General features: G+C 46.5%; 2 protein-coding genes and 1 long non-coding RNA gene across 3 annotated transcripts; 1 reads left to right on the forward strand and 2 right to left on the reverse strand.

The window, feature by feature from the left end:
* Positions 1-5,824: 5,824 nt before the first annotated feature.
* Positions 5,825-17,606, reverse strand: RCC1L (RCC1 like). Its single transcript, XM_074189348.1, has 11 exons — positions 17,247-17,606; positions 13,695-13,824; positions 12,569-12,697; positions 11,662-11,728; positions 11,357-11,408; positions 10,696-10,780; positions 9,891-10,072; positions 9,445-9,532; positions 8,626-8,799; positions 7,630-7,715; positions 5,825-6,512 (listed from the first exon to the last, which is right to left on the reverse strand). The coding sequence occupies exons 1-11, from the start codon at positions 17,580-17,582 to the stop codon at positions 6,435-6,437; spliced, it is 1,407 nt and encodes a 468-aa protein (XP_074045449.1). The 5' UTR covers positions 17,583-17,606; the 3' UTR covers positions 5,825-6,434.
* An 833-nt stretch (positions 17,607-18,439) lies between these two features.
* Positions 18,440-49,960, forward strand: LOC141488910 (uncharacterized). The gene is made up of 5 exons (XR_012468843.1): positions 18,440-19,721; positions 20,929-21,229; positions 26,195-26,295; positions 41,750-41,907; positions 44,084-49,960. It is a non-coding gene; the product is annotated as an uncharacterized LOC141488910 (long non-coding RNA).
* NCF1 (neutrophil cytosolic factor 1) lies at positions 23,169-42,495 on the reverse strand. The gene is made up of 11 exons (XM_074189349.1): positions 42,348-42,495; positions 41,136-41,216; positions 38,985-39,060; positions 37,216-37,381; positions 35,597-35,652; positions 33,801-33,923; positions 32,247-32,354; positions 28,152-28,269; positions 27,157-27,264; positions 26,334-26,479; positions 23,169-25,316 (listed from the first exon to the last, which is right to left on the reverse strand). Exons 1-11 carry the CDS (start codon positions 42,417-42,419, stop codon positions 25,186-25,188), a joined length of 1,185 nt encoding a protein of 394 aa, XP_074045450.1. The 5' UTR covers positions 42,420-42,495; the 3' UTR covers positions 23,169-25,185.
* Positions 49,961-58,955: the final 8,995 nt, after the last annotated feature.

Below are 58,955 nucleotides of genomic sequence, written 5' to 3' on the forward strand. Positions count from 1 at the left end.
AGGGTGTGAATTCTCTCATCTGGAAGGCCCTGAGTCCCTCAGGAGGGCTGGAGGGATTCACAAACTTTTGCTGCCACCAAAACTCTTTTCATTACCCAAAGTGATGGAGAGGCTAAGGGTGAGAGGCAGGAGAGCTCATGACTGTTGGGTGGTGGCTCTCTCTGTTCTCTAGCTGGTGTCCGGTCCATCCCCACCCGACTCCCATTCCTAGTTCTTTTATGTGCTGTCCCCTCCCTCTTTCTGAGGACATGCCGGCCCAGAGCACTTGGCTAGGACCATCCCTGAGTCACCCAACAGCTACACCACCAGCATCAGCCACTCTGGAGCACCTTGGCTTTGTGGTTGGAACAGATGGGAAGATTGGTGGGTTGGGGGAGTGGGGGGAAGTCACAAGGCTGCTTCGGGGCTCCCTTTCCTCCCTCCAGTGTCCTCCCATTTCTTGGGGGTCTTGGGTAGAAGAGATCTACAAATCCTGGAGATTCACGTACTGTACATCGGAGAGAGAAAGAGGAAAAAAAATACCTAATGTCCCCAAACAAATGACAGTATATTTTGTACTTTGTAAAAGTGTTAATTAAAACAGAGAAAAAAGTTAACCAAACACTGTCTGCTTTTGTACTGATCAAACCGATTCAAATAAAACAAAGCTTGGCAGTGTCTTTCCAAGATGCTCCTGTTGCCTCTTTTCCCCTTGCCTGGTCTCCAAACCTCCAAGATGAGGGAACAAATTGATGCCCCAGGAGATCTTAACTGGGATAACTAAAATGAGAAGGGAATTCAGAACTCAACTCATTTTGTAGCTGAGGAAACTGAGGCTTAGGGTCAGAGAGGTTTGCCCAAGGTCACACAGCCAGTTAGCAGCAGTCAGGATCCATATCGCTGCCTGAGCCAACAGACTTTCTGGGGCTTGAAATCTGATGGAAAGAAGAAGAGGTACCTTCAGTGGTCCCTGAATTGTTCCTTCCCTGGGCATCATGCCACCCCTCTCTTTGGTACATCATCCCACCACTCCAGAGCTAGAGATTTGAGAAGGCATCTAGTACAACCACCTTGTTTTTACAAATGGGAAAACTGAGATCCTGAATGATTTATCCAAGGACATTCAAGTAGTTAGTGGCAAAACCATCATTTGAACCCAGAAGCCCTCTTTCCTAACTAAAAATAACCAGAGACTGTCTTCAGCCTGTATTGCTTCAGGGAGGAAATTCTGAAGTTTACTTCCTATTATATGAATAGTGACATAACGAACACCAGTGAGCAAAGTCTAGGCAGGACAGAATGACACAAAGTCGGCCTCTTAAAAGATGTCTGGGGCAGACACTGAAGGGTTAAGCGACTTGTCCAAGGTCACTTGTCCAAAGTATGACTTCTTGGAGAGTTGGCACTCCAGATGTTATTAAACTCAACAAACTTATAGCTTTACTAGTAAGTGCTTGTCCGAGGCCCTGTCCTCGGTACTGTGCCTGTTTTTATAGATGAGAAAATGGTCTCAGAGAAGTGGTGACTGCATCATAGTCACATGGCCCTAGATGGGTCAGAGATGGAATTTAAGCCTGGTCTCTGAAAAGTTGGGGCCAGATTTTTGAAGACCAGGCTAAGGAGTCTGGTCATCCTCTCATGGGCAGTGGAGAACTCTTTCTCAGGGGAGTTGACAACATTGAAAGAAAAGAAAGCTAAAAGAGTGGGGAAGGATGCAAGGATGCCAACCAGAGTACCACAGCAGTGAGGACAAGGCGAGAGCCCCTGGTGGCCCACTGGGATTCCTAGGGATCTGATGACAGATGCAACGACTCCAGATGGAAGATGAGGGACAGTCAAGAAATCAGAGCCAGATAGAGTTGGGAAGGCAAAACCTGTGGTCCAAAAAGACGTGCCCAAGTTCACACGGCTAGTGAGCACATGGCTTCTCTCTTAGGGTTGGTCATGGCTGAAGCTTTCTCCCCAGCTATGAGGCAGCTCAACAACAATGATTTCAAAAGCTGAGTGATTTTCTGTGTGCCTTTTCATCCTTTCTCTTGTCCTTGGCTCTTGATTTGCCAGCCCTACATCAGAGACAGCAAACAGGAGGCTCCCTCTGGAGGGTGGTGGCAGAATCAGAGTAAAAGACAATTGTGAAATAGTTAACAAAAATTCAAGACATTGATAACATTAATATATGGTTTTCTAAGGGTTTCAGCCCTCAGGAGGTAAATTATGAAGTGTTAGGAGTGGAGGAGGAAGGGGATTGGAATAGGTTGACAAAGTGTAAACCCAACTATGCAGAGTGAAGGCAGCAGAGCTAGAAGGATATCTATGTGCTGACTTCCGACTCTAATCCAGTTTTTTTCCACAATACCATGCTGCCCAGTAAACCCTCTCTGCACTCCCTTTTCCAACTCACAAGGCCACTGGTCAATTGGGCCCAGGCTATGGAAACCTTTGTGGCTAACTATCCACCATATTAGCTCATGAGCCCCAATCAGTGTGCCTCCCTTTAACAATCAGCCAGTAGAATGAGGTTTTGAGTACAAGTGTTTACTCAAATGTCATTACAGTAATTATAAATCATTCCCCCCACACACACCCCTCCAACAATGGGATACAACCAACAAAGAAACTCAGGGCAAGAGGAAGTAAATGTATAGGGAAAGTGACTCCGATGAACATTTCTCTCCTAAATTCCTTTTCCTGTCATAGACACTGGTGTATGTGTGTGGGCTCAAGTATACCCACAATCAACAATCAAACCCTGATTTGTCGTATTTGCAGATTTCGAAGGTATAAATGTTGACACTGAAAATTTAACAATATTTAACAACAATAACAAAATTTAACAATAACTCTTTAAAGAGTTGGTTCCAAAACATCCCTAGGTGTGACGTGGCCCTGGGCTTTGTGGAGGTTTCAAGCTAGGAGGTTTCACAGTATACTGCTACACAAATGATAGATAGATAGGTGATAGATGATAGATGGAAAGGTAGATAGGTAGATAAAGAGATAGATGATAGAGAAAGATGATGGATGGATGGTAGATAATTGAGAGAGGTAGAGGGATAGAAAAATCATAGCTATATGGATCAAAAGATAGATTGTTGGATAAACAGATGTAGTTCTATAGACAGGTGGAGATTAGAGATATATATATATAGAGAGAGATGTAGATAATTGATCAAAAGCTGATAGATGGCTGTATCTTATGCAAATACATGATGAGAGTAAGACACAGCCCCTTGCTTTTGTGTTTTCAATCCCCCAGGCTTTATCTAGCACATAGTCAAAATGTGTCTTGGATGATGCCAATACATTAATACTCCTAGTGATAGATTCAAACAAATGTCAGAATTTAACAGTCAACAGCAGCAAACTCCCACTTAGCATAGGGCCTGGTAAACAGTAAGTGCTTAATCTATGCTCTCTCTATAGAACCTGACCACAGTTCTACCGTAGAACATTGGAGCTGACCAGTGAGGTACCAAAAGCAACAGATCTATTCTTTTTAAAGGGGCACTTTTGGAAATGGTCTGATAGGTTATGGTATTCTAACCCTTTAGATCAGGAGTTCTCAATTTTTTGTGGTGTCATAGACCCCCTTTAGACATCTAGGGAAGCCGAATGCCCCCTTTCTCAAAATGATTTTTAAGTGCATAAAACAAAATATGAAGTATTAGAAAGGGAAACAATGATAGGGGAAATATAATTATTAGTTAAGTTCCAAGTTCAGAGGCTTTCAAAATCTGCTCCAACTGAAGGCAGGGGCTGTCTCTGGTGCCCTCCTCTCCTGGGTCCTGTTGCCCCCCAGCCCACTCCCCTAACCAGCTTTTTCTGTGTTGTTATTTGGACTTGCCAAGGAATGTTTCTGCAAATTGCCTTATGGGCCACAGGCTACTGACTGGCACGGGCAGATATACCCATATAGCCCATGAGGTATGGAGCCCATTTCAGGAAGTTTGAACTCAAATACTGATTTCAACAAACTCTCGATATATAGCTGGATTTTGCTTTTCCACAAAAATTAAAGTGCGTCAAGGGTGCAGAATGGCTTTCCAGGGAAGCAATGATTAAAAAACCCCAAATCCAAGAAAAGCCCCCTTCAAAGTTTTAGGTACTTTTCAGATCAGTAAAAGGAGTTTGATGCAGTGATGAACCTGAGAGTCAAAGAGCTGTTGGTTTTATTAACATTTATTAACCAGCTACTGTGAGCCAGAAATTGTGCTAGGAAGAGCTGAGGATACAAAACAATAGAGACATGAGAGTTCCTGCCCTGAAGCAGCTTACACTCTTATGACCAGAGGAAGAAAGGGGGCAGAGAGATGCAAAGAAGCCCCAAGTCAAGGGGGTAGACTGTGCAGAGACCCTTGGAGAGAAGCCTTGAAGCCCATGGCCTGCCCTCCTCTGGCCAGAGCTGGAGAAGATCCGAGTGACCATCCAGCTGTTCCACCCTTAGCTGCTTGTGAAACCCTAGGCGAGCCATTGCACTGGCCCGGGCCTCAGTTTCCTTCTCTGTAAGGCTAGAGAGCCTGGGAAGTCCCTTCCCACTCCAAATCCTGTGATTCTGACCCAAAGAAGAACTATGACACTCCTTCGGATGTTTGGAGGGTTTTAGATTCCTGCTGGAGGAAATGTATACTTCGGCTCTCGGTGCCCCCACAGAACTGTGCTTAAGCTATAAGCTCTCTAGGTCAGAGCCAGTTCCCTCATCTCTCCACTGCCTAGCACGATGGCTGGCATACAGCAGGCACTGAATAAAGGCTTGTTGATTGATAAACTCCCTGAGGGTAGGACTGCTCCCTCTTCCTCTGTACCTCCAGGGCCTGGCTCACAAACCACAGACGGATAGTTGCCTCAGCCCACAGCCACTGGCACCACTTGAACTGGAACTGCTGCCCTTGCCCCTCTAACAGTTTAGCCCCAGAGAGCAGAGAAAGACGACGAGCGGTGGCTGGTTCCCCATTCAGGCCTCGTTCTGCCGTGGGCACACGGCCTAATCACATGTGGCATGGTAGAGATGACTGTGTGAACAAATGAACCCTGGGAGAGGCTGCTGGCCAGAGGCAGCGGTGTCCTCTCTCTGGCATCATTTGCCTTCCTGCTCTATCTTCTGCCGGGGGGCACCAAGGCAGAAGCCCCTGGTCAGAAGTGGCTAGGACTCACCTCAGGATGAGTTGTAAAATGGTTCATTTTCTCCTTTTAACCCCAACTCCATGCCTCTATTTCTAGGGTTTAAGATTGTACGGCCTGCATCCAATGGCCAGCAAGTCTCGGGGAAGCTCCAGGGAGCATTTCTTCCCTCTCTGTAGGCGACCACAAGAGGCACAGCTTACTCTAGGGGAGCTTTTAAGAGAGAGCTTCCTCCCAGGCCCCAGCAGAATCCTTCCAGAAATTGGCTTCTGGGGTGATTCCTCTCCAGACCCCCAGCCCAAGGGGCTTTGGTGGAGGCCCATGCCCCTGCTGCCCAGCACTGGCGGTCCTCCTGGGGCTCCTGGTCAGCAGCAGCAGCAGGGATCCCTAAAAGCATTATCAAGACCAGGCTGCCCCTCCAGGACAGACTTCTCATCCAGGGGCTTATTCTCTGATTTTGTGATGGTCCCCACAGAGCAAGGGCTGAAGCATCCATCTGTCTCAGAACACGACAGCACAGAAGGCGTCCATCTGGCCTGTCCCCCACAGCTAGGGCAGGGCCGACCAAGGGCCCAGACCATCACCAGGGGCCATGGAAACCCCAAGTCAACCGTAAGTTCTGCTGGGTCGTCGCTTACTGATCAAATACCCTCAGAAGGTTCAGAGGCCGCCCCTGCCCTGCCTGCTTCCGCTCCACTGGCCGGCATAATGCCAAGTGCGGCTGTGACAGAGAAAACTGTCGTTTTATTGATAAGAACTGGAAAACATAAAGGGGGAGACCAGGTGCCAGCGGCCCTGCACCCTCCATCTTCACAGAGTTTTGTTTGACAGCCTGTCTGGCACCCTGCACCCAGGGAGGACCACACTAAGGCCCAAGTGGTCATCTGCAGTGTCCAGCCCTCGGCACCAAGGTGGCTTGTTGTAAATAGGGCCCTGAGAGAAAGGGCACACACACACACACACACACACAGACACACACAGACACACACACACACACACACACACACACAGACACACACACACACACAAACATACAGACATACAGACACACACACAAACACACACACACACACACACACACACACACACACACACACAAACACACACACACTCACACACACACAACACTCACAGACTCTCAAGGAGGCGGGGCCCCCTCCTTCCCCCCAATGAGCTATCTAGTCTCTCGGGTTCAAACCCACCAAGTCCGGCTGACAGGGTGACAGAACTGGACTGGAGAAGGCAGAACCTCAAGCTGAATGGGGCACTTGTCTCCGAGGGAGTGAGGGCCGGGTGGCCATGCCACCATGCTTCTGGGACCTGGGGCTGGTGGTGGCTCAGATGAACGACTTAGCCAGCGTCACCATGTGGTCCACACCACAGGCCACTTGCACTGGCTCACCTGGCATCGTCACCTAGAAACAAGATCCAGACTTGGGGTGAGGCACGCTGGGGAATCAGAGGACCAAGGATTAGAGCTGGTCATCTTGCCTACCCTCCCCACCCATTTTGCTAATGGCCAAAAAGACGTCCAGAAAAGCAATTTGCCTGTGGGGTCAGGGCCAAGATTTGAACCTGGGCCTCCGGACCCGTTCAGGATTCCTGGCACAGCCCTGTCCAGCCCTATAACCCTAAGCTAAGCCATGATGAACAGCCCAGGCTCTGGGGCCCAGACACGTGAGGCTCCCCTCACTCAGACTTGACAAGCTGGCCAAAGCTCCCACACCCCCAGCCTCAGCCTTGGGGAGCCGCTTTCTCCTCTACGGCCCCAGATGCCATCCATCGCCAGCATCAGAAACAACTTCCACACCTCCCGGGGATGAGGCAACTTCTGGCTCCCCCTGAGCACAAAGATCTGCCCCCCCCAGGGATGTTTAAAAGGCTTGGCCACAGGAGGATGCCTCCACCCCAAAAAGCAGGCCACGGCCTCCTCCTTCCACTGCACCTTTCATTGCTAGACCCCAACCCCACCTGGGGCCAGCATCTCGCCACTACATCTCTGCAAGTCCCTTTTTTTGATCCTCTTTTCCAAACAGCCCAACCTGACGTCAAGCCTCGGAGGTCTCTTCCGGTCTGAGAGAAGCCTGGGGCAGCAGCGTCCAAGGCCAGCCCAACACATCCTTAAATAACCCCAAAGCCCTGGCTCCTCTTTGAAGTCCAGTCCCATCTGTTCCCTTCTGTGGGTCACTCTGGCCAGGTTCTGGCCACCTTTGTCTGCCCCGCTCCTGGAGGCGCAACACTTGAACCAAAGCCATTCCTTCCAACTGAGCACACCAAGGCCAGCCAGGGAGCTACAGAAGTGAAGGACAATGGGCCAAGCACTGGTCCTCGGGTAGGGGTGGCATAAGGGAGCTGAACACTAGGCTGGAGGATGCCCTCCTCCTCCTCGACCACCTCTCCAACCCTGGCGTACCCAGCCTGGAAGCACATTGGCAAGGTCAGACGAGGCCTGGGGTGGGCTGATGTCTTGGGTGCTTGCTGGTGTTTGAGTGACCCGGTCATTCCCCGCCCCCACCGCCAGGCCAGGCTTACCCTCCATGGGAAGTACTGATCTTCCAGGCGACCGATTCCCAGGCAACCTCGGATGTTCTTGCCCCACACAAACAGCTCTCCTTTGTCTGCAAAAGAAAGGAAAGCCTTGGCTCGAGGTGGCCAGAGCACTGGCCAGAGAGCCTGGGCCCAGGGACAGGAGGCCAGCCAGAACGAGCATAATTCAAGTGGCCTCGAGGTTCAAGTGCCCGAGGACAGAAGGACACCAAAATTCCATCTGGACAGGGCCCTGATTGTTCCCTCCACAACAGGGGCCTTTAAGGGAAAAGCTCACGGAAGCGCCTTCACCCAAAAACAAAAACCCTCTTCCGGACCGGGGTCTCCACCAGGGGCCTGCAGGGCTGGACAACTTGGGTGGCCTCAGGAGATTCTTGAAGGGCCTCAAGGCCGCTCTGTGGCCGCAGCCATCCCCCAGCTGTCCAGTCTAAAATCCCTCTGGCCTCTCTCAGCCTCTTCCTCATGGCCCGAGCACCCCCTCTGCTGAAGGCAGAGACTCTGGTCCCCCAAAACTTCCTTTAATCTTTGTAAGAGCTGCTCAAGAGGACATGCCTCAGCTTGACCAACTCATCCACAGCCACCTTTCCAGGACACCAATACTGAGGAAGAGGCCGACCGTGATGACATGCCACCTGGGCTGGGGTCTCCCTGGCCTCAAAGTAAAATCTCATAACTCGGCCCGGCCCAGTCAGAGCCAGTGACTCATGGAAGGGCTGGACCCAGGGCCCAGAGCCCCTGATGAAACACAGGGACCACCACTGGGGGGCCAGATGCTGTTTCTCTGGGATCCTCGCCAAGGCACTTGGTAGGGACCTCAGGGGCCAGCCTTGACAGGGGAAGACGTGGAGGCTGGGGAAGGGTGCCGAAGCGCAGGAGCAATGACTCCTGGGGATGCCCCTGGCTCAGTGGAACCAGAACTCAGCATGGGCTGGGTCTGAGCCGGACCACCACGGCCTCGTCTCACTTTGCTCTGTCACTTACTGGAGATCGCAGCAAACTGGCTGAGTCCACAGAAAATGTGGGAAACCCGAACGTCTGGGCTGAACTCCGAGGAGCCAAAGAGGGACGGTGGGATCATCTCTGGGAGCGCAGTTTCCATGAGGTGTGGCCCCTTCCCAAGGATCCCATATCCCCAGACAAAAACATTTCCTTCATCTGTGTCACAATAGAAACAACAGGCAGTTAAGTCTACTCCGGCCTCCCTCCCTCCCTGAAGAAAATGCAGATGACATCCCAGAAATTCAAGTGGTTCTTCCCTACTGGCGAGGACACCAGGGTGGGCGCCCACCTGACGCCAGGTGCCCATGTGACACGGCCCGCTCTGCTGCCGCTCCTTCCTTCCCTTGGAGCCAGACCAGGACCAGGTGCGGGAGGTCAGGCCAAGCTCACAGCCAGCCCTGGAGCCTCAGGGAAGCATGAGGCTTTGGGAAAGGAGCTCAGCAAGATCCTTCTAGCTGCTAGAAATCTGGACTATTTGGACAAATGCTGACAAATTCCAGCCTGCTCTTAAAAATCTTTAGTTTGCTTTCAACAAAGCCGGTTCTCCCAAACAGTACTGGGTCACACCTCTGGATCCCAGCCCCTGCCCACCAGGCGTCCTGGCCCAGACAGAAGGGACACCACTGGGGTGGGGAGGGCTTCATTCTTTGCTCCTCTGGCCCCGGAATCCCTGGAGAGGAGGCGTCTGCCTGGAGGACGGCACAGCCCAACTCTGTCGGGAGTCAGCTGACCTGGCCCGACAACGATCAAAGAGGCAGGGGGCCCTTGCCTGGTACAGGCAGTGCCCACAGGGGCTCTTACCATTTAAGATGGCGCTGCCAGTGCCACCACAAGCCGCCTGCTTGACCTTCCCAATCCCGGAGAAGGGTAAGTGCATGGGGACATTCACCTGGGCACAAGACACAACCAGGGAAATGGGTTAAAGCAATCTGGGAGTCTTCTTGCTCAGGTTGGGGGTGTCTGGGCTCTTCAGGAGAAATACTCCATCAGTCTTTGGGTGGGGAGGGGGGGGTCTGGACAGGGGGTGGTTTCTTCTCCCTTTTCCCTCGATTAATAAAATGTGGGAGGCTGTCCATGGGGCTTCCTCGAAGTGAGAGGTCTTCCTGAGTGTCAAGTCAGGGCTGCCTTTTGGTTGCCTCATTGCAGGCTGGGTTTACTTTTTTAAGGGGGGAAGCGAGCCCCCAGAAGCATCTGGTGAAGCCCAGGAGCCTGGCCCAGCGTCTTCTCATGAAGCCCCTCCCCAGTACCTGGGTGGCCTCCGTGACAGAGGCCAGTTGGAGGTATTCCGAGTTGCCCCAGCCAAATAGGTCTCCCTCGGCGGACACAGCCAGACAGAAGTCTCCGTACGTGGCCACCTGTACTATGTTCACCCCGACAATGGCCCCGCCGACCTTGGTGGGCGTACTGGTGATGTTGTAGTGACCCAGACCTGCCTCAGGGAAAATCGGGGCATCAGAACATCTCCAGATCTGCAGACCCCCAGGACATTCTGAGCAAAGGAGGAGGCTGCGATGGAAACATTCCGGGGCGTCTCCCACTTGTCCGGGTGACTGGGACTGTGAAACATTTCCCGAGAAGCACGGTGTTTGTGAGCCAATCAGAGAAGCCACAAGGCCGAGGCCCTCCAACTCTCTCCTTCATTAAATTCACCGGACAAATGTTTACAAGTAAGCAGGAGCCAGCGCAGCGGGATTTGGAAGGCCCGTCAGTCATCTGACCAAAAGGGGGGCCTGGCATGCGTCTTATGGAGAGACATAAAAATGAGCTCTCTCTTTAGGTCTGGTGGGCTTCTTGGGGGGAAACCCAACTCTAGTTCAGTCTAGCCCCCACTCTCCCAGGCTGGGGTGCCAGCGAGCTCGCATTCCAGTGAACAGTTTTAGGGGCACCTTGAACCACTCGATGACCAAAGGGAGGGGGTTTGGAGGAAGAGATATTGTGATATTGTGATATTAGGAGAGATGGAGCCTAAAGGAAGGACATTGAACGGTGACTCTAGACCCCTTGCCACAAGACTGACCCATCCCCCAGCAGAGGTGGTTGAACACCCCCTACCTGTCTGCCCATCGGCGCCCCATCCGCATGAGTAGACTTCACCTTTATCTGTTCGGAACAGGCTGTGGTCCTGCCCACAGACTACCTGCGAGCAGGGGTAGAAAATGGATCACTACATGGGTGAAGTGAGTCTGGAAAGGGAGCTGGGAACCAGAAAGTGGGGGGATCTGTCTTTTCAGTTGAGGCAGTGGGGACCCCCTGAGTTTCCTGATCTTGCAGCCAGCAAATGAAGAGGTGGAGGGAGGAAGCTCTGGTGGCAGCTGCCCTCGGCCTTCCCTCGGCTCATGGGTCAAGGGAGGAGAGACGGATGTTCTGTCCTTCCCATGGACACGTCTGGGTTCTCCCCTCCCTCCAGCACCAGTGACCTCTCCTCAGAGGCCATCTTCCACCCAATCTTCCTCAAGAAGCTTTCCCCTCATCCTCACTCCTGCCCTCATCCGGGGGGACTTCAACATGCCACAAGGACTCTCTTCAAATACCCTAAGGGCGCAAAGCCTCACCAAGACCCCCAAGGCCTGGCAGGACAATCTGACTCCCTCAAAGCCTTGCCCAGGCTCATTCTGGTGACCAGTCCTGCATGGACAGTCCCCCAGACCTCACAAGAGGTCCCTGAATGAGATCCCTCCCCGGCAGCCTCTGGCTCCTGGAGCCCCTGACCCACCTGCACCACGCGGCCATCGAAGTCCTGCATCCTGTGTATTTTGTGACTCTCGCTGCAGGCCAGAGCAGAGGAGAGAGGCGCCAGGTGAGCGGCCACCACCCCCAGGCACCCCCTGCACCCCAGACACACCCCCTCCCTAAACTGATTCAGGTCCATGTCAACAAAAGAGCCTGACCCACCCTGGCCCCACTAGAAGGCCAGGGCACTGTCCACTTCTGCCTCAGCCTCTAGCGGGGCTCGGGAGGTACTGGTCAGCTCTGGTACTAAGAGTGCCCCGGCCTCTAGTGGGGGCCCCGGGTGCTCACCTGTAAATCTCGTCAGTGACCACGGCTCTTCCACACTGCCCGTAGGAATTGTTCCCCATGCTGAGGACTAGAAAACCCACCACCAGATTAGTCCATGAAAATCCCTCCTGAGCTCGGGGCCGGCCTGCCCTCTATTCTTTCCAACTACCGGCTCCTAGCATTTGGTCCCTGGAGCCCAAGTGTGGCCAACAGAAAGAGAACCTGAGCAGAAAGCCGAGGGAGCCCTGAGTCTGAGCTGAGGGGAGAAGAAGAAGCATTTCTACGGCTCTGACTCCGAGGCCTTTTTACAAACAGCATCTCCTTTAATCCTCACAACCACCATGCGAGGGAGCTGCCATCATTCTCCCCATTTTATAGTTGAGGAAACTGAGGCAAAGAGAGAATGCTTTGCCCAGGGTGACCCAGCCAGAGACCCAGCCAGGGGCTGAGGTCAAATTTGAACTCTGGTCCTCCTGTGTCCCCAGCTGCCTCAGATATTCACATGGGATGCTTGGACTTGAGTAGACAGCAGCCTAGAAGTAACCCCCAACAAGGGGGGATGGACTGGACCGATCCAGAGTTGTCAAAGTCCAGGTTCCAGGTTCAGCTGGGCTCCTTCAGCAGACTTTACAGACACAAATCTGGGGGCTTCAAAGGCCTGGAAGCCCTTGGACCATAGGCCTGGTCAATCAACAGGCCGGTTCATAGAAGGGGCTTTCTCCAAGACAAGAGCCTCCCATCTACAAGAGGTAGAGGGCCAAAAAACTGAACCATGAAATGTTTGGACAGCACAAATCTGTCCAGGGGCCTGTTCTTCCTGCTGCTGCATCTGGCATAGCCAAGAACTGTGGGTGCTTAAAAAAAAAGGCACCACCCCACCAGGGTCCCGAGGCCCATCAGGGCCCCCACACAGCCCAGACAAGCTCACCTCCTTCACGGTCCGTCAGGACAAGTGAGTGGGCTCTTCCACAGGCCACCTGCAGAACCCGTGTCTCCTGTGGCCTATCCAGAGGCAGCGGCACGGGTGACGGCTCCAAGACGTACTCATATCCCCGGTCTGAAATGTTGGCGAATGGTCATGACTGTTCCTGAACCAGGCGGTGACTAAAATCCCCATTCCCTCAAGATATGAAGAGCGGCCCTCTCCTGCCCCCAACCTCTGCCCACCCCCTCCTGCTCCCCAAATCCTTATCATCCAATCAAAGGCACGATATCACTACAACAACCACCACTTTTAAAGAGAGCCCAACTGGACCACTCCCCTTAATTTATGCAGGAAGAGAGTGAGGCCCAGGAAGGGGGTCTGAGCTGGGCCCAGAGCCCAGGAGGGTCCAGTGCTTTCTGCTGTCAAAGCAGGGACTGACTTGGCCCTTGTTCCCCTCTTATGTCTCAGTTACATTTACATTAAGACTCCTGCAGCTATTTTCTAACAAGATGAACGGCAGCCCACAGACTCAGAGAATAAAAATATCCAATTGTTGGTCATTTGTTCAGAAGTCGAGCCAATGAGACAAAAGGCCCACAAAGACCACCCACCACCAAACTGGCCTGCTGATCAGAGACCCTGGCTTTGACAGGTCGCCCAGCTGAGCGACCTGGGACAGGTCAGAGAACATCCTCTGGACCTCAGCAGCAGCATCTGCAAAATGAAAGACTGGACTCGAGGCCCGGGACCCCTCCCCCTTCTAAGTGTGGACTCTCATCATTATTCCAAACTCCCTCACCACAGTCCCCAGAGATCGGAGGGGCCAGGCCTGCAGGAACGCCACCATCTATTCTGCCTTTTCACACAGCGATGTCCCCGAGCGATGCTCTGGGGCAGGTGCTACAAGCAGGGGCCTTTTTACAGACACGCAACAGAAAAGTTAAGAGACTGAGCTCTGGCAGGATTTTGAACTCAGAACTCTCCTGACTCAAAGTTCAACTAAACATTTACTGGAGCCAAGCCCAAGCTAAGTGCCAGAGATACAAAGAGAGGCAAAGCCCGGCCCTGTTCTCAAGGAGCTCCAGGCTAATGAAACTCTGATGTCCAGATAAGCCACGGAAACACTCACTCTTGTTCTTTCGGCTCCGGTGAAAGCCAAGTTGAGAATCCTTGTTGAGGCCCATGCCCCAGACCTTGGTAATGTCCTGGGTCTGAGAGGACAGCAGGGTGAACCCATAACCACAGGCAGCGGATGAAATCTGAAAGGCAACCCCAGAAGAGAATGAGTGAGCGAGCGACCGGCCCTTTGTTCACTCAGTGTGAGTCAGATGCAGATGACTACATTAATGGAACAAGAGAGGGGAGATGGGGAGCAACTCTATGCTGACCATATTTTATCTGTTACCAGATTGCCCTGAGACAAATGTCACAATGGACCCAAAGAAGTGTGTCCTATAAAGAAGGTCCTAAAGAAAAGAAGAAAACTAACAGGAAGCAGCATCCAGACACCAAGAAAAGGGGAGAGAATGGGCCACTAGGTCAGAAAGTTCAATCAGAAGGATTCAAGCAGAAATTCGGAACCAGAGTCAAGGACTCACAGCAAGAATGACACACAGTCCAGTTCAGGACTTGGGTTGTAGTAGTGCCAATGACTTTTGACCATTGCTATGAGAAAGCAGCACCCCCCAACCTCTGCTCACACTCCCCATAGCTCACCGGGCCCAGAAGGATGAGATACAAGGTTTGAAGGGTGCGACCAACCCAAAGATGCTGGGAGCAACCTTGAATAATTTACACCCTGAAGATGATTTTCTAGAAGCTGAGAAACCACTTGGGAGATTCACTGACTAAATCTGAAGACAGGCAGCTCTATCCCACCACCCCCAAGGCCATGCTGCCTTCTCACCTAAAGGTGTATGAAGCCAATGGATAAAGCTTCAGGTGACAAAAGGCCTTTTTCAAATGTGCAAGGGCCCTGCCATCTAGCTCTTCCATTAGGGGCTCAGCCTCCTCCTGCCGGACTGGAGTCAGGACCGAGTGTTCTCACTCTCATTTCAGGACCAGAGGAGTGAGGGCCTGGGGCACAGACTTTTCCCATCCTGAGGTCTATTCCCCCTCACTCCAAGAGTTCCCAGAGGGCAGAGATTGTGGCTTTTTCCATCTCTGCCCTCACTGCCTTACTCTGCCTTGCCTAGAATGGAAATTTAAGAAAAGTCTGTTGTCCTAAATAGTTGACTGGACGTCTGTGAGGCAAAAAGAAGAAAGGACTAACTAACAGTAGGAATGCTGGGAAAGGCAAAGGGAGTATGAGAAAAAACCCATCTTGGGAGGATATGGTGAGGAAGTATCCAAGAGAGGTTTACAGAATGAACAGAGGGACATCTTCAACCTCCTGAGTTAGAAATAAGAACTACTCAGAAGGCCCCATAAGCGAGTTCATCCCACAGAAGAGTGTGCTTTAGTGGGGAACAAAGCTCCATCTCCTCAATGGTCACTCAGCACACATGCACTCAGGGAAGAGGAGGAAGGCTTCCAGAAGAGGGGGCATCTGAGCTGAGCCCAAAGGATGGGTAAGATTTAGGGGAAAGGGTTTATATGGGCAGGATAGGAGAGATGCATTCTAGACAGGGATCACTGTGAAAAGAGTGTGAGGCTAGAAAAGCAAGTGACACGCTGGATTTATGTGGTTTGGTGGAAATAAAGGAGAGGAGTGGGAAATCAGGTTGGAAAGGTAGGCCCAAGGGTCTTGAATGTCACATACAGAAGTTTAGACTTCATTAAATGACATTTAATAAAAAGTTTTGAAAGATTAAGTTTCAGAGTTTGACATACACATCTATCCGATCCTCCTAGCAATCCATTATTATTCCTCTTTTACAGATAAAGAAACTGAGGACTTAACTTTAGAAGTAGAATTCTAACTAATTTCTGTACCTTCTGAAGTCTCTCATTCTATCCATGGAGCTTGGGATGAGCAGAAATGTGCTCTGAAATAATGGCTCTATCAGCAGTGAGACAGAAGTAGTGAGAGAAGGTGGGAAAAGCAGCAGAATCATCCAGGCCTGATATGAGAATCTGGACAAAAGGGAAACTAGAAAGGGGGATCACAAAAGAAATCAGAGAGAACATGAAGTCCTCAGCAGCTCTTCAGTTGTATATGTTCAGATTCAATATTAACTCCAAGATCTCTAGAGCAAGGATGACCCAAAATGGCAATCATCTAAAGAAATAAGGAAGTCTCAAGAAGGGCTTTAGTTCAGAGAAGAAAAACAACAAAGTTAATTTTGACACATCGACTGTGAGATAACTATGAGCCATGTTGGAAATGTGGGTCTGGACCATAGGGGAGAGGTTGGGGTTACCGTGATGTGGGACATGCTCATGGAGATAAGAAAAGCAGGATTCGGGGATGCCAAGAAAAAGAAATGCTCTCCAAAAAGACAGAATTGATTAGGGAACCAGGATGATGGAACATCATGGGAACCAAAAACCAAGAAGAGTCAAGAGAACCAAGATCTTGAAATACCTTGAGAATCAAAAACAGGGAAGAGCTGAGGGAGAACCAAGATGGTAGAAGACCATGGAAATCAAAAAGGAGGAGTTGCAGGGGAAAGGATGGTTCACAACAACGAATGCAATAGAGAAGCCAAGGAGGATGAGAAAGGGGCGCTTGTATTGGACCTTTAAGCAGACACTGGTGGTCCAAGAGAAAACCTGCAATAGAGGGTGAGCAGAAGTCATCTCGCAAGGTCCAGGTGAGCCACAGAGAGGCCTGGGCCCTGGAGGACTTGGGCCAGCTCTGCCACTCACCAAGTGGAGCCGCCATGGCCTCATGTGGGGGTCTCGTTTCTCCAGCAGTAGGAAGAGGATGGTAAAGCCTCGGTACTCAACCTAACAATGACTTGGGGGGGTTCTTGGTGTGCTCTGACGCTGAGCAGGCCACAGGCCGGTGGTGAAGATGAGGTTCTAGGGGCGCCAGATCACCCAAGCAATGGGCAAGTTTGACTTTGTTACCCTGGAACCCGTGCAGGCAGAAGGGAGATGTGGAGACAAAGGCCATCTCTGAGGGACCCTGGGTCTGAAGACGAGGAGGGGGCCACCAGCAACAAAAGCATGGCCCAAGGGGGGCATCTTGGTTCTCAGAAAGCCCCAGAATGTCTGTGTCCCCCCTTTTTTTTTAGTTTTTGCAAGGCAATGGGGTTAAGTGGCTTGCCCAAGGCCACACAGCTAGGTCATTAATAAGTGTCTGAGGCCAGATTTGAACCCAGGTCCTCCTGACTCCAGGCCAGTGCTCTATCCACTGTGCCACCTAGCTGCCTCTTTTTGCCCTCATTTGGGGTTTTCTTGGCAACAATCCTGGAAGGGTTTGTCTTCTTTTCCAACTTATCTGACAGATATGGAAACTGAGGCAGCTGGGGGGGGGGTGACTTGCGCAGTCACACAGCCAGGGGGCCTCTGAGGCTGGATTCCAACTGGGAGAGACCCATAAGCCCCTCCCTCAGCTGGCCCCGCCCCCGGACGTCCCGCCCCCATTGGTCCTGACCGGCCGGGCCCCGCCCCCGGCCATCCCGCCCCCCATTGATCCTGACCGGCCGGGCCCCGCCCCCGGCCATCCCGCCCCCCATTGGTCCTGGCGGGCCCGGGCCCCGCCCCCGCCCCTCGGCCCCGCCCCGGACCTGACCTTGGCCTCCAGCTCCAGGCGGTAGGGCACCGGCTGGATGGCGCGGGGCTTGCGGCCTGCGGCGGGCCCGTCCACGCTGGGCTGCACGAAGCTGGGCAGGCCCAGCGCGCCCGTGAACGAGTAGCCCCACGTGAAGATGCGGTCCGCGCGCCGCGCCCGCTCGCCCACGTACTGGAACACGGGCGCCTCGGCCTCGGCCTCGGCGGCCTCCCGCCGGCTGCGAGACTTCCCAGCCGCCGTCCAGCGCGTCCTTGGCGACGGCGGAGCGCGCCCTGGCAACCACGGCCCCGCGCGCCGCGCCGTCGCGCACGCCGCGCCCCGCATCACCCCCGCCATCCGCCTTCTCGGGGGCCTCCGGCCTAGCGCGCCGCCATCTTGGGAGGCCGTTCACCGGCTCTCTCCCTGGAGCCCGCCCCTTCCGTCTCCGAACCGGAAGGCGTTGGTCGGCCATATTGCTTGTGGGCGGAAGCGGGCGTGATGTCGTCCACGTGCCAACGCTCTCTGCGGCCCCTGCCGATCAGCGCGCCCCGGGGTTCTTGCTCGCCTGGGCCCGCCCGTGCTCGGCCGCGCATGCTCAGAGCGGGCAGTCCTGGCCGAGGGCCGGGAAGTCGCCCCCGACCCTCCGGAAACCGGAGAACCGGATGGCCCGCCCTCCCGACCCGCTGCCCCTGTGTTCGGGCCTGTCCTCCCCGGGGGCATGCGCAGTCCGCCCCTAATCCCAGCACACAGCAGGCGCCCAATGAGTGCTTGACTTCCCGCGGGCAGTAGCCAAGCTACGGGAAGGTATGAGTTTGAGGTCCCGGGGGAGCCCTGGAGAGCACCGGCCGCCCTCCGACACGGTTTTCTTTCTTGCCCACCCCATGAAGCCGTCAACTTTGTGAATCGTTTAGGACCTTTGTTAACCGGGGGATGTTGAGGCTGAGAAGGCAATGTACCATCTCTGGTCTTCAGGCGCGTCCTAGGGGATGTGCCACCCTGCGGCCACCCTAGGGGATGTGCCACCCTGCGGCCACCCTAGGGGATGGGCCACCCTGCGGCCACCCTAGGGGATGGGCCACCCTGCGGCCACCCTAGGGGATGGGCCACCCTGCGGCCACCCTAGGGGATGTGCCACCCTGCGGCCACCCTAGGGGATGTGCCACCCTGCGGCCACCCTAGGGGATGTGCCACCCTGCCCCCTAGGGGATGTGCCACCTGCGGCCACCCTAGGGGATGTGCCACCCTGCGGCCACCCTAGGGGATGTGCCACCCTGCGGCCACCCTAGGGGATGTGCCACCCTGCGGCCACCCTAGGGGATGTGCCACCCTGCGGCCACCCTAGGGGATGTGCCACCTGCGGCCACCCTAGGGGATGTGCCACCCTGCGGCCACCCTAGGGGATGTGCCACCCTGCGGCCACCCTAGGGGATGTGCAAGGACCTTTGCAATCCTACAACTAGTACCAAAAAAGGAGTGCTTTGCTCATATCTCCTCTTCCAACCTTCACTGTGTGAATGACCTTACATCTCTGCGCCTCAGTTTCCCTCTAACATAAGGGGCTTCATGACTTCGGAGGCCCCCTCCTCCTCTAGATGCACGATTCTCAACTTTAGAACCGATGGACCTGAGCATCGACCGCCTCCTAGATCACTCCAGGCAGCTTGGCACGATGAGAAGAATGTTGAGTCAAAGCTTGGAGTCTTCAACTTTATATCCCTGTGGTGTGGGGGGGAGCCATTCCCCCAAAGGTGACATCCCGGGGTGAGCACGCAAAAGAGCTGCTATAAATGTTTGTGCACACACAGGTCCCTTTGCATTTCTTTGCTCTTCTCAGAGTACAGACCTGGCAGTGGCATCTCTGAGGCAAAGGGCATGTTCCCACGGGGGGGGGGGGTTAACATTCCACACACACTTTCCAAAACAGCAGCACCGGGTCACAACTTCACCAGCAATACACAAGCATACTTGCTTTCCCATAGCCATTCCGTTTCATAGATATCAGGAGAAATGTCAAAGTGGCTCTAATTTGCATTTCTCCAATTATTGGTAATTTAGAGCTTAACTTTTTAAAACATTAACAGTTTAGATTTCCTTCATAGAAAACAACCTTTTGATATCATTTTGCTATTTTCTTTGGAGGAATGGCTCTGGCCAGTTTGGTTGTACAGTGTCTAATAATGGCTGTTTTGTGTCTGTCCCCATTGATATGATTTTCTTTCTTTTACACCCCAACAGAGCACTTGCCTTGGAGTCAGGAGGACTCATACATTTGACACTAATTAGCTGTGTGACCCTGGGCAAGTCACTGACTACCTCTCATCCAGGGCCATCTTCAGTCAACCTGATTCATATCTGGCCACTGGATCCAGAGGGCTCTGGAGGAGAAAACAAGGCTCATGACTTAGCACAGCCCGCTTCACTCCAATCCAATTCACGCGCTTGTCATGGTATCACCTCCCTGAAATTGTAATCTTCCTCATGAACAAAGGATAAACAGTAAGGAGCTGGGATGCTTTGTAGATATTCCCAGTAGATCCCCCATGATACCCCAGTGAGATAGATAAGGAAGAAGGAAGGAGGTTTCAGACCTGGAGAACAAAGGGTAGAGAATTCTGACTTGCCCAAAGTCACCCAGTTAATTCATTGCTGAGCAGCTCTTCATGGCAGCCAAAATTTGGAAACTAAATGACCAGCCTTCTATTGGCTAAAGAAATTGTGGTATGTAGTTGTAACACAATATTATTATGCCATGAGAAGTAATGAAATGGGTGTGGATGAGAGGAAGGAACCATTGTTCCTTTATTTTCTGTCTTAGAAAGGGTTCAGATTTTCTATTTGGATATTGACCATGGGGTGTCAGTAGTGAGACAGCAGGAGCTAGGGGATGAGGGCGGCCTTCTCTAGAAGGTTCAGAATCACAGGGACTTGAGACTGGCTCTAGAAGCTGAGAGTCAGAAGGAGCCAAAGAAAAAGTCGTCTCCACCCACCCCCTCTGGCCAAATCAGCCTTCCCTGACTACCCCCAGCTTAAAACAATGCAGTAGCCTTTACAACATTTGGGTCATTCATTTAGAGGCAGCCTAAATCCAAGTTAGGATTGCATGTGGAAAGTTCACTGAGGTCAGGGACTGACTCTTTTGCTTAGTTCTAGCTATCCATCTCATATTTCTATCTATCTACCAATCTGTTTTTCCTAAGATCTCTCAATTTATCCATATGTATATAATTTACATATATATATATATATTTTTTTTGTATCTATGAACTATTTTTCTATCAATCTGCCTCTTTCTATCCTATCTAGATTTCTATCTTTCCACTGATCTTTTGACCTGCCTACATTTCTATATTTCTATCAAGCTATCTTTCTATCTATCCATCAATCTATATTTCTCATTCTATTAATCAATTTACCTTTCTATCTTTTATCTATATACCTTTGCATCTGTCAATCTATTTTTCTCTTGATCTATTTTTCAGTTGCTCTATCATCTATATTTCTATATTTCTATCTATATATGTATCAATCTATATTTATATCTATCCATCATTGATCTATCAACCTAGCCTTCTAATCTCTGTATCTCCATCTACATTCCTTTGCATCTATCAGACCATCTATCTATTTTTTCTATCGATCTATCTATCTATCTATCTACCTCTCCATTCTGCAGTGGTTTAATTATTAAATATTTGTTTTTCAGAGACCTTTCATACAAAAATATGAGGATGGGGTGGAAAGTTCTCAGTCTATGGTTGGAGAAGGATCTGGATGATGAACTTCCCTGCGCTAAACTAGCAGGGTTTCCAGAAGACTAATTGTTTCAAGGAAAGGCATAGCCCTAGTGGAGTCAGGAGGCTCTGACTGGTTGACCATGATAGCGCAACAGTGGCACTTGGCAGGCAATTTCTGAGTGTGTGGGTACAAGTCACCAGTTTGGGTGTTGACCTATTTCCCAGAAGACTGAAGAAATGGCAAACAAATGGGAAGAGAAGGAAAAGAGGGTAAGTACCCATACCAGCCCTGCAAAAAAGTGCTTTCACAAATTTCTCTTTTGATCCTCACACCAATCCTGGGATGTTGACACTTTTCTGAACCCCAATTTAATTTGAGGAAACTGAGGCAGACAGACACTAAGTGAGTTACCCACGGTCATATGCTTTCTGACTCTGGGCCCAGTCCTCTAACCACTATCCATTCTCACTGCCTCAGGAGCACACCAGATTCCCCTCCCCAATTTGGTTGGCACATTTCTTCCCCCTAGATGACTTCTATGCTTGTCTTGAGTCCTGGATCCTATGAGAATTCTTTGAGTAGATGGACTCCAAGGTCCCTTCCAGCTTCAACCAGTCAGAACCCCCTGACTTCACTGGGGAAGAGAGTAAAGGAGACCAGAATGTGAGGACCCTAGTCCAGGAAAAGTTATTCCACCAAGTCAGAGTAATGTTGCAGATATGAGATGAGTTTCTTTTAGAATGCCCCTAAGGGAAAGGGCTAGAAAGGTGATTCCTCATCTCTCAGAGATAGGACAACCAGAGAGCTTGACCTTAGCCATCCCAACCTGGGCTCACATCCTACCTCTGATTCATCCTGGCTGAATGACCCTGGGCTAGTCATCATCTTAGTGCTTAAAGAACTCACTCAGACTCTAAGATGCAGAGTGGGGACCAACCAGCATCGGTGGAAAGAGGTTTGTTTTTTTTCATGTAGGAGTTTCCTACAGCAATAAAATCACAAGTCTGGTTTCCCACTGAAAGCAAAAACATGAAAGCAGCTTGGAATGGTGAGAAGAGCTGGAAACTTGGAGTTGAGTCTCCATCTTCTGAAATAGCTCTTCTCCTTGGTGCCCCTTTTATGACAAGAATATGAGGTTCTTAATCTCAGAATCATATCTGATTCTTCACTTTCCCTCACTTCCCACATCCAACTAGTTCAGTAGTTTTTTGTTCTGGTTTGATTGAATAACACTTCCTTTACATCTCTTGCATTATAATGTCCCCTTCTTTCTACTTTCACTAGTCTCCTAGCTTTGCTCAAGCCTCCATTCCATCTTAATCTTACTCTTACAAGAGCCACCTCACTGGGCTCCTTGACTCCAGTCAACCAAATCCTACCTCTAGCCTTCATCTATGATGTTGCCACCAATAGAAATACTCTACCTTTTATTGCACTCAAGACTCTCAGGACTCTGGAGTCTTCTAGACCTCTCCCTACTCAGTCCTGTCATGTACTCCAAGGGCCACTGGACTCTACCATTCCTTATATACAATGCTCCATTTTCCATCACCAGTTCTCCACATTGGCTTCCCTCTGGTGCCTAGAATTCTCTCCCTCCTCGTCTCCATTTCCTTACATCTCTCAAGTCTCAGCTAAAGATTCATCCTCTACAAGAAACCTTTCCCAATCCTCCTTAACCAGCACACCTTTCCTGAGACTACTCATAATTCATTTGTAAATACCTTGTTTGTACACAGTTGTTTGCTTATTGTCTCTCCATTAGATTGCAAGCTTCCTGAGGGCAGGAACTGTCTTTTGACTCCTTTGGTTTCCCTAAGACTCAGCACAGAGTCTGATACATTTAATAAAAGCTGGTTGATTTGACTAAACATGATTTATCAAGTTCTGCCTCCTTACCTGCTCAAGATGTGTCTGGAATGAGTTTCCTCCTCATCTCCTGCTCTCTCATTCTCCTTTCCTTCAAGGCTCAATGGGGTTATCTCCTCTAGGAAGCCTTCCCTGATTCCCCCTCTGTTCTTTTTTTTTGTTTGTTTTTGCAAGGCAGTGGGGTTAAGTGGCTTGCCCAAGGCCACACAGCTAGGTAATTATTAAGTATCTGAGACCGGATTTGAACCCAGGTACTCCTGACTCCAGGGCTGGTGCTTTATCCACTACACCACCTAGCCGCCCCCCCCCGCCCCCGTTCTAAAAGTCCTCTCCTTGCCTTAGTTTTCTTGTCTTATTCTATGTACTTGTGGTATTCTCTCTCCCCCTCCTTCACCAATGGAATCTCCATGAGGCAGGGTCATAATAGAGTGGATAGGGAACTGAATTTTGGAATCAGGTACAAGTGGGTTCAAATTCTATCTCAGCTACTTAGTAGCTGAGTGTGTAGTAGCTGTGTAACCCTGGATAAGTCACTAACCCTCTCTGGACCTCAGTTTCCTCATCTGTAAAACAAGTGCTTTCCAATTATCTCATTTGATATTTACTACAACCCTGGGAAGTGGGTGCTATTGGTATTCTCATTTTATAGATAGGGAAAATTAGACAAGCAGAGGTTAAATGATTTTCCCAGAGTCAACTAACTAGTGAGATCAAAATTGAACTCAGGTCAGCCTGACTTCAAATCTGGTGCTCTATCCACTGTACCACCCAGCAGCATGTAATAAGGGGCAGAGGAATGATTCAATCCCATCATAGAATCTGGAGAGATGGAAAAGATCTCTGAGGCAATGAACTACAGAAAACTGGGGCCCAGAGAGGGGAAGTAATTTGACCAAGGTCACCCCAAGTAGCAAGTGACAAAACCCCAAGAGTTGGATCAGGGCAGGGGAGGAGATGGTGGATCCATTGGTGATGTGATGATGGAGAAAGCTAATTGGGGGTTGGCTCATCTTGGAGGACAGAAGAGTCCTTTGTGGGGATTACCCAGATAGGCCAACTTCCTTAAGCCAGTTGGAACTGAGTGCCCAGAACACACCCTTCCCCCGCAGAGGAGGCAAGGACTAGGGTTGAGTGACCTGAGGGGTAAGGGGACACCAAAAAGGCCTTCAGTGAGTTACGGAAGAGGGGCAGCTAAACAGGTTTGGGAAAGATCCTTGGATCATGTACAATCTCACTCTACAGTTAGCTCTAGTCATAGGGACCCAGAGACCACCCAGGCCACCTGTCACTGTGTGCTAAAGAGATAGGTCCAAAACTAAGTGACCTGCCCGAGATAGAAAGTGACAGTCAGAATTTGCACTCAGGTCCTGTGACTTTGAATTCATTTCTCCAAATGGGCACTTTCCCCCCTTTCTCATGCTCAGAGACATCCACGTAGAGACCGCCACTCATACATTCACACATATGAAGTCACAAGCACAAGGTCTCCTTGAGCAGCCATGCACCCTCTGGGGTCATCACCAGGAGGACCAAAGGTGGATGGAGAACATCCCCAGATCTGGGGCTAGGAGAGACCTTGGAGCCATTTTTGGCCAGTCCCAAGTTCGACTCTCAGAGATCAGGGTTCCAAGCCTCGTACTGCCTGGCCTCCTCACCTCCATCCCGGGACCTTGGAAGGAGCATGGAGATCTGCAGAAGCTCAATGAGGGAGGGGAAGCGAAGGAAGGGGGAAGATGGGAGTCACCCAGGCAGCACGCATATTCTGGGCAGACCAGCTGGAGGAGGAAGTGCTTTGCAGGAGCTTTTCGCAAGCCTGTTGTTGGCCAAGGCCATGTGCAACCCCAAAGTCCTGCAACTTCCCCCACTGGCAAATTCCCAGAGTCCCTGGCTGGGTTGAGCCCCAAACATGCTCTTCTTTGTCCTCAACCAATGTTTATTGAGGGCCAACTGCCAAGAGATGAGGCTGTACAGAGAGAACACCAAGGGATGGGAGCCTCACGGCCTAGAGCCGGGAGGAAACAGCAGTGGGGAATTCCTAATTTCAATGATTATACACATATGTACAGAGCAGGCCAGAGGAGGAATGGAGACCAGCAAGGTGATGAGAACCAGCTGCAATCAGGGGTGACATCCTGCAGGAAGGCGAGGGCCAAGGTGAAACAAGGGGCAAACGAGATCACACGGTGGACTGGTCAACCTCGGCTGAGGCACAAAGACCAGAGGGGCAGCCTGGGCAGGGGGAGGGAGAACAGGACGTCTGGGTCCTCCTGGCCCTGTGCCACTGACTTTGTGCCACTGTGCGTAGTCCTCACCATACACAGATCCCACCCTTCTCAGGTGGAGGGTTCAGGGCTGCTCAGACCTCGGAGGACGTCATGAGCTTCCTTTTGGTACTCTCGCTACAGCGGTTGAGAATGAGGTCCTGGCTGGGTCGAGGAGGCACCGCTGGCTGGGGCTTCATGGGCGATTTTGGGGACTCTTCTGATACTGGAGAGGGTGAGAGATACAGACAGAGACAGAGAGCGAAGTGAGAGAGGGAGAGAAGTCAAACGTCTGGAAGCTCTTGCATAATCTTTCCTGGGGACCCACCCCGCCATCAGGTGGCCAGCTCACTTCTACAGTGAAAACTAGGCAGTGGGTAACAGAGAACAGCTCTTCATCCTTTCTTTTTCCTTCCTGCTCTGACCCCACGAAAGCAAGCCATGCCAGCCTATTGCCAGCAGAGCCATCCCTCAGCAAAACATGAAAGTGGCAACTCTCTCTGCCATCCCCTGCCCATTCCCCACCCACCACTCCCCTCCACCTTCCCTGAATCCTCATTCTGCCTGGTCCATTCTGGAGAATGGTCACTTCTTGTATTTGCATTCCCATCATGTAGTGTGGTGTCTGGCACTCAGCAGGTGCTTAATAATTGCTCATTCATTGATTAACAGTTCAGTCCCACTGTGGGGGACTGAATATGAAACTGCTTAAAATAGGAGCCCAAGAAGCGGCACTGTCGTGGTAGCACTGTATACATCATTGAGGTCTTTGGGCAAGCTTCCCATGTTCAGGCCAATATCACCCACTGAGCGGGCAGTCACCTGCTCTACCTATGGATTAGCCTGGCCTGGCTGCAGATGTTCCCTACATCTGGAGGGATGAGAAGTAGAGAGAGGGATAAGTAGGGAAAGGAAGGAGGAAGGAACAAGACTGGGAAGGGCTGAAGATGGTGGGAGGGTAAGAAGGGGGTAGGGAGGGAGAAGACTAAAGGACAAGACCATTGGAAAGAGGGCCATGCCCAGCACCCATTCTCCAGGCTTCTTAGATGCTTCTAGACCCAGAAGAGGATTTGAAGCTAATCTCGAGCCTCTCCCTTCCTCTAGGACACATTGCCTCTGCCCCCCATTGTCTTTGCTACCAAGACCATTCCAATGGGCCACCCTGATCTCCTAGCACCAAAAGGCTCCCTCTCAGCGGCAGACAGGTAAGCCAGGACCCCAGGCGGGCGGGACAGAGACTCACGTGGCTGCCTCTCCTCCTTCTGCGCACTGAGCTGTCCCATCTTTCTCTTCTGCTGAATGAATTTGACGCTGTTCCTCCGGTAGGAATCTTGGCTGATGCGCTTCCTGGCTAGCTTGTGCATACTCTGAGCGTTACGGATCGAGGACCTTGACAGTGGGGAGAGTGTTGGTATCCATCCCACCTCCTCCAAGAAGTCCTCCCAGATCCATCCACTTTCCCTTGACAACCTGGGATGCCTGTCATGTGGCCTTCTCACTCCTCCCTAAGGGCAGGGCCCTCTTACCTGACCCCAATCGCAGGCTCGCAGGACAGAACCACACCTGGAGATTGCCCAGCACCCTCACTTTACAAGTGGAAACCACATCCCAGAGAGCCTGCCCCTCCTTGGCCCTGAATCCAGACAGCCTCCTGGGATCAAAGGCCCCTGGATGTAGAGTTGGCCACACCTCAGGGGTCACTTTGTCTAAACCCCCATTTTACAGAAAATGAAACTGAGACCTGTGGACGTGATGGGCTTTGCCCAAGGTCACACAGGTGCTAAATGACAAAGGTCAGGACTCGAACCCACAATCTCTGATTTGTATGTGTCTGTGACATCTGAAAAGTTACATCATGATTCCTGGAATTCTGTGATATATGCCAGTTATGTAAGGTCTGGCAGTGAACCTTGCTTCCCTATGCAGACTGTGAGCTTCCTGAGGGCAGTGCCAGTCTCCTCTCCTGGCACAACCATGCCCAGTGCTGATACTCTGGTCAATTTCTGGCAAACTCCTGGGCCTCCCATCCCATTCCCCAAACAGAGGGTCTCCTGGAGGGGTCTCACCTGCGGGGTGGGGCTCCCCTCTTCTTGATGAGGTTCTTGGCTTGGGTATTGTCCTGCCCAGACTTCTGTAGGTACATGGATGGATAGTAGCCAGTGATGTCATCTTTCCTACAGTCATACAGTCCCCATGAGATACTCCCCAGGTAGGATCCCCTGGGACAGGCAGCATCTCCAAGAGGATGAAGGATTTAATTATGTCCCTTTGACAGATGAGAAAACTGAACCCCAGAGATTGAGAATTTGCCCAAAGTCACCCAGCAAAATAGGGACAGAACCACAAAATGGTGGAGCTGGAGAGGATCCCACATACAGAATTTGAAGGAATTTCACAGAAAACCTGGCCTGACCCCTCACTTTATTCATGAGGCAACTGAGATTCAGGAAATGAAAAGACCCTCCCAGAGATACACACAGGGGAGATTTGAACTCAGGTCCTCTGAATCCAGAGTGACTCTTAAACTGCTCCCTTACAAATTATTGATTCCAATAGAAACAAATGGCTTACATAAGGCCTCACACTGAACTAGAGACAGAGGCAGAAATTGGAATTGAGTTCTCCTGATGCCAAATTGGGTCCAGTTCTCTTTTAATCTCCAGTGACTCTGGCACATAGTAGATACTTAAATGCTGGTTGATTGACTGGATCAAAGGGTCATAGATTTAGAGCTAGAATGGACTACTGAATCCAATTCCCTCATTCTATAGAGTAAACCGAGGCAGAGGCAAGTAGATTGACTTACCCAGGGTTACACAGCTACTAAGTATGTGAAACAGGATTCTAACTTGGGGAGTCTCCACGTCAGCACTCTACCCACTTTCTAGTTAGTTTATTGATTAATTGATTGATTTAATCATATTGCTTCCCCAGTTGGTAACTCCGAGTCATGAATTGAGGAAGCAACATTAGAGCGATGGTCTGAGTCCTTAACAATCTTCCTTAAGGCCAGTTCCCTGCATCCCTTACCCTGTTCCCCACACTGAATTTCTTCTCTTACCTGATAACCCACCAACCATCCAACAGTTTGTGGATAACCTCAATGGTTTCCCCTTCGTTCAAAGTCATCTCATCGTCCTCTACGGCAGTGTAGGCCTTGATCGTGACATAAGGTTCACCTGGGATAGTCAAATGAGTACAACACTCTGAGATCCATCTCTCCCTTCTGTTCCACAACCACCATCTTTCCCTTACTCCACCCTATCTTCTGCTTTGGATGTTTTCCAAGGTTTTGTTCTAGGTCCTCTTTTTTCTCCCCCCTCCATCTCTTGGTGAATTTATTTAATCCCATGGTTTTATGAGAGCGACATTTTGGTTCAGTGATAAGAAACTCAGGTTGTAGTTGAGAAGACAGGTTCCAACTTCTAACTGAAATGGTTACTCAGGTTCTGACCAAGATAGATGGCTACTCAATTTTTGGTCCAAGATGACTCCAACGGTCCAGCTTCCACATACCTAGTCTAAGAAACCCCTAAGCTCAAACCATTTTAAACTCAAAAGTTCAAAATGATCAGTAAATACAATGAGAAACTACAGTAAATGAACACCACCATAACTGCCCAAAAGAGCAGCCAGAAGTAATAAGAATAAGGATCACCAGTAAAGCCAGTACCCACACAGGGTAGATGCCCAGTGAGACCAAAGAGCTTGAGCTCAAGGAGTCTAAAGGCAGCAAAAACTGAGGAACCCATGAGAAAGTTCCATCATGGGGTTCAAAGAGTTGTGGTAGTTCTCTACTGCTAACCTCAGACCAAGGATAACCAGGGTCCAGGGTCTCCAAGATCCCTAATGCTTTTAAGATACTAGAGAGAGCCCTCAGGTTTCATTGATCTGAACTTCAAAGATCCAGGAAGGTCTACTTAACCCCACAGAGTTGGGGGAAAGTGTAGAAATCCAAGGGAAAGACCACCAGGGAGTAACATAGATTCCCAATTCAGTTACTAATTCAATTCAGAGAAATGAATAAATCAAAGAAAACAAATAAAAATTATTGTAAATATATAGACTTTCCCCAAAGTTAGAGTGAGTAACTCTGCAACTCTAAGTGGAAATTCAAAAGAAAAAATAGATTTTCTGCAAGGACTACATGGATGTCTAGAAGAAATGAAGTAATAGAGTTTTTTAATAATGAAATTAAAATTCTTGAAGAAAGAATTGTAAAGTGAATAAAACAGGTTAGAAGGGAAAGCAGTAACTTTTATCTAATAAATATAATTTCTAAAAACTAGAAGAGATGAAACAGAAACCAGTGATTCCTTGAAAAGGAAAGAAATATTAGAACAAAATCACTAAATTAAAAAATATAATAAAGATATCTGATATCAAAATTGATCTAGAAAATGGGTCACGAAGGAAGGATTTAAGAATCATTAGCATTGGGGGTGGCTAGGTGGCACAGAGGACAGAGCACAAAAAAAAAACCCTAAAAAAAAGAATCTTTAGCATCTCTGTAAATTAAGACTTTTTTTTAGGTTTTTTACAAGACAATGGGGTTAAGTGACTTGCCCAAGGCCACACAGCTAGGTCATTAGTAAGTGTCTGTGGCCGGATTTGAACTCAGGTACTGCTGACTCCAGGGCCGGTGCTCTATCCACTGAGCCACCTAACTGCCCCAAATTATGACTTTTTACAAAAGCCTGAACACTAAATTTCAATAAATTATATTAGAATCACAGGATAGCATAAAGAGAATCTACCTCTCATTTTCTAAAAGGAACAGCAAAATAAGAAGTTTCAGGAATATCATAATCAAAATTCAGATTAAACAAAATAAAACAAAAACCTTGGCCTATTGCAAGAACTATCTCCCCCAAAAATAAAAAAAATCAATTCAAGTACCAAGATACTAGAATCAGGATCACACAAGACTTGACAACTTCTATTATGAATGAGGAAAGATCTTGTGATAAATTATTTTAAAAGACAAACAATATAGACTTACACTCAAGAATAATGTACCCTTATAAGAGGAGAGATCTTAGTGGAATAGAGGACTCTCATGCATTTCTGGTGAAAGACTAGAGCTGAGTAGAAACTTTGAAACAGAAAAACACAAGAGTCTAGAGACACCTAGAAATTTAATTTTTTTTTAGAAATTAGGAGATAAATGATGATGTAGTACTAACATTCTAATAGGAAAAGAAAAAAAGTGTCCCTTCAGAACTTTCTAATCTCCAAAGAGTATTAAGAGAATTAAGAAAAAACAGAGACCCTGGGGGTAAATTACTTTTCTTTTCAAAGGTTTAAAAAGGGAGAAGAGGGTAAAAGGAAGAATACAATGGTGTAGAAAGGGGGAAAAGGAAGCTGAACTTGGTTATTTCTCATAATTAGTGCCCAAAAGAAGATTATACAAACATAGAGGAAGGAGTTGGGGGGAGGGGATGTATCAGACAAACATCTCTCTTACCAGAAAGGGGCAAAGGCAGTTTGAATATGTGTGTGTGTGTGTGTGTGTGTGTGTGTGTGTGTGTGTGTGTGTATATATGTGTATGTGCACATATATATATCAGTTTTGTATAAAAATAGGGAGGGAGGGGATGGTTAGGAAGGAAAATAATACTGGGGAAGGAATAATGGCAAAATGAAATGAGTGGACTGACCCCCCCCCCCAAAAAAAAAGATATCATGAGGGAGGGCAGGCAGGAAAAGTACTAAAATTGCCTTAGACAATTGGATAATGGCTGAAAAAATTATGGCATATGAATGTAATAGAATATTATCACACCATAAGAAATGACAAAAGAGCTAATTTCAGAGAATCAAGAGTCAGTTTGAAATGATGCAGACTGAAGTGAGCAGAACCTGGAGAACAATTTGTTCAGAAATAGAAACGTTGTTAAAAGGGAAAAAAAAAACTTTCAAAGACTTAGGAGTCCTGATTAATTCAATGATTAAGCACATCTCCAAAAGAGCAGTGATGCAGCATGTTATCTATCTCCTGACAAAGTGATGAAAAAAAGGTTCATAAAAAGACATTTTTGGACTTTGCCACTGGATGATTGGTTTTGCTTAACTCTGCTTATTTGTTTCTAGAGTTGTTTTTGTTTTTGTTTTTGTTTTCATTCTCTTTCTTGGTTCTTAATGGGAGAGGCTAGGCTTCGGGAAAGTCAAGTTATTCAGTTATGTTGCCCACATAAGAGGGACATTGTAACATTTCTTTAAATGCAGACTAAAAAACTAAAGGAAAGTCAGAAGGAAACATAGACAAGCAGGACAGCTTTGAAAGTAAGATATAGGAGAGGGTATTAAACAATTTAAAAAGCAGAAAATATGAAATGGAGATTCATGGTCTCATAAAGAACCTCGTTCTGCTCTGAATTTTTTGGGTGTTTAAGTTGAGAATTTTTTTTTTAATTTCCAGAAGGCCAAAACAAAAGAAAACAGACAAGTAAGATAACTGAATGTGACGTGTCATACTCTTGAAGAGAAAAACTAGTGGATGGAAATCTTTTTCTGTCCTTTTCTGTACATGAAAATTTTCTTTTTTATGTTTGTTGAATTCAAAATTTATCTTTTTAAAAACTGAGTTCAAATTCTTATCTCCTCTTATGTAAGCAACTTGAGGGCAGGAACCATCTTTGTCTCTTGCACCATAGATCATAGGCTTCTAGAGCTGGAAGGAACCTAAGTAATCATCCTGTTCAATTTATAGATGTGGCAAGTGGGGCCCAGAGAGGGGAAGTCACTTGCCCAAGGTCATACACCAAACAAGCCGCAGAATCCAGGTTAGAAGTTGGCTCCTTCAACTCCAGAGCAGGTGCTCTTATCACTATAGCACATTGCCTCGCAGAATTCAGGCTAGGTGCTCAATGCTATTATGGATGGATGGATGGATGGATGGATGGATAAATAAATGGATGAATGAATGAATAAGTTAATGAGTGAATGAATGGATGGATGAATGAATGAATGAATGAATGAATGAATGAATGACCAAGCCCCTCTGGGGAGAAATCACTGGCCAGGAAGAAACTTCTCTATTTAACCTGCTACATCCTGTCTTGTTTAGACTGAGAGGTGTTCATTAGCATAGAAGGTCCCCCTTCCAAGATGAGGGAAGGGGCAGGGTGTCTTTGGAAAGGGGGAAGAGAGGTACCTTCATAATTTGGCTCCTGTTCTTCAGACTCATCTGGACTGTCTATGGGCTCCAGATAAGAAGCTGGTACCCAGCCACGTTTGGCTTTCGTTTGGCAAAACCACCAACCTGTGGCCAGAGTCACAAATGCAATGTGAAGGTTACATGCCTTCCTGTGTCTTTACAGATCCCTCTGGGCTGTTAGGGGTACCCACAAAAATACCCAAATGTACAAACATATCCACGGTGTCAGACATTCAGTTACTCAGCACATGCATTTTGAGGGCTGGTTACAGACAGGGTCCTCTCCTAGATACTAAGCCCACAGGTCCACTGTTCACTCACAAGTGTACACAGAAACACACAACCCCAAAGATATATTCACACACACTCACTACCAAGCATAACCCTCATACCACCACCCGACATACACCTATATGGACTGAAAGGTTATCAGGGGAGTGAACCTTTATAATGTAAATGTAAGAAATATGTTCTTGGCTATATGTAATAATAATAAATAAATAAATGGAAAATAAATAAATAATCATGCCAGCATTTATAAAGTGCCTTATACTATGCAAAAAGCTTTCTAAATTATCTTGCCTTTTCTTCACTACAACTCTGAGAGGAGATGATATTATTATCCTCATTTTTCAGCGGAGGAAAATGGGACACAGAGAGAGGATGTGACTTGCCCAGCATCACACAACTTTTGAGTGTCTGGATTTGATGTCCCAACTCCAAGTGCAGTGCTCTAACCACTGTATCACCTAACTGCCTACCATATCATCTTCACTATCAAATAATTCATATTACTATAGAGTTTCATAATAACCTTGTGAGACAAGTAATGCAGTTGTTCATATTCCCATTTCATAGATAGGGAAGCTGAAACTAAGTGAAAGCAAATGCTTTAGTCACAGCTAGTAAGGGTCAGAAGAATTTGAACTCAGAGTCCAAAGTCCAGAGTTTTGTTAGGGAGGTTTTCCTACATATCTTTTATGATTCTGTAAAATGGAGATCATAATAGCAACCGACCTTGAAGGATTGTTGTAAGGATCAAACGAGATAATTCTTGCTATAGTGCCTGAATAAATAAATAATGCATGTTCCTTTCTTATCCCTTCCTCCACTGAGACATGTACATAAACACGTGGCTAGACACACATCCATATTAGCATAGCCACATCTCACATAATAGACATATCATACATTCACAGATCATTCAAGTCCTTTTTCTTTCCTCTACTTTCCCCATCCTCAACCCCCAAAGCCTCCCAGACTTGGCCATCATATTCTTGGGAAAATAAATGAGGACTCATTCTTATCAATTGGGGCCCTCCCCATCCCTCCATCTACATCCATAAACCAAAAATAAAAGCATTCAGTGATCAATCAGATACTCTGTTGAGGTTGCAAAAGATTTTGGAGAAGCCAGGTAAAAGGTGGGGGGGGGGGGGTCTAGCCTGGCTGTATCAGGCTGTGTTAGGGATGGAACTTGTCCAGGTTGGGGGTTGGGGAGGGGAAAGAGGAAGAAGAAAGCAGAAGGAAGGAGGGGGAGGGAGGACTGACCACTTTGTCCTTTTTCCACCACATCCACCAAGTCCCCCAACTTCAGGGTCATCTCTGTATTAGAGTTTTTTTCATAGTCTGCAACTGCCCGGTAGGTCTGCAAAATGATGGGGCCAGTGATATCTGCAGGCAGTAGAGAAGAGAGCTGAGAAGGGAGGCTTTCCAGGTGGGGGAATGGAGTGAGAGGATCAAGGAAAGCAGGCTCTCCTTTGGACCTCTGGCTCCTCACACCTCTCCCTCCACTCATACCAAGTAGCAGAAAAGATGGAGAAAAAGGAACAGACCTTCATGTTCCTCCTGTTCCCCTAAAAACATTCTACTGCTTCTGCCACCCTTCCCCTCCAACTCCTTCTGTTTGGGGAGATATAGAGGATCTGATGCCATGCCTTTTGTTCCCCAGATGAAGTCATGTAACCCAGAATTGTAAATATGGCCCTTAGAGGGCACCTTGTCCAATCTCTGCATTTTGCTAAAGAGAAAATTGAGGCACAAGAAAATTAAGTGGGTTGTACAAGGTCACAAAGGTAAGATCATTGATCTAACAGGAAAAATCTAATAACTCATCCTACCAGGGTTTCTCCATGAACTTGTTGGCTTTTCATTTTTAATATTTTTATAACTACTTCAATATATTTGTCTTTCTTTGGAATGCTAGGCATTAAAAAGCATTATTCTGAGAGAGGGATCCACAGACTTCATCAGACAGTGAGAAACTCCTGAATCCCCTAATTTTACTGAATAGGAAACAGTCTCAGAGAAGTTTCAGGGACCTGCCCAAGGTGATCTACATAAGCAAATGGCAGAGGCAAGATTTGAAAATACTTAGAAACCAATTATGTTGAAATATTTTTATGGGTTTTTTTTGTTTGTTTATTTTGCAAGGCAATGGGGTTAAGTGGCTTGCCCAAGGCCACACAGCTAGGTCATTATTAAGTGTCTGAGGCTGGATTTGAACTCAGGTCCTCCTGACTCCAGGGCCGGTGCTCTATCCACTGCACCACCTAGCCACCCCATATTTATGAAAACATGTAAAAAACCAAATCCTTGGACCCTAAGTTAAGAACCCCCACTCTAGATTTAATTACCCCAGAGGTAACTTTTGGTTTTATGTCTCGTATGTTTTCCACTATATTCCTCTGCTTTTTTTTTGTCAGTCATGCCTGTCTCTTTGTGACCCCCATATGGGATTTTCTTGGCAAAGATACTTGAACTGTCCTTCCATTACACTCCAAAACCTTTCAGAAACTCAGACTTAGTACTGGGCAATGCAATCATAGCTCAGTGCAAAGACCAATGGCTCCTGGAGTCCAAGGACCTGAGTCCATATTCTACATCAGACACTTACTGACAGAATGACCTTGGGTGGCTCACTTTCTTTCCATTTCATCCTCTGTAAAATAGTGGAGTGGGGAGGAGAGGAGGGATGGTGTTGAACTAAACACTTTCTGAGGCTCCTTCCAATTTGACATTTCCACAATTTTATAATCCTCCTCAGGCCTTGATTTCCTCTTCTGTGAAATAAGGGATGGACCATGGTAGCGCCTAAGATCCCCTGTCTTTCCCTTCAAATGAATGTTCCTAGGCTGCTCTGAAATTCATTCATTCAGCATATCCTTTTAGAGTGTTGATGATGGCCACGATGGCCCTAGAGTCTGTGGGGAACACAAAACTAAATGCTCCTTCCTGATAGAAGACTCTTCCCTCCCATTTGGGTCCTAATGCCTTCCTCTGGAAGGCTCCTGAGATCCCTCACTTTGACAATCCCAGATTCCAAGAAGAGCCCTTGTGGTTCTCACCAGAAGCATTGTTCCTGGGATCTTTGGGCATCAGATAGGTCTCTGGCTTCTTCAATCTGCAAAGAAGAGACCAATGTCTTGTCTCCTGTCCATTTCCTCCTTCACACACTTGACTCCATCACTACAGTAGCTGGTCTTGAGGTAGGCTCGAGGAAGAGCTTCCAGATAACCAGAGACTTGTAGCGAATTGAAACGAGCAAGGAAGGAGACAGAAGGGTCTTTCCTCTTGATTGGGAGCTTTTAACCTTGTTTGTGTCTTGGGAAGTCCATGGAACTCATCTCAGAAGCATTTTTTAAATGCATCCAAGAAAAGACATGGGAACAGTGGGCACCATAAGGAAGAGAATGCCATCCCTAGAGTCAGGAAAACCTGAATTCAAAGCCAACCTCAGACACTTGCTAGCTGTGTGAACTGGGAAAGTCACTTCATCCTCTTTATCTCTAAAGAGAAAGAAGAGAGAGAGACAGAGACAGAGACAGAGGGAGGGAGGGAGAGAGAGAGAGAGAGAGAGAGAGAGAGAGAGAGAGAGAGAGAGAGGGGAAGAAGAAGAAGGAGGAGGAGGAGGAGGAGGAGGAAAGGAAGGAAGAAAGAAAGAAAGGAAGGAAGGAAGGAAGAAAAAGAGAAAGAGAAAGGAAGGAAGGAACAAAGAAACAAAGAAAAAGAAAGGAAGGAAGAAAGAAAAGGAAGGAAGGAAGAGAGAGAGAAAGAAAGAAAAAGGAAGGAAGGAAGGAAGGAAAAAAGGAAGGAAGGGAGAGAGAAAGGAGGAAAGAGTAAAACAAAGGAAGAAAGAAAGAAGGAAAGGAAGGAAGGAAGAAAGAAAGGAAGGAAGAAAAATAAAGAGAAAGGAAGGAAGGAAGGAACAAAGAAACAAAGAAAGAAAAAGAAAGAAAGGAAGGAAGAAAGAAAAGGAAGGAAGAGAGAAAGAAAGAAAAAGAAAGGAAGGAAGAGAGAGAGAAAGGAAGAAAAAGTAAAACAAAGGAAGAAAGAAAGGAAGGAAGAGAATGAGAAAGAAAGAAAAGAAAGAAAGAAAGGAAGGAAGGAAGGAAGAAAGAGGAAGGAAGGAAGGAAGGGAGAAAGGAAGAAGAAAATTCATAGAAACCAATTTTATTGAAATATATTTATGAAAACATATTTAAAAACCAATTCACAAACCCCAAGTTAAGAACCTCTCCCTTAGATTTGATTATACCTCCCAGAAGTAGCTTTTTAAAAATACATTTTTATGAGTACCTTTTGGTTTTATATCACATATGTTTCCCACCATATTCCTCTTTTTTTTTTTGGTCTATTAGTCGTGTCCAATTTTCCGTGATACCATCTGGAGTTTTCTTGGCAAAGATACCAGAGAGGCTTATCATTTTCTTCTGCTTATTTTACAGATGATGAAATTAAGGTCAGTAGGATTAAGTGACTTGCCCTGGATCATAAAGCTAGTAAGAGGCAGCATTTGAACTCAGGTCTCCCTGACACCAGTACCAGTGCTCTATCCTCTACACCACATAGCTGTCCCTGGCACTGTTTTTTTAAAAATTCTGCTGGTACATTTGCTTGACTGGTGCCCCAGCACCCTCCCCTCCCCCAACAGGGAATTGGGTGGAGAAGGGAAGCCGTAACTCACTGGTTGTCTGAGGAGAGCTTCAGGTCATCTGGTCTTACTTTGAAGAAATCCAGAACAAGGGAACAGCGGGAGATCTTGGTGGGCAGGTTCATCAAGGTGTTACAGTATTCGGTCAGCGTACCCTGGCGATTCTCTGTGGTCCGCTGCCCATCGAACCACCGAGGGGCTGGGTGGCCGAGCAGCCAAGGACAGCAAGCAGAGAGATGAGTGATGAAAGAAGATTTGGACATGAAAAGAGTCTGGGAGTGGAGGGTTCAAATCCAACTTCAGTCAATCACTGTCTGTGTGACCTTGAGTGAGGATTGTAACTTCTCTGTCTGCACATTTATAAAGTGAGAGGGGTAAACTAGATAGATTCTGGGGTGTCTTTCAGTCCTGGATCTATGAGGGGAAGGGAATGAGCATTTATAGAGTGATGCTATGTATCAGACACTGTACTAAGCAATTACAAATATTCTCTCATTTGATTCTCACAATACTAGGAGGTAGGTGTTGTCATTATCTCCATCTTACAGTTGAGGAAACTGAGTCAAATGTGGCTAAGGGACTTGCTGGGGTCACATAGCTAGTAAGTATCTGAGGTTGGATTTGAACTCAGGTCTTCCTGACTCTAGGTCCAGAGCTCTATCTGACTGCTTGGAGTCTGTGATGCCGGTGTTCCTGGACAAGCCAGGGAGGATGGGGAGCAGGAGTCTTGGGCTGGGGCCTTGCTTTTGCTGTGAACTTGGTCAAGGTCCTCCCCACCTCAATCCTCAACCAACAAGCTGAGAAAGTGCTGGCCTGGCTTCCTGTCCCATGAATGCCCGACTCCCCATGGGTTTCATGTGGTCTTGCTGATCTTTCCTCTTCCTCTTTTTGTTCCTTACTCAACCAACCTGCCAGGCAGTGGAGCAGGTGGGCCTCAGGCAGATAGAGAAACTGGGGGTTGTGGGAGTCAGACAAGTTCCTGGGGGGTAGCCACAGCAGGCTGACCAAGAAGGACCTCACCTGGGCCATCCAGCAGCTTCCTGTTTCCAATCATCATTTCTACTGAGTACTAAGCCCAATGACTCTCCCTTGGTTTTATGCTATCATGCCTCTGAATGTGGGGGCCCTGACCTTTGATGGGAATTTGAAATCTTAGGCAGCAAAAGACAGCTGGGGACTGTTCTCTTCCAGCCTGGGGTTTTCCCAAGGCAGCTGACTTATCTGAAGGAACCCTTGTCTAATGTCCAACCCCCAAACAGAGGAGGGAAGGAATCAAAGATCAGTGCCATTCCTAAACAATTTTGTCTTCCTACCTATCCACCTCCCTACCTCGGAGCATGGACACAGTTTGCAATGGTCTCTTTATTTTCTGATGACTATGGTTGTCTCATGTCCCTAATAATAATAGAATTGTGGATTAGAACCAAGAAGGACTCTGGAGGAAACCCTTCACATCCATTTTGCCAAAGATCTGCCTGGGGTCGTACAGGGAGTAAGTGACTGTTGCAAAATGGAATAGTCCAGGCTACCCAAGCTGCTCGCCAGCCCCTGCATGGTGCTGCACAGTTTTTATAGCCCATCCACATATGGGATCTTATTTCATCTTCACTGCCTCATAGGCAGCACAGGAATATCTGCCCGTTTTACAGAAGAAGAAACTGAAAGTTAGGGGAAAGATGCTCAGGAGGCAGAGACCCTTCCCTCAAGAACCACCTCAAGGTCAGAAAGGGAGTGGGGTGGGGTGGTGAGAGAATTACAAAGATTTTTCTTCTTTCCTATCTCTTGCCCTCAAATGAGCCTACCTGGGAGATGGGGGATGATTCTGTTCTCTGAGCTGATTTGTCCAGATTCAATGGGAAACATTTCTTTTAACAATTTCTAAAATGAAAGAAAATAAGAGAAGTCAAGTCATTTCTTGCCTGTTCTACACAGACTGGAGAGCAATTCAGTCTGCACCAGTTGTCATCCTTCAGCATCTAGGTTCAAACCTCCTCACTCTGTCTCCCCACACATCCATCAGATGTCAAATTTTGACATTTCTCTCTTTTTCAGTATCCCTCCCCATCAACATCCTCACTCTGCTCCCAGAGCTACCACAGCATTTATAAGTGCCTGGGGTGGGGGTAAGGTTGAGGGTAGGATAGACTTATAATACTTGTCACTTGACTATCAGCACTTTAAGAATGCTTTTTGATGGATTGATAGATGTAAGCTCCTTGAGGACAAGGACTGCCTCATTTTTTATCTTTGTTATCTCCAGACTCAGCAGGGCACCTGGAACCTAATGGGTGCTTAGTAAATATTGATTGATGGAGCATAGTCATTCAATTCCAAAAAGATTTATTGAGCACCTACTGTATACAGCATATCGTGCTTGGTTCTGGAGATCAAGTTTTATGAGATTTGTACAGTCTCTGTCTCAAGGAGTTTATAAAATAATAAGAGAGATAAGATGCTTGAGAATAAGTTAATAGAAAAAAAGATAAAAAGGGCAAAAGAGAGATGAACAAGATGCATTTCCTTCACTGGAGAAAGTGATTAATGATCAGTGGATTAATGATCAGAGAGGAAGGGAAGGACATTCTGGGCATAAGGAAATGCACAGGTGCAAAAGTGTTGGAGTGGTCTATAGTCCTGAAGACCTAAGTTCAAATCCAGTCTCAGATTTTTACTGGCTGTTTGACCCTGGGCAAGTCACTTCACTCTGTTGACCGCCCTTCTATCTGAAAAATGATCTGGAGAAGGAAAGAATAATCTACTCCACTGTCTTTGCCAAGAAAACTCAAGTCAGGTCTTGGAGAGTTGGCTCAACATATGTATGGAATCATACTTTTTCAATCTTATTAGCATGTCAAAGGAAAATGATGACTTTTTAACAACCTTGACTATAAGTCCACCCCAAAAGCAAAGAATAACAGCTTTTTTCCTTTTTAGATTTTTACAAGGCAATGGGGTTAAGTGGCTTGCCCAAGGCCACACAGCTAGGTAATTAAGTGTCTGAGGCCGGATTTGAACTCAGATCCTCCTGACTCCAGGGCCAGTGCTCTATCCACTGCACCACCTAGCCACCCTCCCCCCAATAACAACTTCCTAATAAAATAACAGATCCCAATGAGGATAATGATCATTGATTTAATAGAACTGATATGACTCCAGGGTCCAGTTGACCCAGGCTGTCTAAGCATAGAGAGCCTCCTCAGTTATCTAAAGTGTGTATGTGTGTGTGTGGCTGGAATTGGGGGCAGTACCACACATTTTGTTTCTGGTTTGCGACAACTGTTTAATGCTGGACCAGTTTCTTCTGTTCTGCCAGAATGCTTCTTAGACAGATTCCCCCACCCCTACCCCCTCAGTAGATGCACGAGAAGCTCACTTTATTGTGGTCTCAAGTCAACATTGCTAACATTTATATAGATTTGAGGTTTGCAAAGCACTCATCTTACCGTCACTATAACCCTGGGAGGAAGGTTAAAGCTACCATCTCCACTTTAGCAATGAGAAAACAGAGGTTCAGAGGACTTGCCCAGCAAATGCCTGAGAATGGATTTGAATTCAAGTCCCCCTACTCAAAGTCCAGTATACTGTCCATTGTACCACCCAGGAAGGTAGTCTGCTGACCCTCAAACCAAAGAGCCTCAAAGGGATGATTTGGGGCTTGTTTGAAGATGACTATGATCTTGTGTTTGAGAATTATCTGCTACTTTACATAATCTGTACCAAATGAACAAATTTGCATATTTTTAAGCTTTTGACAAATATTTGTTCATTCTTTCTCTCATACTTTCATAGTGAGAGGTGGGAATTTCCTTTGTCTATAATAGATTCATCTCAGGTCTTTTCTTCCAGTAAGTGGTCAGATAAAAATAGAGCCCCTTAGGTCTTTCCTCCCCACTTCTGCCTCTTTTCCCTCCCCATGCTGCTACTCCATGGGGCCCCCATGGGCCCACACTCACATGGAACTCGTAGATCTCTGTGAAACGGCGGTAGACCACCTTCTCTGAGAGGTCCTTCCATTTCACCAGGAACATGTAGACCTGGGAGAAAGGAGAAGGGCACATCTAAACTGTGTCCATGGCTAGGGTCAGCCAACTGCCCTAGTAAAGAGTCAGCAGGCCAGGTTACTACAAGAAGTGGAGTGGGAGTGGAGAATGCCATCCAGCCCTTCCCAGTAGCTTTCTAGCTTTCTTACAGGGTGATCTCAACCATAAATAGGAGGATCTGGGCAAAAGTGGATGGATGCAGTAGGGTTGGGGAGCTGGGAAAGGAGGCAAATAGATCATCAGGGGCCAAAATTTGGGGGGAGGGTGGAGAACAATTTATGATTTCTAGGAGTCCAGTAGGGGAAACAAGACAGACAAGAAGGAAAAGCTATCCAAAGACAGAAGTGGAGATAGAGTACAGTGAGGCAGAATTGACATGTCCAGGTTTCTTTCCTTTTTTGTAGTCTACTGCCTCCCCTCTCAGCGATCCTTCTGTCCTCTTTTTTTCTGTCCTGTTTTTTCTTTCCTCTTATATAATCCTACCAAGAGCCAGAGAACTAACTGTCCTTGACTCTTCTCTCACAAAGATTTTGGTTCAGAAGATTCAAGACTGGAAGAACCTTGGAGACCATCTAGCCGAGACCCACCTTAGAAAAGGAAACTGAGGCTCAGAGATGCTAAGGTCGCACCACTGATGATGGATGTGGAGAGTTGGTCATGATTTAAACTAGTCTCCCTCTCGGAGGTATTTATAGAAAATCAAAACAGTGATTTTGTTCAATTCAATTAAGAATCATTCAAGTCGAGAAATAGTTACTAAGTAACTACTGAGTACTAAGCACCAGCAGGAGATGGAAAAATCTAAGGAGACAAAGTTGGACAATGGAGAATGCAGATTCTGGGGTCCAGGGAGCTGGATTCAGATCTAATCTCTGATAATGACCCCTTCTGTAGGACTGTAAATCAAAAATCTCTGGGAAATGGTTGGCTTGGAGATCCCGAGAATCCTTCTAAATGTAGACTATCCAACACCCCCAGAAAAGATAGCAATGGTCCTTATGCTTAGATTTCAATGGTGAAATTTTGGGATAGTGATGGGACAGGCTCCCCCGCTATCAGACCATGGGGTAGTTAGTTGTTGCATTGAGCCACCCATAGGGCAAGGTCAGTCTTAGATGTACTCACGTAGTGTTGACTTGGGGAAAAACGCTTCTCAAAGCCTAGGAGGACAATGTGCCTGATGAAAGGGTCCGCCATGACTGTGATCCCCTTCTCAAGTCAGTCAGGACTCAGCTTGAGGGTTGGTGGCGGAGCTGTGATTAGGCAGGCTTGGGGCACCCTCTCTGCCTTTTATATGCTGGGAAAAGAGGAAGTCACCAGCAAAAGAAGTATTTGTGCTGAGGGGGAGGGAAAGGGGCCTGGACCTCTGGGATTGACAAAGGCCTGGATGGCCCGGGGTTCTTGTTTCAGTTTCTCATCATTCTAGCAATTTATATATAAATGTGTATGTGTGCATGCTATGTGTGAGAGAGGAAGAAATGAAGAAAGAGATAGAAAGAGAAGGGAAAGAAAAGATAGAGAGTGAGAGAGAAGAAATAGAGATGGAGAGAGATAGAATGAGAGACAGGTGAAAGAAGAGAGAGAGAGAGAAGAGATGGAAGGAGAGATATAGTGAGAGAGAAGAAATGGAAGGAGAGATGGAGAATGAGTGACAGAGAAGGGATAGAAAGAGAAATGGAGAGAGATGGAGTGAGAGACAGAGGTGGAAGAAGAGATAGAGAGTGAGAGTCAGAGAAGAGGTGGAAGGAGAGAGAGAGAGAGAGAGAGAGAGAGAGAGGAGAAGTAAGGTGAGATGGAGAGGAAAAGAGACAAAACAGAAAGAAAGGGGAAGGGAGAAATGGAGATAGAGAGAAAGAGTCAGAGATAGAAAAAAGTAATGAGACAGAAAGAAGAGAGGATTTTTTTTGTGTCTAGTTACCTTCCTTTGTATGACTATGAGTGGACTGGAAGATGCCCCACTGGACCAGAACAGAAGGCCTCGGCTCTAGCCTGCCTCTTCACCTTCTCTATTTCTTCAGTTGTCAACTGGCACTTAGTTCCCACCCCCACCCTCATTTCCTTTCCAGAGCTTTCAGAAGGATCAAAGCCTTCCTAGACCAAGAACCAGAAGGTAGCTCAGAGACCTTCTAGACCAACGTCCCTCATTTTATAGATGAGGAAACTGAGTCCCTGAGAGGTGACACACAATGGAGATTTGAACCTTGATCTGTTTTTTCACTATATCAAGTGTTCTTAGTCAACTATAGGGTGCTCTGAGTGAGGCATTTGAATAGCCATGTTTCCAGGCCAGAAGAGTGGGAATTAGGGGGATAGGAAGCCAAAACCATTAAAAGTCCCACCCCATGCCACAGTTTCCTAAGCTCTTGGCATCTTGGGTAGGGAGGGAGCTTGTGTTCTAATCCACACAATGACATGGAGGCAGAAGGACTGGAGGTGGGTACTACGGGGTCCAGGCAGAAGAATCCTTCCTGGGACCCCAGCTCTGGTGCTCAGAATCTAGCTACCCCAAGGTCCAGAGCTATTGGGACAGTAGCCTTGACTCTGAGTCTGGCTCAGCTGTTGAAGCCTTCTTACCCCTATGTGACCCTTGGTCTGGGCTGGGTCCCTTCTGATCAAAGCCAGGTGACCTCAATCCCAGGGAAGCAGTTGAGCCTCTGGTGGAGACAGCGGAGGCAATAGGGAAGCAAAGTAGCCCAACAGGAGAACCATTAGCCAAGCCCAGGGGGATTTCCTCTTTTACATAAGCCCTCCTCCTCCCTTCCTTCCTGCTCAGCTCCTCTCTAGAGGACAATGGCCCTCAATTAGTTTATAAACCAGATGAGGAGGCCCAGCAATCATTTCATTGCCTCCCCTCTTTTTAGCTCCAGGTGGGCAGCTGTGGACCCCAGAGTCACCTCTCAATGAGTGGAAGCTCGTGTCAAAATCTTTTCTATCCTCCAAAGATGGAGATTTGTAACCACTGAGGAGACTCTGAAAGTCATTTCCAGTGTGAAGACCATCACCAGCAGGGAGACCCTGTAGGCCAACCCAACCGAGGAGGTTCTGAAGGCCCTCCCTAGAGGAGAATTCTGCAAAATTATAACTCCAAGGAAATAATTTAGGATGCCATGATCAATTTGAAAAGACTGTCATCTTATGTGACCAGTTACCAGATTACCCTCATCTCTTATGTTGGAAAGTACATAAAAGCTTCAGGCATATTCTCTCTTATTATGCCTTAGGCATATGCTGTCCTATGCAATGTTCTGTGTTTTTGTCACTCAATCATAGCTGGCCACAGATGGAACAATTCTATCACAGTGCTTGGTCCCCATGTGTATATTGGACACATAGGGGGGCCTTGGAATTCTTTCAAATAGTCTCAAAAGCCACATGCTCATCAAGTGCTGCCATTTTGGGTTTTAGCAAACTTGCCTTTTTGTAGTCTGAATGGATAATCCACCTGGTCCCAGGCCATTTTCCTAATGTGCATCAATCATATACATATATATATAGATAGATAGATTTGCAAAATGCAAATATATTGAAAAGCATCACTGCATTCTTAAGAGTTGTTTTAGGTCAACAATCAGCGGATACCAATCTATCCTTCTGTTCAAGAGAGAAGAAGGGTTTACACAATTTTTAATTTTAAAAAATATGTAGAGGGAGTTGGGGAGCTATTAGGACAGAATGGTATATATATATATATATATACATATATATATTATTGGAAGAAGTTTCTGTATCCAATATTTTTGCTTAATTGGTCTTTGTTGTCACAAGGGAAGATTTGGTCTGTGGGTGGTTGAGAAATAAAATTAAGAAAAGGTAGCAGGGGCAGCTAGGTGACACAGTGGATAGAGCACTGGCCCTGGAGTCAGGAGGACCTGAGTTCAAATGCGGCCTCAGACACTTAATAATTACCTAACTGTGTGGCCTTGGGCAAGTCACTTAACCCCATTGCCTTGCAAGAAAACCTAAAAAAGAGAGAGAAAAAAGAAAGCAATAATTTTTTTAAATTTAATTTAATTAATTTTTTAAGATTTTATTTATTTTGAGTTTTACAATTTTTTCCCTAATCTTACTTCCCTCCCCCACCCCCCACAGAAGGCAATTTGCCAGTCTTTACATTGTTTCCATGGTATACATGGATCCAAATTGAGTGTGATGAGAGAGAAATCATATCCTTAAGGAAGAAACAAAGTACAAGAGATAGCAAGATCAGACAATAAAATATCAGGTTTTTCCTACATTTAAGGTAATAGTCCTTGTTCAAACTCCACAGTTCTTTCTCTGGATACAGATGGTATTCTCCATCACAGATAGTCCCAGACTGTCCCTGATTGTTGCACTGATGGAATGAGTGAGTCCATCAAGGTTGATCATCGCCCCCATGTTGCTGTTAGGGTATACAGTGTTTTTCTGATTCTGCTCATCTCATTCAGCATCAGTTCATGCAAATCCCTCCAGGCTTCTCTGAATTCCCATCCCTCCTGGTTTCTAATAGAACAATAGTGTTCCATGACATACATATACCACAGTTTGCTAAGCCATTCCCCAATTGAATGACATTTACTTGATTTCCAATTCTTTGCCACCATAAACAGGGCTGCTATGAATATTTTTGTACAAGTGATGTTTTCACCTTTTTCCATCATCTCTTCAGGGTATAGACCCAGTAGTGGTATTGCTGGATCAAAGGGTATGCACATTTTTATTGCCCTTTGGGCGTAGTTGAAAATTTCTCTCCAGAAAGGTTGGATGAGTTCACAGCTCCACCAACAATGTATTAGTTTGCCAGATTTCTCACAGCCCTTCCAACAATGATCATTATCCTTTCTGGCCATATTGGCCAGTCTGAGAGGTATGAGTGGTACCTCAGAGAAGCTTTGATGTGCATTTCTCTAATAATGATTTAGAGCAATTTTTATATGACTATGGACTGCTTTGATCTCATCTGTAAATTTTCTTTGCATATCTTTTGACCATTTGTCAAATGGGGAATGGCTTTTTCTTTCAAAAAATATGATTCAGTTCTCTGTATATTTTAGAAATGAGTCCTTTGTTAGAAACATTAGTTGTAAAGATTGTTTCCCAATTTACTACATTTCTTTTTTTTTTTTTTAGTTTTTTGCAAGGCAAATGGGGTTAAGTGGCTTGCCCAAGGCCACACAGCTAGGTAATTATTAAGTGTCTGAGACCGGATTTGAACCCAGGTCCTCCTGACTCCAGGGCCGGTGCTTTATCCACTGCGCCACCTAGCCGCCCCTAAAATTTAATTTTTAAAAATTAAAGAGGTCCTCATATCTTCCCCTACCATATTGAAAACCATGCTTCTAAAAATTCTAGGACATTCTAGAATACTCTGGGACATTCTAGGATGAAAGGAGATTTAAGGAGACAGGATGACAGTGGGGCAAAGCTCCTAGAGAAAGTCTCTGTCTTGTCCTATAGCACATCTAGCCCTGGGTTCACAGCTCTGAAAGGACCAAAGTATTCTCTTTCCCCAGAATAAGAAGCAATGAAGGAATGCAGGCCAGCTAATCTTTAGGGGCACCTTTGTGTCTCCTTTACCCACCTCTTCTATGGTTGTCTAAAATTTGGCTAAGGGAGGGATGAGAGCTAAGAGATGAGGGATGAGAGCTTCTCTCTGTCCATGCAGATTGGAATCTTTTCTGCAATTTAGAATCTTGGGGAAATTGAGACTTAAAGTTACTATACCAGGGTTCTTAAACCAATGTATGCCAGAAGTAGGGCTTGAATCCAGATCTTCCTGGTTCAGGGAATCCACCCCTTCGGATAATCAAGTGTAAAAAAGTGGGTGGAGGAACCTTCCATTCACTTCTTTACATGATAAACATCCAATGCTCTTCAATTGAATGAAAGCCAGTAATTGGGGACTTGGACTCTGAGACTCTAATCAATGGAGAATGGCCATCTTCTTTCTGGGTAATGTGGCACCAATGGAGAACTTTCAGAACAGGAATAGGGCTCACACCAGGTAGGAAGCTATCCTGTCGTCCTCCCAGAAGATAAGATAACATCTGGAACTGAGAGGATCAGAACTCTAGAACTGGACCATTGAGTCCAACACTCATCAATTTACAGATGAGGAAACTGAGGACCAATGAGGTAAAGTTATTTGCCCATGGTCATGCAGGTTGTAAGTGGGAGGGGGAGGATTTGACCTGAGGTATAGAATCTTAGGGTCACAAATCCAGAGCCAGAAGGAATCTCAGAGGTCATCCAATCCAATCCCCTCACTTGAAAGATTTAGTCCCTTTCCCAGGCTCTTTTTACTTGCCATTCCCAATGGAACTTCCTCTGGCATCTCCGCCACTGGTCTGGGGTGGCCTAGGGCAGATTCAAATTCTCTTAACTGACAAGTCACTGGGAAATTCCCCAGGGCAAGGCAGGTGATGATGAGGGGGAGATAAGGGAGGTTGTCAGTCACCTCTAAAAACTTGAGGTTCCCTTGGGGAACAGGGTGGGAAAGCCCTGACTTTTGAAAACACAGAGCCTTGGGGATCCATTGCACAGTCAAGTAGGAGAGAGGTGGGCTTTCCCTGGCCTGCTCACTGAGACCTGTGATTCCAAGGCTGAGGAGCTCTCTCTAATGGAATAGATAATACTCCTTCCTCTCTCTCAAGACTTCTTTCCTTCCTTCAAATCTCTGAGTTACCCACCTGCCTTGACCGCCCTCTGCCTCCTACCCATCTCCCTCTACCTCATCCCTTTGTTCACCTTCATTTATGTGATGCTTCAGGAGATGCAAGAAGATGGAAAGACTCTTAGGATAAAGAGGGTGGTCCAAGCATACACAGAGAGAGAAAAAGGCAGTGACATAGAGCTGAGGTGAAGCAATCTGTCCAATCAACAATCATTGTTAAGCACCTACCATTGCCAGACTTTGTACTGGGTGCTGGAGATTCAAAGACAAAAATCAAACTGTCCCTGCCCTCAGGGAGCTTACATTCTATCTTTGAATAGAGATGAGCACCGGCACTGTGGATAGACTCCTGGACCCAGAGTCAGAAGGTTCATCTTCGGGAGTTCAAATCTGGTCTCAGACATTTACTAGTTACTTCACCTATTTGCCTCAGTTTCCTCAATAGTTATGTGAGCTGGAGAAGGAGGTGGCAAAACTTTCCAGGATTTCTGCCAAGAAAATTCCAAATGGGATAACAAAGAGTCAGACATGACTGAAATGATTAACAAAGATAGGGAGGGAAGAAGGAAAGGAAAAGATGGGGAACAGAGGGTTTAAATGATAGGGATGAAGGAGGTCAGAAATGGAGAATTAACCTGAAGGTTTATGTTAGCCATAGGGCAAGGGTGAGCAGACAGAAATGGTAAGATTCTTGAAGGAGTCCCAAGGCTCTCTTTAGTATGTTGATGTCATGGAATCCACCCCAAGACAAACACTTCTCTGTTTGATTTCCTGGGGTGGGCTGGGGGACTTGAGCATGTGCATCTGCAGGATATGTGCCCAACCACAAAGCCCCCCATAAGAAAAGTGCTGCTGTCTTGTTTCCATAAGTTTGTCTACAGCCAGTATAGGGGATGTGTGCGGATCCATATATGTGGCTGAATGATCAGCCCCACAACCTAGCTCCCCTCTTCCCCTACACAAAATCCTTCTGGCTTGCTTCCCTAGGCAAGTAAACACTCAAGTCTCTTCTCTTAAACCCTGGCCAACGGAGACTCTGCACTTATCATCTGTTCTCATTTGGAGGCCTTCAATAACCTTCAAAAGAAAAGGACTCCCCGGTCTCCTGTGGTCTCTCGATTGGCCACATCAATTGTTTTTACTGGCATCTTCTGCTTTTACTTCACTATCATTTCTCAATATACCCTTCCCCTAACCCACTGAATCATTCCTTGAAACAAAGGTTAAAAACCAAATAAACCTTAGCAAAACTAAGTTCACACATCAGGAGAATCTGACAGTAGATGCAGCATCTCACACCTGTAGTCCCCTACCTCTGCAAAGAACCCAGGGAGGTTCATGCTCTCTTGGTTCCCCAAATAGTTACATGATAGGTCCTGAGCATCATAAATTTAGAGCCATAAGAGACCTTGGAGGCCATTTAATTTAACACATTCATTTTTCTTTTCTTTTAAAAAAATTTATTTAAGGCAATGGGGTTAAGTGACTTGCCCACGGTCACACAGGTAGGCAAATATTAAGTGTCTGAGGCTGGATAGGAGCTCAGGTCCTCCTGACTCCAGGACCAATGGTCTATCCACTGCACTCACTACCTAGCTGCCCCAACACCTTCATTTTTCATTTGAGAAACAATTTACCTGGAAAGTAAAGTAATTTATCTGAGCTCACATACAAAACATGTGCTTGCCATGGATCACTTCCCTGATGTCATGGGCTTCTTTGATAATGAAGGACAACAAATGAATGAACAAACATAGGAAGCAAACACCAGAGGTGAAATTAGAACCCAGGTCCCCTAACTTCAGAGTTTCTGCTTGTCCCCAGTTGTCTTTTCAACCTCAAATAGGGAGAAGCATGATGGAGAAAATCAGTTATTTTAACCTTTTGCTAACTCTGGCCTGTATCGTGTCTGGTTTGCTATTGAACCAGTTTCCCTGCTTGTAGCCAGTGGAGAAATTGGGCTTTGCTTGGAGGGATGGGACCTCAGAGGCCATTTAGACTGCTGTCTTCAGTTTCAGGGTCTACCTGGGAAATCAATTTGCTTTAGAAATCTTTCCATTCAAAACAAAGACTACCAGACTGCCTTCTGTGGGGGTGGGGGGGAAGGAAACAAGATTAGGGGAAAAATTGTAAAATTCAAAATAAAGAAATAAATTTTAAAAAAGAGAAATGTTCCCATTCACTCCCTCCATTCATTTCTTCTTCCTGTATTATATAGAGGAGTTTTTCATTGGTCTTCATAGAATTAAGTTTTTTTCTCTTCCTTTTCGAATTAAAACTCCTTTGGGGCTTTAGATCATTGGTTAAATCATTGGATCTGAAGTCAGGAGCACCCAAGTTCAAATCTTGCTTCGGACAGGATGTAGCTGAGTGACCCTGGGTAAGTCACTTAACCATGATCTGCCTCAATTTTCTCATTTGGAAAAACGGAGACAATAAAAGTACCTACCTCCCAGAGAGATAACAGTGCTTTAGCCTTAGGGGCCATATAAAAACTAGCTATTATTATATGCAAGTCACCAGCCAAATGTGTCAGTGTGTGTGTGTGTGTGTGTGTGTGTGTGTGTGTGTGTTTGTGTGTTTGTGTGTGTGTGTGTGTCTGTGTGTCTGTGTGTCTGTGTCTGTGTGTGTCTGTGTCTGTGTGTGTCTGTGTGTGTCTGTGTGTGTGTGTGTGTGTGTCTGTGTCTGTGTGTGTCTGTGTGTGTCTGTGTGTGTGTGTGTCTGTGTCTGTGTGTGTCTGTGTCTGTGTGTGTGTGTGTGTGTGTGAGTCTGTGACCTTCCTCACTCCCCACCTTGTCCTCTCTGTTCTTGGCCAAACAAAGGCTAAATATACCTTCATTAGAAGGTATAACATGCTCTAGAAATCCCAACCCTGGTCTCAGATGCCTTCTCTTTGGCCAGCCGTTCATTCCCCTTTCTCTCCTGAGTTCCTTGATGTCAGTCAGCAGAGTGATGAAGACAACAACAGCACCCCAAACTCCTTCCGTCCCCTCCTCCTGCCCCTGCCTGCAATCTGACAAGCCTTAGCAGAGCTCTCAAGCTTCCTTCTGGTGAGAGCTTTTGTCCTAGCCTGAATCACCAGAGTCGTGGGCAGCGGTCAGGAGCTGGGGCATCTGGGAAGATGACCTTTCATGTCCTGGAAGCCAGCGGACCTCTCTATTTAGACTGGGTAAATGGATAGCTACTCCAGTACTCAGCTTGGAGATGAGACACAAATTCCTAGTGCCCCACTTGTCTTCTTCCTAGACCCTGTGTGGCCTTCTTCTTACATATTTATATAATATATCAATATTATTATTACTACTATATAATCAATCATATTACTTAATATAGAATTAAAATTAATATATAATATTATTCATATTATCCATATAATTAATAATATATAGTTAAAATTCATGTGTTATTTCTATATAATTAATATAATTAAAATTAATATATTAATATAATTGATAATTACATAATTAATATATTAGATATTAGATATATACATGTAAATATATATGCATATACTAGATATACATATAGATATCATATCTATAGATATAGACATAGACATAGACATAGACGTAGATGTAGATGTAGACATAGACATAAACATAGACAGATTAGATATAGATATAGATTAGATAGATGATAGATATAGATGTAGATGTAGATGTAGATGTAGATGTAGATGTAGAGAAAGAGAAGTAAGAGTTGTGGAGGGACTTTGGGTGTTTTCCTTCACATCATTATGGTGAGCATGTCCATTGTTACATTTACTCTACATCAGTTGTATACATCTTCCCACACTTCCCTGAAATTTCCAGTCATCTTTTCCATAGTCTTGTCAGCTCTTCTCCTGCTATAACTTTATTCTTCCTTTTCCTACTCCAGTTCTGAAATCATGAACTATGATCCAATCAATTCTGCTATTGTTCCTAGACTGGGTGTGTCCATTTACTTCCCCTATAGCCTGATTTATCATTCTTTAACTTTCCAAATCAAAATATTCTTCCCTAGTCACCACTCCTCTTTCTATGTTGACTTCCACATTCGAACTATAATCTACAAAATGTCTCTTCACTGTTTGTGTTATCTCCACCATTAGAATGTAAACTCACTTAGGGCATGGACTATTTTTGCTTTGGCATTTGTTATCCCCAGGACTTAGCATTGTGCTTTTATACAGTAAGCACTTAATAAATGTTTTTTTTCCATCCATCCATTCTTATTTCACAATAATATCCCACTGCACTCCTATAACCTTGTTCTTTTAACCATTTCATGAATGAACACCCATTTTATGTCCAGGTCTTTGCTAACACAAAGACTGCTGTTATGAGTACCTTGATATGCATTATACTTTTGTTTCCATCTCCAACTTTCTTGAGGTCATTGCTGAATTAATGGGTATGGATAGCTCAGTCACCTTTTTAGGCAGAGTTCCAAACTGAAATCTAGAATGATTTGTGCCAGGTCATGCCAGACTAACTTCCTTGCTTGTCTCCCCCACCCCCCAGAGTATTCAGATTGGTTAATTAGGGGACATTCTGTCAACAAATTATGCTTTGATTTCAGCAGCTCATTTGGTAAAGTCTTTTATACTATTCTTGTGAACAAGACAGATAAATGCCGACTAGAAAATAGTAAAGGAACAAAGATTCAGAGCTAGTGGCAGGTTCAGATCTACCAAATAATCCTGGAAGGTTCAACGTCAACTTGGAAGAAACTCTTTTTTTTCTTTTTTTTTAGGTTTTTTTTTTTTTGCAAGGCAAATGGGGTTAAGTGGCTTGCCCAAGGCCACACAGCTAGGTAATTATTAAGTGTCTGAGACCAGATTTGAACCCAGGTACTCCTGACTCCAAGGCCAGTGCTTTATCCACTATGCCACCTAGCTGCCCCTGGAAGGAACTCTCTACTGGAGTGCCTCAGGGATCAGCCTTTGGTTTTGTGTCATCCAACATTTTTTTTAAGGTTTTTGCAAGGTAATGGGGTTAAGTGGCTTGCTCAAGGCCACACAGCTAGGTCATTAGTAAGTGTCTGGGGCCAGATTTGAACTCAGGTACTCCTGACTCCAGGACCAGTGCTCTATCCACTGCACCACCTAGCCACCCTTTATCCAACATTTTAATATCAAAATAAGACAGAGATGGATGCTTGCGAAATTTCTAAGTGACCCAAAACTGAATGAGATAAATGGGTTATGGTTTCAAAGTCAAGATCCCCACAGATTTTTAACAAGCTAGAGCCTAAAGGATTGAATCAAATAAGCTGATCTTTGCTTACCTTATGCAATTCTGTTAGTGGGGCAGATTGCAGCCCATTTATGTATTCTCCTCCTGTATGATTCTTATTCATGGAATTTTACAGATACTCCATGGAGTTTGCCCACTCTGCTAGATCTTTTCATCTAGGCACCCATGCACCTATGAAGTGTCCATTTCTTACCCTTTCCTCTCTTTATATGACTAGTCCACCTTTGTGGTTGATATATCTGCTTAAGTGCATCTTCTCTGGAGCTTTGATGCTCTGTCCCACCTATGGTCCACCTCTTCATTGCCTTTGACTTGCCTCATTAAAACAACACCAATAAAATGACAGATGAAAATATAATAGAATTAAATGTAAGAGTTCTTCACTGGTTCAAAATGCTGACTTCACAAGTATAAGATGAAGGAAGTCATGGATGGACAACAGCTTTTGGGAGAAAGAGCTGAAAATTTCAGTGACCTGCAAAATACGGCAACCCAAAAACCTTAGTTTCCTTAGGAGATATTTAGTATCTGATTTAGTAGGAAATATGCAGTGATATTCTGGTAAATATTTAACTCTCACCTGGAGAAGCAGTGGAGTGAGGTCATAGGACACACTTTTAAGTTAACTGCATTAATAACATTTTTTCCATCCTTCCTTGAAGCCTAGACAATCCACAAAAAACATAATTCAAACCATGATTTGTAGCCTTTGCAGATTTCTGAGGTGTAAATGTTCACTTTGAAAATGTTAACAATCAGTTCTCTTAGAGAGTAGTTTAAGGGGGTTCCAGCACCTGACTCCTGGGGGCTGGCGGTAGTCTCTCTGTCCTCTGCTGCCATAACATAACTTAACATAACAAACATCTGAAGAAGCGTGTTTAATTCTGGACATATTTTACTAACAACATTGACAAGTTGGAGGCTGTCCAAAGGGAGGGAGCCAGGATGGCCATATGAGGTGGTGTTGAAAGAGCTGGGGAGAATTAACCTGAGGAAGAGAAGGTTTGAAGCTGGTAAAGGCAGGGAGGCCTTTGTAAGTATTTGGAAAGGTGTCAAATGGTAGATGGAGTACATTTGCTCTTCATCATCCCAGAGGAAAGAGCAATTAGGGGTTTCAAAGAAAACAATTTAGGTTGATTTGGGGAGGAAAACATGTTATAATTAGAATTATTCCCCAAATGGAACAGGCTGCCTTGGAAGATCACTACTTCTCCCTCATTGGAGATGATAGGATGACAAGACCATAGATTTAAGTCTGAAAGGAGCCTAGGAGGTCATTTAGCACAATCTCTGTTTTGTAAATGGCAAAAGGAGGTTCGAGAGAAGATCAGATGATCATGACAGGTGTGCTGGATGTTATTTTTGATGATTCTGTGAAGCCCCCGCTTCTCTCTCAGCTGCCTTCTAGTTTCTAAGCTTCTTCTGGTCAATGCCCTAAATATCTTGGAGATTCTATGGTGTCACCCAGAATGCCTTTTGTACCTTAAGCAAGCAGAGACTCACTACCTAACAAAGGGGCCTTTTCATTTGCCTCCATCATCATCATCATCATCATCATCATCATCAGAGACAAAACACAGAGGGTTCTAAGGTTTGCAAAATGTCTCAATGAAACCTCCTAGCAACTCTGGGATAGGTCCTAATATTATCCCCATTTTACAGAGGAGGAAACTGAGGAAAACAGAGGTTAAGTGATTTGCCCAGAGTCATGGCAGCTAGGAAGTGTCTAAGGCCAGATTTAAACTTGGGCCTTTATCTAGATGCAGAATGCCTCATTGTGATTTTGAGGATGGAGACTCTGAGGTCCAGACCAGCTGTCAGTGGGGAATTCCAATATGATAGCAATGGAGGTCTCTGGTCTTGGTTAAAGCCCAAAGACCCGGGGGCAGCTAGGTGGTGCAGTGGATAGAGCATGGATCTTGGATTCAGGAGGACCTGAGTTCAAATCCAACCTTAGACACTTAATAATTACCTAGCTGTGTGACCTTGGGAAAGGCACTTAACACCAAAGCCTTGCAAAAATTAAAAATTAAAAATACCAAAACTCAAAGACCCAAACTCCCCTTTTCCAGGCTAGGGATACAATTGCCAGCTCTTTGACGGCTTCCTCAAGAACCATCTGAGGACAGAGTTTATAAAGTACTCTCTGTTCATCTGCCAGCCTTCTGGATGTCAGGAAGGGAAATGAGGAAACTCAGATTTTTTCACTTTCCTTTTTTGTTTTGGGGGAAGGCAATTGGGGTCAAGTCACTTGCCCAGTGCCACAGATCTAGAAAGTATCTGAGGCTGGAGTTGTCCCCAGATCCTCTCGAGTCCAGAGCCGGAGCTCTATCCACTGTGCCACCTCCCTGCCTTGTTTACTTTCTGATAAGAGACTCTTTCTCACAACTATCTGTCCTAGGGATGGGAAGCAGGGAAGAGAAGCACTTTGTGATTCCGATGTGGGAGGAGAATAATCCTGGGGGGTGGCCCATGCCATCTGGGTCTGTCTCCCCAGCGTCACACCTGTGGCAGGTGCCAGTCAAGTGGGGACTGCTGTTGCTTCAGCCTCAGTGCTCTGGCTGAATGTTTTTGGAGTTTGTGAGCAAAACAAGGAGGTAGGATAGCCCAATGGAAAGAGCACTGACCCTGGACCTAGGTTAAAGTCTTCTCTCTGATCCCACCTGTATCATCTGGAGAAATAAATCATCACACATCCTTGGAGTCTATGAAACGAAGAGGTTGGGTTGGCTGGCCTCTGAGGGTCCATCTATCTCTAAATGAATAACTTGGGACCAAGGATGGCTAATGGAGGCAGCTGGCTGGCTCAGTGGACAGGCTCCAGCCAGGTTTGAAGTCAAGAAGACCTGAGTTCAAATTCACCCTCACATTTTTGCTGTGTAACCTTGGGTCACTTAACCTCTGTTTCCCTTAATCCATTGGTGAAGGAAAGGGCAAACCACTCCAGAACCTCCACCAAGAAACCTGTGGACAGTACGGTTTGTACGAGGTCATGAAGAGTCCAATAAAATGAAACAGCCAAATAGCAGCAAGGATGACTATTGCCAGAGATGTGCCTACGGGAAGACAATGGGCTTCCCGTCTCTCTTGTGCCCCTCTCCTGAAGCCTCAATTTCCCTGTTGCCATGGCTGCCCCCTCCACCTCCTCTATCCACCTTTGGGGGTAGAGGAAGAGAGTCCGGGGGCCATTCCTTCCTCCTCTGCCATCCCAAGTGCCAACATTCCTTCTGGTTAAGACAAGGGGTCAAGAGGGGGCACACTTGATGTTTCTTGGCAGACTCCTAGGACAAAGGATTTTGTCAGGAAGGAGCCACCCCTATTGTAGACTGACTGAATGAATGAATGGAAAAACATTAAGGACATATTATGTGCTATGCACTGGAAATATAGCTATGAAAGTAGAGAGAGTCCTTGGCCCCAACAAGTTTATAGTTTGGTGGGATATATGGATGCACACACATGTAGAAGTATGGACACATATGTATAGGTATACACATGTTAAGAGGAGTGACCAGGAAGGGCTATTTTGGTTTGCGAAGCTATAGGAAGGGTGAGTGGAGCTACAAGGAAGTGAGACTGACAAACCCAGTCTAGGATCAAAGGCAGTTCTATGTGATTCTGGTTCCAGAATTCCAAAGCTGGGGACCCATGGAGGGCATGGACAGGGGAGCAGATAAAATGACTGGGGAATCAAGAGACGTGTGGCCGATGGACCTAGAAATTATAGAAACCTGGAACATATTAGATGTTCAATAACTATTGAATCAAATCGATCGACAGCCTCCAAAAGCTGCTTTTGCCAGAGACATCATCTCTCTTTGGTCAATGGGGTGATGAATTTTGCTCCTCTAACCTGTGTTGGGCCCTGGACTAACATGGTATTAAGGTCGTCCCCAATGAAACCTTTCCAGGATCTGCCAAAATTTGTATCAAAGGATCTCGAGTCTAGAAATAGCAGAAACTCCAAAGGCCAGCTAGGTCAAGCCCCTCATTTTATAGATGAGGAAACTGAGACCCAGAGAGGTTTAATGAATGGTTCAGATCACACATGGATAAATGAAAGAGGTGGAATCTGAACCCAGGTCTCCTGACTTACAATCTCTTGCTCTTTCCATTGTACTCTGTGCTACACTGGTCAAGCTTATCGCCACCACAATGTGGTCTCAAAGGAGGCTGGGATGAAATGCAAGAGCCACCAAGGTGGCATTCAGTTGTGCCCACAGGACCATGATTAGACCAGGAAGCAAAATCCCCAAAAGGATGACCTCAGGTCTTACTGGTTTAGTGTTCCATCCAAAGCAGAGTGGAAAATCCCCACAATTAGACAATGCTTGGCCAAAAAACCACTCAGACCTATGGGCTGGTCAAGTTTGTGTCTGTAGGCTGATGATTAACATCTGACAGAGTGTTTGTTTTCTTTGGACTTTTCGGCCCCTCATAAGAACAGTGACATAAGCCCGGAAACCACAGATTTCTATTTCGGACACAGAGTAGTGAGAGGCAGAGGGTGTGGGGGAGTGGAAAGCCTCGGGTCTGAGCCCAGCTCATTCTCCTTCACGTAGCAGCTGCCTTACACTGGGTGCATCCCTTCTCCTCTCTGGAGCCAGCGCCTTCCATTATAAATGAGATGGCTTCCATTTATGTATCATAGCTACGGATGATATTAGGCCCTGGAACACAGCAGAGCTTAATGAATAAGATCCATCAAATAGGTTTGGCATGGTTGTGCATGTATAATCTCTATCAGGTTACTTGCTGTCTTGGGAGGGAGGCAGGGAGAGAGAGGAGGGAGAACATTTTATAAAAATGAATGTTGAAAACTATTTCTGCGTGTAATTGGAAAAAAACATTATTAAGATTAAAAAAATGAGTAAGATCCATAATCATGACAAAGAAAGAGATCTGCCTAGCTATTCATAGGGCAACCAGGCAGAGCAATGGATAGATTTCTAGAACCAGAGTGAGAAGACCTGAGTTCAAATCCAGTCTCAGATACTTACTAGCTCTGTGACCCTGGGCAAGTCATTTCACCCTGATTGCCTCAGTGTCCTCATCTTTAAAAATGACCTGGAAAAGGAAATAGCAAACCATTCTAGTATCTTTACCAAGAAAACCCCAAGAGTTGGATATGATTAAAATGGGCTATCTATACAAAAAAAAAAAGGTGAAATGGATGAAGAATGAGAAGTATGATGCAGAGGATAGAGTATCCAACTTGGAATCAGGAAGACCTCAGTTCAAATCATACTTTAAACACTAGCAATATAGCCCTGGGGAAGTCCATTAAATTCCTTTTGCCTCAGTTTCTTAATTTTTTAAATGGAAAGATGTGGCAAGACACCCCGCTCAGGTCCCTTTTCTCTATTTAAAACAAAAATATTTCATCGACACTCATCATTTGGGGTTTTTTTTTAGCAGTGCAATCATTATTAGCCCTGCTCCCTAATTATACTCCCCTCCATTTTTTTATATTCCACCCTGCAATCATAAACATAGTAGAGTAAAATAAATTAACACATCAGCTCCACATTATAACCACACATTGATTTACCTCTCTGTCAAGACATGGGAATCATGTTTTACTATCAGTCCTCTGGAGGTGTGGTTGGTCATTCCATTACTCAGAATTCTTAAATTTTTCAAAGTCATTTTTCTTTCTAGCATTGTAATCACTGAAATGGTCCTTCTGATTCTGTTTACCTTATTTTGAATCAATCCTGTTTGAGCTTTCCAAGTTTCTTTGAATCCATCCCTTTCATCATTTTTTGCAGCATGATTACATTCATATACTACATTTTGTTCAGGCATTCTCTAATGGGCATCCCCTTTGTTTCCATTTCT

Source organism: Macrotis lagotis, chromosome 5 (genome assembly GCF_037893015.1).
Source record: "Macrotis lagotis isolate mMagLag1 chromosome 5, bilby.v1.9.chrom.fasta, whole genome shotgun sequence".
In the NCBI taxonomy this organism is placed as follows: Eukaryota; Metazoa; Chordata; class Mammalia; order Peramelemorphia; family Peramelidae; genus Macrotis; species Macrotis lagotis.

Coding starts and splice junctions, on each gene's coding strand:
- NCF1 (XM_074189349.1), bottom strand. CDS start 42,419: ATGGCGGACCCTTTCATCAGGCACATTGTCCTCCTAGGCTTTGAGAAG. Junction 35,653..37,215: donor AAGCTCTCCTCAGACAACCA/GTGAGTTACGGC, acceptor TCTTCTTTGCAG/ATTGAAGAAGCCAGAGACCT. Junction 32,355..33,800: donor GGTGGAAAAAGGACAAAGTG/GTCAGTCCTCCC, acceptor CTCTGGCCACAG/GTTGGTGGTTTTGCCAAACG.
- RCC1L (XM_074189348.1), bottom strand. CDS start 17,582: ATGGCGGGGGTGATGCGGGGCGCGGCGTGCGCGACGGCGCGGCGCGCG. Junction 9,533..9,890: donor CTGTCACGGAGGCCACCCAG/GTACTGGGGAGG, acceptor TCTTGTGCCCAG/GTGAATGTCCCCATGCACTT. Junction 7,716..8,625: donor CCAGTTTGCTGCGATCTCCA/GTAAGTGACAGA, acceptor TTTCTTTTGCAG/ACAAAGGAGAGCTGTTTGTG.